The sequence below is a fragment of the Urocitellus parryii genome, chromosome 9 (genome assembly GCF_045843805.1).
Source record: "Urocitellus parryii isolate mUroPar1 chromosome 9, mUroPar1.hap1, whole genome shotgun sequence".
Taxonomy (NCBI): Eukaryota; Metazoa; Chordata; class Mammalia; order Rodentia; family Sciuridae; genus Urocitellus; species Urocitellus parryii.
The window spans coordinates 39,222,860-39,294,948 of record NC_135539.1 but is presented as its reverse complement, the minus strand read 5'-3'; the positions used below and the strand labels follow the sequence as shown (position 1 = coordinate 39,294,948).

The following is a 72,089-nucleotide window of genomic DNA, read 5'->3' as shown; positions in this document are numbered from 1 at the left end:
AGTAACATGAGCAGCTTGAAAAAGCAAGGAAGAAAAGGAGTACAAACAATGCAGGACAGCCTAAATATTCAGGAGGACCTAGAGTCATCAGAAAAATGGTCATATAAAGAACTCAAGGAACACCTTAGACAGATGGAATGGAATCTTAAAGAGGATACGAGACAGCTAATTCAAGCAGCAAAAGAACACATTGAGAATGAATTACATAAACAGATAAAAGAAGAAGTTAAGCATCTTTATCAGGAGATAGAGATTATAAAAAATAATCAAACAATAATTCTAGAAATGAAGGAAATGATAAACCAAATTAAAAACTCAATTGAGAGTATCACTAACAGAGTGGAGCAAGTAGAAGCCAGAACGTCAGATAATGAAGACAAAATATATCATCTTGAAAAGAGTCTAGCCAACTCAGAAAGGCTGGTAAAAAATCACGAGAAAAACATCCAAGAGTTATGGGATAACATAAAAAAACCAAACTTACGAGTCATCGGGATAGAAGAAGGTACAGAGATTCAAACCAACGGAATGAGTAACCAGCTGCATGAAATAATTACAGAAAACTTTCCAGAAATAAAAAAGGAAACAGATATACAAATTGAAGATGCATATAGGACACCGAGCACACAAAATCACAGTAGACCAACGCCAAGACACATTGTTATGAAGATATCCAATATACAGAACAAAGAGAAAATATTAAAAGCTACAAGAGAAAGGAGGCAGATTACATTCAGGGGTAAACCAATAAGGTTAACAACGGATTTTTCATCACAGATGCTGAAAGCAAGAAGGTCATGGAACAATGTATTTCAAACACTGAAAGACAATGTATGCCAACCAAGAATTCTGTATCCATCAAAATTAAGCTTCAGGAATGACAACAAAATAAAAATCTTTCATGATAAACAAAAGTTAAAAGAATTTGCAGCCAGAAAACCAGCATTGCAAAGCATTTTGAGCAAAACACTACACAAGGAAGGAATAAAAAACAATAACCAAAACCATCAGTGGGAATTGCCTCGGAAGAGACAGAGGGTGAAGGGAAAGCTCATCATGGAGAAACAAACTAAATTTTTTTTTAAAAAAAAAGGATAAATAATCAAACATGGCTGGAAGTACAAACCATATATCAATAGTAACTCTAAATGTTAATGGCTTAAACTCTCCAATAAAGCGACATAGGCTGGTATCATGGATTAAAAAACAGATCCAACAATATGCTGCCTCCAGGAGAAACATCTGATTGGAAAAGACATACACAGGCTGAAGGTGAAAGGATGGGTAAAAATATACCACGCACACGGTCCTCCTAAGCAAGCAGGGGTGGCCATCCTCATATCGAATAAAATTGACTTCAAGACGAAGTTAATCAAAAGGGATAAAGAAGGACATTATATACTGTTAAAAGGAACCATTCACCAACAAGACATAACAATTATCAGTATTTAGGCACCAAATAATGGTGCTGCAACATTCATAAAACAAACTCTCCTCAAGTTCAAGAATCAAATACACCACAACACAATACTTATGGGTGACTTCAACACACCTCTCTCACCATTGGACAGATCCTCTGTTAAACAAAAGTTGGATAAAGAAACTATAGAACTCATTACCATAATCAATAACCTAGACTTAACTGACATATATAGAATATATCAACTATCATCAAATGGATATACTTTTTTCTCAGCAGCACATGGATCCTTCTCAAAAATAGACCATATATTAGGCCATAGGGCAACACTCAGTAAATATAAAGAGGAGGAGATAATACCATGCATTTTATCTGATCATAATGGAATGAAACTGGAAATCAATGATAAAAGAGGGAAGGAAAAATCCTACATCACATGGAAAATGAACAATATGTTACTGAATGATCAATGGGTTATAGAAGATATAAAGGAGGAAATAAAAAATTCTTAGAGATAAATGAAAATACAGACAGAACATATCAGAAACTATGGGACACAATGAAAGCAGTTTTAAGAGGGAAATTTATCGCCTGGAGGTCATTCCTCAAAAAAAGAAAAAACCAAAAAATAAATGAGCTCACACTTCATCTCAAAGCCCTAGAAAAGGAAGAGCAAAACAACAGCAAATGTAGCAGAAGGCAAGAAATAATTAAAATCAGAGCGGAAATCAATGAAATTGAAACAAAAGAATCTTTTGAAAACATTAACAAAACTAAAAGTTGGTTCTTCGAAAAAATAAACAAGATCGACAGACCTTTCGCCATGCTAATGAAGAGAAGAAGAGAGAGAATTCAAATTACTAACATAGGGGATGAAAAAGGCAATATCACAACAGATGCTACAGAAATACAGAAGACAATTAGAAATTATTTTGAAAACCTATATTCCAATAAAATAGAAGATAGGGAAGACATCGATAAATTTCTTAAGTCATATGATTTGCCCAGACTGAGTCAGGAGGATACACACAATTTGAACAGACCAATATCAATGGATGAAATAGAAGAAGCAATCAAAAGACTACCAACCAAGAAAAGCCCAGGACTGGATGGGTATACAGTGGAGTTTTACAAAACCTTTAAAGAAAAATTAATACCAATACTTTTCAAGTTATTTCAGGAAATAGAAAAAGAGGGAGCTCTTCCAAATTCATTCTATGAGGCCAACATCACCCTAATTCCAAAACCAGACAAAGACACCTCAAAGAAAGAAAACTACAGACAAATATCTCTAATGAACCTAGATGCAAAAATCCTCAATAAAATTCTGGCGAATCGAATACAAAAACACATCAAAAAAATCGTGCACCATGATCAAGTAGGATTCATCCCTGGGATGCAAGGATGGTTCAATATACAGAAATCCATAAATGTTATTCACCACATCAATAGACTTAAAGATAAGAACCATATGATCATCTCGATAGACGCAGAGAAAGCATTCGACAAAGTACAGCATCCCTTTATGTTCAAAACATTAGAAAAACTAGGGATAACAGGAACTTACCTTGACATTGTAAAAGCTATCTATGCTAAGCCTCAAGCTAGCATCATTCTAAATGGAGAAAAGTTGAAGGCATTCCCTCTAAAATCTGGAACAAGACAAGGATGCCCTCTCTCACCACTTCTATTTAATTTAGTCCTTGAAATACTAGCCAGAGCAATTAGACAGACAAAAGAAATTAAAGGCATAAAAATAGGAAAAGAAGAACTTAAATTATCACTATCTGTGGACGACATGATTCTATACCTAGAAGACCCAAAAGGGTCTACAAAGAAACTACTAGAATTAATAATGAATTCAGCAAAGTGGCAGGATATAAAATCAACACACATAAATCAAAGGCATTTCTGTATATCAGCGACAAAACTTCTGAAATGGAAATGAGGAAAAACACTCCATTCACAATATCCTCAAAAAAAAATAAAATACTTGGGAATCAACCTAACAAAAGAGGTGAAAGATTTATAAATGAAAACTAGAGAACCCTAAAGAGAAAAGTAGAAGATCTTAGAAGATGGAAAAATATACCCTGTTCATGGATAAGCAGAACTAACATTATCAAAATGGCAATATTACCAAAAGTTCTCTATAGGTTTAATGCAATGCCAATCAAAATCCCAACGGCATTTCTTGTAGAGATAGATAAAGCAATCATGAAATTCATATGGAAAAATAAAAGACCCAGAATAGCAAAAGCAATTCTAAGCAGGAAGTGTGAATCAGGCGGTATAGAGATACCAGATTTCAAACTATATTACAGAGCAATAGTGACAAAAACAGCATGGTACTGGTACCAAAACAGGCGAGTGGACCAATGGTATAGAATAGAGGACACAGAGACCAATCCACAAAGTTACAACTATCTTATATTTGGTAAAGGGGCTAAAAGCATGCAATGGAGGAAGGATAGCATCTTCAACAAATGGTGTTGGGAAAACTGGAAATCCATATACAACAAAATGAAACTGAATCCCTTTCTCTCCCCATGCACAAAAGTTAACTCAAAATGGATCAAGGAGCTTGATATCAAATCAGAGACTCTGCGTCTGATAGAAAAAAAAGTTGGCTCTGATCTACATATTGTGGGGTCGGGCTCCAAATTCCTTAATAGGACACCCATAGCACAAGAGATAATAACAAGAATCAACAAATGGGACTTACTTAAACTAAAAAGTTTTTTCTCAGCAAGAGAAACAATAAGGGAGGTAAATAGGGAGCCTACATTCTGGGAACAAATTTTCACTCCTCACACTTCAGATAGAGCCCTAATATCCAGAGTATACAAAGAACTCAAAAAATTAGACAATAAGATAACAAATAACCCAATCAACAAATGGGCCAAGGACCTGAACAGACACTTCTCAGAGGAGAATATACAATCAATCAACAAGTACATGAAAAAATGCTCACCATCTCTAGCAGTCAGAGAAATGCAAATCAAAACCACCCTAAGATACCATCTCACTCCAGTAAGATTGGCAGCCACTATGAAGTCAAACAACAACAAGTGCTGGTGAGGATGTGGAGAAAAGGGTGCACTTGTACATTGCTGGTGGGACTGCAAATTGGTGCGGCCAATTTGGAAAGCAGTATGGAGATTCCTGGGAAAGCTGGGGATGGAACCACCATTTGACCCAGCTAGTGCCCTTCTCGGACTATTCCCTGAAGACCTTAAAAGAGCATGCTACAGGGATACTGCCACATCGATGTTCATAGCAGCACAATTCACAATAGCTAGACTGTGGAACCAACCCAGATGCCCTTCAATAGATGAATGGATAAAAAAAATGTGGGATTTATACACCATGGAATATTATGCAGCACTAAAAAATGACAAAATCATGGAACTTGCAGGGAAATGGATGGCACTAGAGCAGATTATGTTTAGTGAAGCTAGCCAATCCCTAAAAAACAGATACCAAATGTCTTATTTGATATAATGAGAGCAACTATGAACAGAGCAGGGAGGAAGAGCAGGAAGAAAATATTAACATTAAACAGAGACATGAGATGGGAGGGAAAGGGAGAGAAAACGGAAATTGCATGGAAATGAAGGGAGACCCTCATTGTTATACAAAATTACATATAAGAGGTTGTGAGGGGAATGGGAAAATAAACAAAGAGAGAAATGAATTACAGTAGATGGGGTAGAGAGAGAAGATGTGAGGGAAGGGGAGGGGGGATAGTAGGGGATAGGAAAGGTAGCAGAATACAACAATTACTAATACGGCATTATGTAAAATTGTGGATGTGTAACCGACGTGATTCTGCAATCTGCATTTGGGGTAAAATTGGGAGTTCATAACTCACTTCAATCTAATGTATGAAATATGATATGTCAAGAGCTTTGTAATATTGTGAACAACCAATAAAAAAAGCAAAATAAAAATAGAAAATGTAAAAGAGAATAAAGATCTTTATTTTCTATGCCATCTCCTCTGAAGATATATGCAGTTTTGCAGGCAAAATCCTAGCCTACCCATGAGCAAATTAACACAATCCTCAAATGATGATGAGAATAAACAATTGCTTGTAATTATTTTTTATTCATATTTTAACAAAACACAAAACTGTGGCAATGTTGTCAAGTCTTCTAAATAATGTTTTCCACCTCAAGTCATTTTAATAAGCAATTGGATTTATTACATATTCAACTGCCTGTATTTTTGTCTCACTTTACAGAGTATGCCTCACAGTTGCAAGATTTGTTGTTATGTTATTTATCTTTCTGCTTCTTTCTAGAGAGCAGAATTATCCATTTCTAAACTTTCTACTTCCCTACAATTATTTATTAAAACCCTACTTTGTATTCCAAAAGCTTAGTATAATGTCTGACATAAAATAAGTAAGAAACGAGGGGGTTTTCTACATTATATAATTGTAAATAATGGTGTGTTTAGATGTCACTTATTCATACATGCACACAATGTAACAATTTAACTTGGCCAATATCATCCTTTACCATTTCCAGTTTCCTTTCTCTCTCCCTTCCCCTGGTCCCTTTCCTCTATATTACTGATTTCTCTCTGATTGTCATGAGATACTCTACCTTCCTCTTCCTTTTTCCTGTCTAGATTTCAAATATGACAGAAAACACATGAGGCCAGACTAAAAATGAGGGTTCATTTGCTGTGACATGATCCTATATTTAGAACACCCAAATGAGTCCACCAGAAGACTTCTAGAGATCATAAATGAATTCAGCAATGCAGGAGGATACAAGTTCAACACTCATAAATCAATTGCATTCCCATACTCCCATAATGTATCTACTGATTTAAAAAAAAAATAGGAAAACTCTCACACTTAAAATATCCTCAAAAAAATGCTCGGGAATCATCTCACAAAAGAGGTAAAGGATCTCTTCAGTGAAACCTAGAGAACACTTAAAAAATTGAAGAAGACCTTAGAAGATGGGAAGACCTCTCATGTTCTTGGATAGACAGAGTTCATATTGTCAAAATGGGCATACCACCAAAAGTGCTATACATATTCATTGAAATTCCATCATTGGTATTGTAAACTACCTAGGAATTGTAAAATACCAATGATGTTCTTAATAGAATAGGAAAAAAGAAGTCATGGAATTCATCTGGGAAAATAAGAGGCCCAGAATATCCAAAGCAATCCTTAGTGATATGAGTTATGCAGGAAGCATTACAATACCAGACCCAAAATAATATTGCACAGCTATAGTAACAAAACAGAATTGTACTCGCACAAAACAAGCATTAAAAACAATGAAATGAAATAGAAGACAAAAAGATATGCTGGGAATGTAGCTCCGTTGGTAGAGTGCTTGCCTTGCATAACAAGATCCTGGGTTCAATTTCCAACACCACATACACAAAAAAGAAAAAGGAAGAAGGAAGGAGGAGGAGGAGGAGGACAAGGATGAGGACAAGGAAGAAGGAGAAGGAGGAGGAGGAGAAGAAGAGGAGGAGGAGGAGGGGGAGGAGAAGAAGAAGAAAGAAAGAAAGAAAGAAAGAAAGAAAGAAAGAAAGAAAGAAAGAAAGAAAGAAAGAAAGAAAGAAAGACAAAGCCACATAAATATAGTTATCTGATACTAGACAAAGGTGCCAAAAACATACATTGATAAAAGATACCCTTTTTAACAAATGGTGCTAGGAAAACTGGAAACCCATATTAGGTGGAGTGAAGTTTATCCCCTATCTCTCACCCTACACAAAACTCAACTTAAAACAGATCCACTACCTAGGAATTAGATCAGAAATTCTGCAACAGCTAGTAGAAACTGTAGGCCCAATAATCCTTCATGTCAGTTCAGGAACCGCTTATTTAGTTTTATTCTAGAGAAACTTTTCAATGACACAGTAGTATTAAAACACATTTTTATTAGTAATATTATGCAGTTTTTTGAAGACACCAGAAATCAAAGCCACGTAGCAAAATATGACATCCTCTTCCATGTTTGTGTGAATCATTCAGAGGCAGCAAACATCAAATTCTATATTTTGGTGTTCATTGCCCAAAACATTATATTCTTTAGGCTCTAAAAAATGATTTTTAAAAAAGGCAAAATTATGACAAATAAACACATGAAAGATATTAAAGTACCAAAACATACAAAAGTTAGATGAGTAATGGTTAAATAAATTTACAGATAAATATAAATCTGGGTTTTTTTCTGCTAGTGATGGGATGTAGATTGCTCAGTTTTCTCTCCATCAGACAGAATTTAGTTCTATAGACCAGTATTAGGTATACTCTTTTTAGTTATCTTCAACTTACACAGCTGTAAAATTGCTCAAAGTTTAGCCCCTTAGAATCAGATAAGTATGAAGCATATGCTAGATGGGTTGCTTTTCCTCTCAGTACACCCGATAATATTTTGGCCCTTTTTACTGCTGGTTAAAAGGAAGCAATGCCTATTACTGGTTGATAAAACAATCCTCTTCTTAAATTCCACCTTTTCTTTTTAAAACACTAGCAAATTCAAACAGAAAAGAAAATCCCCATCTCAATGGATGTTTGAATCTTTTTGCAAAACTTGTATTCAGGAATGAAAACATATGCTGAAAGAAAGCTTTCTTAGGGCAGAGATGAAAATTCACCACTGAGTTGCTGGGATGCAACCAGGAGTTTCAGTTTCAGAGTGAAATGGCACTGCATATTTTGGTGGCATCTCTTCCTTGAGGAGAAGTTAGAATGGTGGCAGAGAACTTTGATCCCTGTGTCAGGGAGTGTCTCAAAGATGGCTCATTTTTATTTCATAGGGATACTCATGCCCTACAAATTGAAAAATCTAAATGTAGACTTCAGACTGACCAATGTTGTGACCATGTTTGCAACTGTGCTACAGTTTACTCCTCAGACTTTCACCGTAAAGAATTCTTTTAATGACTGAATTACCAATATGGATGCTCTTTACAGTTGGAGACCACTGCTTAATGCCATAACCCTTCCAACATAATTGTATAGGGAGCAGGGGAAAGTGAAGAGGAAAAAGAAATATAAAGAATTTATTATTCGGAATGATTCATTTTTCAGTTTCAGTAAAGTAGATGGTAGTTTGCATCTAAGACCATTTAAAGTATTCTAATTTTACCTGACACTAACTAGATCTCAAAATCTATGTTCTTCCTGGACTTAAATCCACGATTTAAAGTGTTTGCCCTACCTATCACAAAAGTATTACAAGAATCAAATTAGTAAATCTTACTGGCTGATATTATACAAATATCAGGGACAAAGAACTATATATGTTAAGAATCAGTTACTATTATCTAGTATGCCTATATGAAAAAGATTTTATTTCTTTTTCCTAATTATGTAATTAGAATCACTCAAGAGCACTTGAACTGGGATGTGTGGTTTATGTTTCCCCTGTCAGTGTTGCCCTCTAATGTTGGTGTGTTCACAGGCAATAATCAGAAGGAAGACCAAAGAGAATTAGAAGCACAGAAACAGATGAAAAAAGGGAATTTACAGACTAAAAACACTAAACCTGGAGTCTGACTGCAATGTGATTTTTTGCTAATACTCTTAAGTAATTACTTCCTCTTAGGATAATCCTCATATACTAGCATTCTGAAGATTTTTTTATGTACAGAGAGAAAGTTGTCTTCTATTCTTTCTAAAATATTTTTAGTTGTAGATGGACACTATACCTTTATTTTATATTTTTCATTGTAACTCGTTTACTTTTACAAAAATGGCAATCATAAATAATACAGGCAACAATAAATGTTGGTGAGGATGTGGGGGGGATGTACACTCATACATTGCTGGTAGGACTGTAAATTGGTACGACCACTATGTAAAGCAGTATGGAGATTCCTCAGAAAACGTGGAATGGAACCACCATTTGACCCAGCTATCCCATTCCTCAGTTTATACCCAAAGGACTTAAAACCAGCATATGACAGTAATTTGCAGCCACATCAATGTTTATAGAAGTTCAATTCACAATGACTAAACTAAGGGACCAATCTAGTCCTTTAATAGATAAATGTATAAATAAAATGTGATATATATATATATATATATATATATATATATATATATATATATATTCATATTCAATGGAATATTACTCAGCTCTAAAGAAGAATGAAATTATGGCATTTGCTAGTAAATGGATGGAGTTGGAGAATATCATGCTAAGTAAAATAAGCCAATCCCCAAAAATCAAAAGCCAAATATTTTCTCTAATATGCAGATGCTAATTCACAATAAAAGGACAGGGCAGAGTGGGGAGCCCTGCAGGAGGTGGAGGGGGAGGAGGAGAAGAAGGACCTGAGAAGAGCCAGAGGTGATGAACTTTCAAGTTTTTTTTAACACTCTAGGTAACCACCAGCAGAAATTCCTCAAATGGGGCCTCTAAAAAGATCATGAACCTCTTGAAACTGGGTGCAAATTGTGTTTGTCCCCCCTGTTCCCACAGATGGGCAGAATCACTGCCTTTGGTGCAAGAGTCCTCTGTGTTTCTCCTTTGCCTGCAAAGCAATAAACCTTCTTTTTTTTCAAGACCTGTCTTCCTTATTGGATTGGTGTTGAGAACAAGGACAGCTTTCGGTTACAAAGGACAGCCTTAGCAACTTAGTAAGACCCTGTCTCAAAAAAATAAATGTAGAAAAGTGATAGAGTGCCAGGGATCCCAGCAGCCTGCAGCAGGGCCCGGAGAGCCAGGCCAACTGATTCGCGTGGCCTGCCCGGCGGCTACAGAAGGCGTGGCGCCTCAGTGAAGCCATTAATTGGCAAGCAGGGAGGTTAGGGAAGGCCATTAGGTGGAATCCCACCAGCCAAGCCCACACGGACCCTTGGGCCGAGCACGGGTTCTCAGAAGGGGAAGGAAGCGGTACAGTCCCATCCCCCACAGCGGACACTCCGCCGAGCCAGTCAGCGGCCACCATCCGGGAAAGCTGAAGGATACACCGCCACTCTCCTTCAGAGTGCAACATCAAAACAGCGGACACTCCATCCAGGCAGTCAGTGGCCACCATCCGGGAAAGCTGAAGAATACACCACCACTCTCCAACAGCTTGTAGCATCAAAACAGCCAGCAGCAGGACCCCGGAGATCCAGGCCAACTGATTCCCGCGGCCTGCCCCGCAGCTACAGAAGGCGTGGCGCCTCAGAGAAGCCATTAATTAGCAAGCAGGGAGGTTAGGGACTGCCATTAGGTGGAATCCCACCAGCCAAGCCCACCGCCCACGCCCGGAAGAGGCCCAGTGATCTGCCAGCATTGTAGTCACGACACCCCAATTGGAATAGGGACAGAGCAGAGCCGCCTTCCACTCCCGGAACAGGCCCAGAGAGCCGCCAGCGTGATAGACACGTCACCCCAATTGGAGTAGGGGCACAGCCGCCGCCCGCACCTGCAAGGGAGACTTTTCAAGTATACAAGAGCAACATAAATAAATAGGGGGTAAATTTCAAAACACAACAGTTGCACCAAGCAGAAAGAAACGCGGGCAGTATGAAAAGACAAGGAAAGAAAGGACCACAAGCAATGCAGGTCAACTCAACTTTAGAAGAGGTAATAGCTGCAACAGATGGAATATCAGATAAAGAGTTCAGGATATATATGCTTCAGATGATCTGGAGTCTCAAGGAAGACATGAGACAGCAAAATCAGACAATGAAAGATCACATTGACAAACAAATCCAGGAAGTCAAAGATCAATTTCACAGGGAGATAGAGGTAACAAAAAACAAACAAATTGAAATTCTAGAAATGCAGGAAACAATAAACCAACTTAAAAACTCAATTGAGAATACTACCAGCAGAGTAGATCACTTAGAAGAGAGAACATCAGACAATGAAGACAAAGTATTTCAACTGGAAAAGAACATAGACAGCTCAGCAAGTCTGCTAAGAAACCATGAGCAGAACATCCAAGAATTATGGGACAATATCAAAAGACCAAATTTAAGAGTCATTGGGATACAGGAAGGCACAGAGCTCCATTCCAAAGGAATAAACAGTCTATTCAGTGAAATAATATGAGAAAACTTCCCAGAATTGAAGATTGAGACAGAATCCCAAATCCTAGAAGCCTACAGGACGCCGAATGTGCAAAATCATAAGAGATCCACACCTAGACACATTATAATGAAGATGTCCAACATACAGAATAAGGAGAGAATTTTAAAAGCTGCAAGAGAAAGAAAGCAGATTACATTTAGGGGTAAACCAATCAGGATAACAGCTGATCTCTCAACACAGACTCTGAAAGCTAGAAGATCCTGGAATAACATATTTCAAACACTGAAAGACAATGGGCTCCAACCAAGAATTGTGTATCCGGCGAAATTAAGCTTCAGGTTAGAAGATGAAATTAAAACCTTCCACAATAAACAAAAGTTAAAAGAATTCGCAGCTAGAAAACCATCTCTTCAAAAAATCCTTGGCAAAACATTACAGGAAGAGGAAATGGAAAACAACATTGAAAACCAACAATGGGAGGTAGGACAGTAAAGGGGGGAAAGTAGTCATAGAGGATAACAAATCAGGTTTAGTAACATCAATAAACAAATATGGATAGAAGAACAAACCATATCTCAATAATAACCCTAAATGTTAATGGCTTAAACTCACCAATTAAGAGACACAGGCTAGTAGAATGGATCAAAAAACAAGACCCAACAATATGCTGTCTACAGGAGACGCATTTGATAGGAAAAGATATACATAGACTGAAGGTGAAAGGTTGGGAAAAATCATATCACTCATATGGACCGCGGAAACAAGCAGGAGTGTCCATACTCATATCTAATAAAATAGATTTCAAGCCAAAGCTAATCAAAAGGGATATAGAAGGACACTTCATACTGCTCAAGGGAGCCATACACCAACAAGACATAACAATCATAAATATATATGCCCCAAATAATGGTGCAGCTGTATTCATCAAGCAAACTCTTCTCAAGTTCAAGAGTCTAATAGACCAACATACAATAATCATGGGAGACTTCAACACACCTCTCTCACCACTGGACAGATCTTCCAAACAAAAGTTAAATAAGGAAACTATAGAACTCAATAACACAATTAACAACCTAGACTTAATTGACATATATAGACTATACCACCCAACATCAAGTAGCTACACTTTTTTCTCAGCAGCACATGGAACCTTCTCAAAAATAGACCATATACTATGTCACAGGGCAACTCTTAGACAATACAAAGGGGTAGAGATAATACCATGCATCTTATCTGATCATAATGGAATGAAACTGAAAATCAATGATAAAAGAAGAAAGGAAAAAGCAAGCATCACCTGGAGAATGAACAATAGGTTGCTGAGTGATCAATGGGTTTTAGAAGACATCAAGGAGGAAATTAAAAAATTCCTAGAGTTAAATGAAAACACAGACACAACATATCGGAATCTATGGGACACATTGAAAGCAGTTCTAAGAGGAAAATTCATTGCTTGGAGTTCATTCCTCAAAAAAAGAAAAAACCAACAAATAAATGATCTCATACTTCATCTCAAAATCCTAGAAAAAGAAGAGCAAAACAACAGCAAAAGAAGTAGAAGGCAAGAAATAATTAAAATCAGAGCTGAAATTAATGAAATTGAAACAAAAGAAACAATTGAAAAAATTGACAAAACTAAAAGCTGGTTCTTTGAAAAAATAAATAAAATTGACAGACCCTTAGCCATGCTAACGAAGAGAAGAAGAGAGAGAACCCAAATTACTAGCATACGGGATGAAAAAGGCAATATCACAACAGACACTTCAGAAATACAGAAGATAATCAGAAATTACTTTGAATCCTTATACTCCAATAAAATAGAAGATAGTGAAGGCATAGATAAATTCCTTGAGTCCTATGATCTGCCCAGATTGAGCCAGGAGGATATAGACAACCTAAACAGACCAATAACAATAGAGGAAATAGAAGAAACCATCAAAAGACTACCAACTAAGAAAAGCCCAGGACCGGATGGGTATACAGCAGAGTTTTACAAAACCTTTAAAGAGGAACTAACACCAATACTTTTCAAGCTATTTCAGGAAATAGAAAAAGAGGGAGAACTTCCAAATTCATTCTACGAGGCCAACATCACCCTGATTCCGAAACCAGACAAAGACACATCAAAGAAGGAAAACTACACACCAATATCTCTAATGAACCTTGACGCAAAAATCCTCAATAAAATTCTGGCGAATCGGATTCAAATACATATCAAAAAAATTATACATCATGATCAAGTAGGATTCATCCCTGGGATGCAAGGCTGGTTTAATATACGGAAATCAATAAATGTTATTCACCACATCAATAGACTTAAAAATAAGAACCATATGATCATCTCAATAGATGCAGAAAAAGCATTCGACAAAGTACAGCATCCCTTTATGTTCAAAACGCTAGAAAAATTAGGGATAACAGGATCATACCTCAACATTGTAAAAGCAATCTATGATAAGCCACAGGCCAGCATCATTCTGAATGGAGAAAAATTGAAGGCATTCCCTCTAAGATCTGGTACAAGACAGGGATGCCCTCTCTCACCACTTCTGTTCAACATAGTCCTCGAAACACTGGCCAGAGCAATTAGACAGTCAAAAGAAATTAAAGGCATAAAAATAGGAAAAGAAGAACTTAAATTATCACTATTTGCAGATGATATGATTCTATACCTAGCAGACCCAAAAGAGTCTACAAAGAAGCTATTAGAGCTAATAAATGAATTCAGCAAAGTGGCAGGATATAAGATCAACACGCATAAATCAAAGGCGTTCCTGTATATGAGCGACAAATCCTCTGAAACGGAAATGAGGACAACTACTCCATTCACAATATCCCCCCAAAAAATAAAATACTTGGGAATCAACCTAACAAAAGAGGTGAAAGATTTATACAATGAAAATTACAGAACCCTAAAGAAAGACATAGAAGAAGACCTTAGAAGATGGAAAAACATACCCTGCTCATGGATAGGCAGAACTAACATCATCAAAATGGCGATATTACCAAAAGTTCTCTATAAGTTCAATGCAATGCCAATCAAAATCCCAACAGCATATCTTGTAGAAATAGATAAAAGAATCATGAAATTCATATGGAATAATAAAAGACCCAGAATAGCAAAAACAATACTAAGCAGGAAGTGTGAATCAGGCGGTATAGCGATACCAGACTTCAAGCTATACTACAGAGCAATAGTAACAAAAACAGCATGGTACTGGTACCAAAACAGGCGGGTGGACCAATGGTACAGAATAGAGGACACAGTAACTAATCCACAAAACTACAACTATCTTATTTTTGATAAAGGGGCTAAAAGCATGCAATGGAGGAAGGATAGCATCTTCAACAAATGGTGCTGGGAAAACTGGAAATCCATTTGCACCAAAATGAATCTGAATCCCTATCTCTCGCCGTGCACAAAAGTTAACTCAAAATGGATCAAGGAGCTTGATATTAAATCAGAGACACGGCATCTGATAGAAGAAAAAGTTGGTTATGATCTACACGCTGTGGGATCGGGCTCCAAATTCCTCAATAGGACACCCATAGCGCTAGAGTTAACAAATAGAATCAACAAATGGGACTTACTCAAACTAAAAAGTTTTTTCTCAGCAAAAGAAACAATAAGAGAGATAAATAGGGAGCCTACATCCTGGGAACAAATCTTTACTCCACACACTTCAGATAGAGCCCTAATAACCAGAATATACAAAGAACTCAAAAAATTAGACAATAAGATAACAAATAACCCAATCAATAAATGGGCCAAGGACCTGAACAGACACTTCTCAGAGGAGGACATACAATCAATCAACAAGTACATGAAAAAATGCTCACCATCGCTAGCAGTCAGAGAAATGCAAATCAAAACTACCCTAAGATACCATCTCACTCCAGTAAGACTGGCAGCCATTCGGAAGTCAAACAACAATAAGTGCTGGAGAGGAGGCGGGGAAAAGGGCACTCTTGTTCATTGCTGGTGGGACTGCAAATTGGTGCAGCCAATTTGGAAAGCAGTATGGAGATTTCTCGGAAAGCTGGGAATGGAACCACCATTTGACCCAGCTATTCCCCTTCTCGGTCTATTCCCTAAAGCCCTAACAAGAGCATGCTACAGGGACACTGCTACATCGATGTTCATAGCAGCTCAATTCACGATAGCAAGACTGTGGAACCAGCCTAGATGCCCTTCAATAGATGAATGGATAAAAAAAATGTGGCATTTATACACTATGGAGTATTACTCTGCATTAAAAAATGACAAAATTATAGAATTTGGAGGGAAATGGATGGCATTAGAGCAGATTATGCTAAGTGAAGCTAGTCAATCTTTAAAAAACAAATACCAAATGACTCCTTTGATATAAGGGGTGTAAACAAGGACAGGGTAGGGACGAAGAGCTTGAGAAGAATATGTACAGTAAACAGGGATGAGAGATGGGAGGGAAAGGGAGTGAGAAGGGAAATTGCATGGAAATGGAAGGCGATCCTCAGGGTTATACAAAATGTCATATAAGAGGTAAGGAGGGGTAAGTCAAGAGAATACAAATGGAAGACATGATTTACAGTAGAAGGGGTAGAGAGAGAAAAGGGGAGGGGAGGGGAGGGGAGGGGAGGGGGGATAGTAGACAATAGGACAGACAGCAGAATACATCAGACACTAGAAAGGCAATATGTCAATCAATGGAAGGGTAACTGATGTGATACAGCAATTTGTATACGGGGTAAAAGCGGGAGTTCATAATCCACTTGAATCAAACCGTGTAATATGATGTATTAAGAACTATGTAATGTTATGAACGACCAATAAAAAAAAAAAAAAAAAAAAAAAAAAAAAAGGACAGGGCAATAGAGAAGAATAGAGTTACCTTAGATTAGGTAGAGGGAAGTGAAGGGAGGGGAGGGGTTGTGAGTATATAAATGAATGACTGAGTGACCAATGTGATTCTACAACATGTACATTCAGAAAAATGAGAAATTATATACCATTTATGTATGATAAATCAAAGTGCATAAATGCATTCTACTGTCATGGATAACTAAATAAAACAAATAAAAAATGAAAGAAGCCATTTACAGAAATAAATGTCCTTCCACCATATGAAATGCAGAGCAAGTAAAAAAAAAGAAAAAGTAAGAAATCTGAAATGCAGGCAATTTTGCCCTTCACTCTATACATGAAAACTTTCCATATTCTGTCTTAGCTGTAGAATACATAGAAATTTCATAGAAAAGTTTGATTTTTTATTATTCAGATCAATGGAAGCATTCTGAGTTATATAGTAGTGACATTACTGACAACCGAAGGATTAATGGAATAATGCATATGATATGCTTTACACAATGTCCATCAGGTAGTAAGCATTTTAAAATTGCTAACAGTTCATCATCATCATCATCATCATCATCATCATCATCATTGTTGTTGTCTCTCAAGAGCTAAGATATTTTAATTGGTCTATTTCTGTTAAGTATGCTGAATGAAATTACTTTTCAAGAATTATTTTTAATTTATATTCAAGGATTTATTTTATATATTCATACATAAATGTAGCATACTTCATTAGATTTCATTCCCCATACTTCCTCATTACATCCCATTCTCACTCCCTCTCAATCTTCTTCTTTTACTCTATAGATCTCCCCAATATTTTCATGAGATCCTTCACTTTTTCTCTCCCTTTCTAATGTCTGCATATAAGAGAAAACATTCAATTGCTGGCTTTCTGAATCAGGCTTATTTCACTTATTTCACAGCCTGATGTTCACCAGCTCCAGCAATTTACAAGCAAATAACATATTTCCATGCTTCTTTATGTCTGAGTAAAGCTACATCATGCACATGCATACTACATTTTCTTTATCCAGTTGTATGTTGACAGGCAATTAACAATTTTATAACTTGGCTATTCTGAATTGTGCTGCTATCAACATTTGTATGCATGAAGATATTGATGTTTGGTGGCATAGAATAACTGGCCAAAGATTTTATAACTAGTGACTGGTATAATAGAAATTCATATTTTGGTCGTTATATATTTTTTGTTAATAATCACCCCAATTAACACAAGTTGTATTCAAACACTTTTATAGTACTCTAGAATTCTGTTGTGTTTCATGCTCCACTAAGAGGAAGAAATGGAAGAAAAAATATGAGGTTTTCCTCTGGGTCTTCTGCTCTAGCTTTGACCACTACAGTTCTATCTTACATATTAGGTTTTCTCTTTATTTAAAATAAATGTTCAAACCATATTAGCATATCCCACGAATAAATTCTTGAAGATCTGGACCTCATTATACATTCTTTTTAACCCCACTATGCTGTTAAAATACCCTGATCTTTTAGCAGGCCTTCAAAGGAAGTAATGAAAGCCCTGGACCACACTGGCCCACTTGAGAGGCTCTCTTCATCTGGGGGGTCCAGGTCAACCACTGTCCAATTATCTTCACAGATATGTGATTATTTCTTTAAACACTCAATCCATGGGCTGAGATTGTGGCTCAGTGGTAAAGTGCTTGCCTAGAATGTGTGAAGCATTAGGTTCAATTCTCAGCACCAAATAATATAGATTAATAAATAAATAAAGGTCCATCAATAACTAAAAAATATTTTTAAAAACTCAATTCACTGTTTCTTCATAATATCTGGGATATTCCTTCTAATGTCTTGTCTCACTAAACTTCTCCCCAGAGAGAATTGATTTCTTGCCTAAATAGCCTTAGTGGATTTTCTATCACAAATTGTGTAAGCAGGGGAAACCTATAAAAAGGGACAAAATTAAAGCACTATTTTTCATATAAACAGGTTTGTAAATCATATTTAATATATGAATCCTAATTTTAACAAACATGTAAAAACTCCTGAGGAAAATTTCTATTGTAAAAGCATACAAACATATCACATACTTTTTGTATGTTTAAAAGATGATTTAAAGTTTTCTCTAAAAACTATACAACTTTCAAGAGTAGTTTGGGTTTAGAAGTTAATTTTAATCAGTGGACTAAAATTATAATTGATAGCAGTGTCATAAGGCCAATACTTTATACCAGTGGCATTTTCTTTAAAATTAGGTTAATTTCAAGTATTCTCTATAGCATGTTTGGGGCGATGTAATGTACTTTGCTATTAAATATTAAAAGGTATTAATAGATAAGGACTTATTTAAGTACTTCTCAGATAAAGGACAGGTTATTATAAGCTTGAGAAGAGGACTCCTCAGTGGGTATATTATGAAGGAGAGAGTAGTCCATATCCATGCATTGCCTTCTATTATGCTCCCTAACTGGAAGTACATTCAGGAAGTGGAGATTCCTAGGAAGCTTTGTGCCTGCACTGAAATGTACTAAAAACTTTCTTTGTTTCTTGACATACCAGTTTTAGGCCAAAAGGCATGAGAAATACTGAGCACACAGGGAATTAAATCCCAAGCCCCTTACGTCAGACAAGCATTGATTGTATGGGTGTGATTTCAAGTAACTACTGTATCATCCCACATTTATATTTTAGATGAGCATATGATATACAGGAAAGAAGTGGGACCAAGAATTAAACTTTGACCCATCTAACTACAAATGCCTTTGATTTTGTTTTAACAACTGCTTTATATAACTCTGCAGTTTATGTCCTACTCAAAGAAAATAATGTTTTTGAAAAAACTGGTATCACTTTTCTGTTGAACATTACTTTATATAGTCCTCTAGGATAGGATAGAATACACCATATTTAGTATCTATCTCTAAATGGTTGGTACAATTATGGAAGTGGATATAGCATTTTGCTACATGACTCTGTTTTCTATTTTCTAATATCTTTAAAAAGAAAGAATGTGCTCTTTAATGAAGACATTTTATTACAAAACTTGCAAGCACAGGCAACTGTTACAATGCACAGAACCATGCAAATTGAAAGGGTAAATTAATAATACAATTCAGATATGCAAGAGTTTTAATTAATGTGATAGCATGCAGAGCAAAGACACTGAAACAGATAAAATAAGAATGAGAAAGTATGATTTTTCTGTACATTGTCTCCACAATTCAAGGAAAATCTAAAACAATAGAGAAAATGTCTCATAAAAATTCTGCCTGAAATTAGTAAAACATATTTTAACTTAGACAAATTCTGCAACATTTCAGAATATTCTCAACCAAAACCCATAAAAAAGCTTTATGATAAAATTAAGTGCTTCTTTATTTCCAAGTAGCAAAACAGGAATACTACCATTTGTTGCAAATGAAAACCTTAGCCATTAAGACTTCCAGGTCCATTCTGAGAATACGTGGTATGCTCCACCAGATCTTAGGTTTATTCCATTCCAAATATCCATCACATTGGTGCTACTTTCACAATAAGACAAGAGGATTATAGTATATTTTTCACCATTTCCACTTTATAATTGAAAAGGGATTTTTAAATGATTATTCACTGAAACAATTTTACTATGATCCAGAAACCATTATATACAGATATATGCAAAATATTTAGTATATACAGATATTCAAACTTGCATCAGGTTTTTAGTGGTCCAGGCCTGTAATCCCACTGGGTCAGGAACCTGAGGCAGGAGGATCACAAGTTCAAAACCAACCTCAGCAAAAGTGAAGCACTAAGCAACTCTGCAAGACCTTGTCTCTAAATAAAATACAATATATGGCTAGGGATGTGGCTCAGTGGCCAAATGCTTCTGAATCCAATCTCTGGTAGCCCAGAGAGAGAGAGAGAGAGAGAGAGAGAGAGAGAGAGAGAGTCAAACATAGGCAGCTCCTGTTATACAAGCAGCAAAGGCCTTTCTTCAGTACCATGAACTCAGAGAGAGTATAGCTGATAAGTTATGAAAGATTTTGAAACAGATGAAAAAGATCATTGGGTGTAAGATAAAAAGCAACCCTCTAGCATATGCTTCATTCTTATCTGATTCTAAGGAGGCACTAAGCTTTGAGATAATTTATAACTTTGTAAGCTGGAAATAACTAATAACAGAGTACCTAATATTTGTCTATAGAACTAAATTCTGTCTGGTGGAGAGAAAAACTGATCAATCTACATCCTTCCCCTGGCACAAAAGCCAGATTATATCTATCTGTAAATTCATTTAACCATTACTAATCTAACTAGTGTAAGTTTTGGTACTTTGAAATATCTTTCTTTCTTCACATTTTTCCCCTTTAACTTTTAACTTTGAGTAAACTCAAAGACATGAGCAATGTTGCAGATGCTCCAGTATCTTCTCTGTACTCTAATGCACTCTACTATGTGTTCTCAATTGTCACACTAGAAAAAGGAGATTGTCAGTGATAGATGTCAGAAGAGAGTGATGCCCAACCTGGATCCTGACATTGACAAGTATGTGAGGGCACACGTGATTTCTACAGAAGTCTCTCTTTAGCCAACTAATCTGATATAAATTTGGTGTAAAATAACTCTCTATCCACCCCATAAGTTTTAGTATATTAACATTGATGTTTAATGTAAGACTAATTGTGCTTGAGCTGAAAGCTTACAGATCACATAAGAAACAAACAAATAAAAAGCATGAGTGGGATAGAAATTGAAGGTAAATTTATACACCTGCTGCTCTCAATTTGAACCAACTGGAGAATCCAGGGAAGAGCATCATTGCCTTTTGCAGAAGACCATGCACTAATAAATAAAAAGGAAGGTGTGGACCTTGAGAGATATGTGAAGCTACCTCCTTCTCTGACATGTCACCTTATTGTCATCATCTGAATACTGAATAAAATTCTGAAATTCTTCCTCTGTGTATTAGTCAGTTCATGTAGCATTCATAAAAATAACTCATACTACATTTAACTTTATTGCATAATTACCCTACTTTATCAAAAATTTATATATAACTATCATCCCATTATTAATTCTTTATTTTAATTCTTGTGCTATAGGAGTATTATTAAGAAATAGGGGCCTAATCCAATATGATGTAGATTGGGGCCTACTTTTTCTTCTATTAGACACAGGGTCTCTAGTTTAATTCCTAGGTCCTTGATCCACTTTGAGTTGAGTTTGTGCATGGTGAGAGATAGGGACTTAATTTCATTTTGTTGCATATAGATGGTTCTCCCAGCACCATTTTTGAAGAGGCTATCTTTTCTACAATCTATGTTTTTGGAAACTTTGTCTAATATAAGATAACTGTAATTATATGGGATAGTCTCTGTATTCTCTATTTTGTACCATTGGTCAAAAAGTCTATTTTGGTACCAATACCATGCTGGTTTTGTTACTATTGCTCTGCTGTGTAGTTTAAGAGCTGGTATAGTGATGCCACCTGTTTCACTCTTCTTGCTAAGGATTGCTTTGGCTATTCTGGGTCTCATTTTTCCAGATGAATTTCATTACTGCTTTTCTATTTCTATGAGGAATGTCATTGGGATTTTGATTGGAATTACATTAAATATGTATAGTGCTTTTGATAATATGGTCATTTTGACAATATTAATTCTGCCTATCCAAGAAAAAGGGAGATCTTTTCATCATCTAAGGTCTTGTTTAATTTCTTTCTTTAGTAGTCTGTAGTTTTCTTTGTAAAAGTCTTTTGCCTCTTTTATTAGGTTGATTCCCAAGTTTTTTTTTTTTGAGGATATTGTTATAGGGGTAGTTTTCCTCAATTTTCCTTCAGAGGATTTGTCACTGATGTACAGAAATGCCGTTGATTTTATATCCTGCTACTTTGCTGAATGATGAATGTAGATGCTCCATTGTTTGGGGCATATATATTTACAACTTTTATGTCTATTTGATATATGGTTCCCTTAAGCAGTATTAAATGTCCTTCTTTATCCCTTTTGATTAACTTTGGCTTGAAGTCTACTTTATTTGATATGTGAATGGAAACCCTTGCTTGCTTTCACAGTCCATGTGAGTGGTATGATTTTTTTTCCAACCTTTCACTTTCAGTCTGTGGATGTCTTTGCCTATGAGATGAGTCTCTTGGAGGCAAAATATTGTTGGGTCTTTTTTAAAAATCCAATCTGCCAGTATATATGTCTATATCTTTTGATTGGTGAGTTTAGGCCATTAACATTCAGGGTTTTTATTGAGAAATGATTTTCATTTCCAGTCATTTTTGTTTAATTTTGGTATTGAACTTGTCTTGGTTTCTCCTTTGATTAGTTTTTCCTGTAGTTTAATACCTCCCTTTGTTAATTTTCATTGTTGTTTTTCAATTCCTCTTCATGGAATATTTTTCCAAGGATGTTCTGTAGTGCAGGCTTTCAAGTTTTAACTTCTGTTTATCATGGAAGGTTTTTAATTTGTCATGAAGTCTAAAGCTTAATTTTGCTGAATATAAGATTCTTGGTTGGAATCCATTTTCTTTCAGAGCTTGATATATGTTGTTCCAGGACCTTCTAGATTTCAGGGTCTGGGTTGAAAAATCTGCACTTATTCTAATTGGTTTCCCTGTATATATAATCTCATTCCTTTCTCTCATGGCTTTTAATATTCTCTCCTCATTCTGTATGTTAGGCCCTTTCATTATAATGTGCCTTGGTGTGGATCTGTTGTGATTTTGTACACTTGGCATCCTGTAAGCCTATAGAATTTGGTTTTCCAATACATTTTTCAGATTTACAAAATTTTCTGATATTATTTCATTGAATAGATTGCTTATTCCTTTGATTTGGAACTCTATTTCTTCCTCTATCCCCATAACTCTTAAATTTGATCTTTTTATGCCATCCCATATTTCTTGAATGTTCTGTTCATGGTTTCTTACCATTTTCACTGTGTGGCCTACATTATTTTCAAGATTATATCTTTTGTCTTCATTTGTCTGAGGTCCTGTCTCCCAAGTGGTCTAATCTGTTGGTGATGCTTTCAAATGAACTTTTAATTTGGCTTATTGTTTCTTTCATTTCAAGATTTCTGTTTGTTTGAGGTTTTTTTTTTTTAGAAACTTTATCTCCCTATTGAAGTAATCTTTTGGGTCCTGTATTTGTTTATGTAGCTCTTTGTCAAAATGATCTTTTGCTTCCTATATTTGCTCTCTTATATCATCCTTTAATTCACAGAACATTTTAATTATGTATGTCCTTTACTCCTTCTATGTCATTTCTTGTGCTGGCCATGGATTCTAATAATGTGATATCTTGATTTGTTTGGGGAACTTTCTTCCCTTGTCTTTTCATATTGCTTGTGTGTCTTCCCTTCTAGCTCTGTGGATTCTAGGCATTACCGTTTTTACCCTATAGGCTTATAGTTCCCCTGTAGGGATTGAATACCTCTCCTTTGAGGTGAAGGACAATGTTATTACACCCCAATATAAACAATATACACCCTAAAAACAAATGTTTGATAATAAGATGTTTACAGTTTGGCCCTAATGTACAGAAATGGTAAATTCAATTATTATCTACAATATACTCAGTAGGTTTGTAAAAAGGTTTACAGTTTCTGATGGTAGACAAAGAATCAGGGGTGAGGAGGAGGATGGTATGCTGAGGAGGTAAGACATGAGGATATATAGTTGTTATGTCTTAGGAAGTGTGAAAGAGAAATCTGAAGAGGGAGATTAGTAGCAGGAGAAGAGAGAGGAAGTAAATTTGGGTAGACAAGTAAGTGGGAAGACAGTAGAGTACATAAAACAAACACAAATATATATCAAGAAAAATTAAAAATGTTAAAATAGCAGAAATTGGAGGGGAAAATTAAAATTAAAAAGAATAAAAAGAATGTACAACCAAACTGTAATATACTATTCAGACATCCCAGTTCTCAAATCCTAATTCATGCAAAGTACTTGGCTTCATGTATGTTGGGGATGTGAGGGCAGGAAAAAGGAAAGGGAGGGGGGACAAAAGAAAAATCTTTAAGGAAAACACAGGGTTTGTTTTGATTGGAGATCAGTATCTTTCCTTATTCTCTCCTCACCCAATAGGTGGGATTGTCTCCTTAGCTGGTATCTCCGTCCTAGGGATGGTGAAGGTAACCAGGGTTTCATTGTGCCCAGTTAGGGGCTGATTATAGCAGGGAGTATTAGAAACTGGGTACCTGGAAGATGGTGATGAACATGACCCAAGATGGAGGGTCCAGCTTTCACTGGTGGGGTGTTGGGTTGGGTGAGGGGAGCCAGGCAATGGTGTTGGACAATGAGTTCAGCAACAAGCTCTGTAGCTTGCAGTGTTTGCTGACTTCAGAGTCTGTGTGAAGTTCCCGGGTGCAGGCAGTCTATTGAGTGTAAGGGACTATGTCTTCTGCTGCAGAGTCCCAAGATAGTAGTGACTGGGGGAGAACCACTTTGGTAGATGGGGGTCCACCCAGGGGTGGCAGTCAGAGTTCCTACTCATAGGAAGCTTCTGGGTGTCCTCTGTGGGAGCAGCATGTGATTTCTGTTTGGGCGACCAAAAGTTCTTGGTGGGTGCTGCTGCTGCTGTTGATGGTCTCACTTGAGTACCCAATACTGCGTGGGTGAGTGGTTGGGAGACCTACTCTGATGCTGAGGCATGGAGCTCTGGACAGGTGGTGCTTCCTGCACAGGGGACAGGAATATGGCTCACAGAGAAACTGTATTGTAACTACTTGAATCCCAGGTCATGGATTGTTGCATAATTCTGCCTCATTATGGCCCAGCATCTTGGGTCCTCTTTCTTTTAAAAATAGTGCTCTTATTTTAACTTACTGCTTATTACATGGATCAAGTGTTCAAGTTCATTCATCTGCTTATGGGTATCTGATTATTCCTGCACTATTTACTGAAAAGATTGTCCTCTTCCCCACAATGAATTGGGTCCTTTGCTGAGCATTACTTAACCCTAAAAGTGAAGTTTTCTTTGTAGACTCTCAGTTTTATTGCTCTGTGTGTCTGTGATTATGCCAATTTTAATTATTTTTCATACATGCATATATTATTCTGTATTTATTGCTGATTCTTTATTCTTTTTCTTGGAGGTGTTTTTATGAGCCATTGTTGAAAAATATAGAAACTCTGAAGGGTGGGGGCAGTCAATGCTTTAAAAAGCACTTCAACTTTGGGTTATTCTTATCCCCTGAACAGAAAAGAGGAGTAGAAGTGAATTTTGCTACTGTGAGGTGTGCTTTCTTAAGGCAGAGAGTCACCCTCCAGCAGTTGATACATTGACTGTTGTAGCACTGCAAACAAAAATAAAGCACAAAATAATCCATTCATTCCTTGTAGATTTCTTTTTTTTTTTCAGATTTTTACCGAGTATTTATTATGGTCTTTAAAATGACAATTTGAGCACACCTATAAGAACCCTAGGAAGGAATAATGTTAATCTCATATGGCAGAAAGAAAACTGTCAGCAGGTACTTATGAAGGTCACAGGGCTAGAAAACAGTGAGCAGGGATGCTAGAATACATGATTAAACTCTTCTTAAGTGTTTCCACCAATAAATAATGTTTCTCTTAGGATAAAAGGAAAATTAAGTGACAAGCACTTCATGGCTTAGAATGATCTTTTCTCTGCCAACATCATCACATTCTTTCTTCTCACACTGCATCTTCTACAAATTTCCACATTCTAATGGGTCTTCCATCTTCATAAATCCCTGTGTTCCCTTTTTCCTTAAAGAGGAAGTCATGTTCTTCCTTTAGCCCCTTGTATTCTTCTCAAACATGTTTTAAATTATGATCTTTACCCACTTTTTTTGAATCTAGTATGAATAAAATTATTTCCAAAGAATTGTTTTTAAGACCTACCCCATCTGTAACCTAAATAAGATTTATTTTTGTACATTACATAGGTTTCTCAACTCAATTAATAGTGAAAATATAATTTTTCAGTTAAATATCTATTAACATCAATTCTATATAATTAGATCTAAAAACCTCCCAGAATACAAACTTTATAAAGATAATTGCAAATTTGTATCAACATAAAATGTTTAATATAATATATTAAACAATTTTTTTATTTTTATTTTCTTTTTTTTTATTGGTCGTTCATAACATTACATAGTTCTTAATACATCATATTACACAGTTTGATTCAAGTGGGTTATGAACTCCCGCTTTTACCCCATATACAGATTGCTGTATCACCTCAGTTACCCTTCCATTGATTGACATCAGTTTGGTTTTTTTCTCTTTTATTCTTTGCACTTAAGTACAGCTGGAGTTTGAAAATAATTAATTTGTGTGTGAAGTAAAGTGTGCTCTCTTTAGGCAGAGTTTATGTCAACAGAAGAGGATTACCCTGTGAATTTGGAGCATCCCCATAGCTTTTCAGTACCTCACAGAAAAGGGGAAAACAAAAAACAGCAACAATTCATGCAAACAATATATAGCATTAAAATAAATACCTGGTGCCTACTATGACTCTACAACACTAATTTTCACAAAATCAGGAATGATGGGGTCAACAATTTTCTTTTTTTTTTCTTTTTTTTATTGTTGGTCGTTCAAAACATTACATAGATCTTAATACATCATATTTCACAGTTTGATTCAAGTGGGTTATGAACTCCCAATTTTACCCCGTATACAGATTGCTGTATCACCTCAGTTACCCTTCCATTGATTGACAAATTGCCTTTCTAGTGTCTGATGTATTCTGCTGTCTGTCCTATTCTCTACTATCCCCCCTCCCCACCTCTCCCCTCCCCTTTTCTCTCTCTACCCCTTCTACTGTAAATCATTTCTTCCATTTGTATTATCTTGTCTTACCCCTCCTTTCCTCTTATATGTCATTTTGTATAACCCTGAGGATCGCCTTCCATTTCCATGCGGTTTCCCTTCTCACTCCCTTTCCCTCCCACCTCTCATCCCTGTTTAATGTAAATCTTCTTCTCAAACTTTCGTCCCTACCCTGTCCTTGTTTACTCCCCTTATATCAAAGGGGTCATTTGGTATTTATTTTTTAAAGATTGACTAGCTTCACTTAGCATAATCTTCTCTAATGCCATCCATTTCCCTCCAAATTCTATGATTTTGTCATTTTTTAATGCAGAGTAATACTCCATTGTGTATAAATGCCACATTTTTTATCCATTCATCTATTGAAGGGCATCTAGGTTGATTCCACAATCTTGCTATCGTGAATTGTGCTGCTATGAACATCGATGTAGCAGTGTCCCTGTAGCATGCTCTTATTAGGTCTTTAGGGAATAGACCGAGAAGGGGAATAGCTGGGTCAAATGGTGGTTCCATTCCCAGCTTTCCAAGAAATCTCCATACTGCTTTCCAAATTGGCTGCACCAATTTGCAGTCCCACCAGCAATGAACAAGAGTGCCCTTTTCCCCGCATCCTCTCCAGCACTTATTGTTGTTTGACTTCCTAATGGCTGCCAATCTTACTGGAGTGAGATGTTATCTTAGGGTAGTTTTGATTTGCATTTCTCTGACTGCTAGAGATGGTGAGCATTTTTTCATGTACTTATTGATTGATTGTATGTCCTCCTCTGAGAAGTGTCTGTTCAGGTCCTTGGCCCTATTATTGATTGGGTTATTTGTTATCTTATTGTCTAATTTTTTGAGTTCTTTGTATATTCTGGTTATTAGGGCTCTATCTGAAGTGTGTGGAGTAAAGATTTGTTCCCAGGATGTAGGCTCCCTGTTTATCTCTCTTATTGTTTCTTTTGCTGAGAAAATCTTTTTAGTTTGAGTAAGTCCCATTTGTTGATTCTAGTTGTTAACTTTTGCGCTATGGGTGTCCTATTGAGGAATTTGGAGCCCGATCCCACAGCATGTATATCATAACCAACTTTTTCTTCTATCAGATGCCGTGTCTCTGATTTAATATCAAGCTCCTTGATCCATTTTGAGTTAACTTTTGTGCATGGCGAGAGATAGAGATTCAGATTCATTTTGATGCAAATGGATTTCCAGTTTTCCCAGCACCATTTGTTGAAGATGCTATCCTTCCTCCATTGCATGCTTTTAGCCCCTTTATCAAATATAAGATAGTTTTGTGGGTTGGTTACTGTGTCCTCTATTCTGTACCATTGGTCCACCAGCCTGTTTTGGTACCAGTACCATGCTGTTTTTGTTACTATTGCTCTGTAGTATAGTTTGAAGTCTGGTATCGCTAAACCGCCTGATTCACACTTCCTGCTTAGCATTGTTTTTCTATTCTGGGTCTTTTATTATTCCATATGAATTTCATGATTCTTTTATCTATTTCTACAAGATATGCTGTTGGGATTTTGATTGGCATTGCATTCAACCTATAGAGAACTTTTGGTAATATCGCCATTTTGATGATGTTAGTTCTGCCTATCCATGAGCAGGGTATATTTTTCCATCTTCTAAGGTCTTCTTCTATGTCTTTCTTTAGGGTTCTGTAATTTTCATTGTATAAATCTTTCACCTCTTATGTTAGGTTGATTCCCAAGTATTTTATTTTTGGGGGGGATATTGTGAATGGAGTAGTTGTCCTCATTTTCATTTCAGAGGATTTGTCCCTGATATACAGGAATGCCTTTGATTTATGCGTGTTGATCTTATATCCTGCCACTTTGCTGAATTCATTTATTAGCTCAAATAGCTTCTTTGTAGACCCTTTTGGGTCTGCTAGGTATAGAATCATATCATCTGCAAATAGTGATAATTTAAGTTCTTCTTTTCCTATTTTTATGCCTTTAATTTCTTTCATCTGCCTAATTGCTCTGGCCAGTGTTTCGAGGACTATGTTGAACAGAAGTGGTGAGAGAGGGCATCCCTGTCTTGTACCAGATCTTAGAGGGAATGCCTTCAATTTTTCTCCATTCAGAATGATGCTGGCCTGTGGCTTATCATAGATTGCTTTTACAATGTTGAGGTATGATCCAGTTATCCCTAATTTTTCTAGAGTTTTGAACATAAAGGGATGCTGTACTTTGTCAAATGCTTTTTCTGCATCTATCCAGATGATCATATGGTTCTTATTTTTAAGTCTATTGATGTGGTGAATAACATTTATTGATTTCCATATATTGAACCAGCCTTGCATCCCAGGGATGAATCCTACTTGATCATGGTGTATAATTTTTTTGATATGTATTTGAATCCGATTCACCAGAATTTTGTTGAGGATTTTTGTGTCAAGGTTCATTAGAGATATTGGTCTGTAGTTTTCTTTCTTTGAAGTGTCTTTGTCTGGTTTCGGAATCAGGGTGATGTTGGCCTCGTAGAATGAATTTGGAAGTTCCCCCTCTTTTTCTATTTCCTGAAATAGATTGAAAACTATTGGTGTTAATTCCTCTTTAAAGGTTTTGTAAAACTCTGCTGTATACCCATCCGGTCCTGGGCTTTTCTTAGTTGGTAATCTTTTGATGGTTTCTTCTATTTCCTCTATTGTTATTGGTCTGTTTAGGTTGTCTATATCCTCCTGACTCAATCTGGGCAGATCATAAGACTTAAGGTATTTATCTATGCCTTCACTATCTTCTATTTTATTGGAGTATAAGGATTCAAAATAATATCTGATTATCATCTGTATTTCTGAAGTGTCTGTTGTGATACTGCCTTTTTCATCCCGTATGCTAGTAATTTGGGTTCTCTCTCTTCTTCTCTTCGTTAGCATGGCTACGGGTCTGTCAATTTTATTTATTTATTCAAAAAACCAACTTTTAGTTTTGTCGATTTTTTCAATTGTTTCTTTTGTTTCAATTTCATTAATTTCAGCTCTGATTTTAATTATTTCTGGCCTTCTACTTCTTTTGCTGTTGTTTTGCTCTTCTTTTTCTAGGATTTTGAGATGAAGTATGAGATCATTTATTTGTTGGTTTTTTCTTTTTTTGAGGAATGAACTCCAAGCAATGAATTTTCCTCTTAGAACTGCTTTCAATGTGTCCCATAGATTCCGATATGTTGTGTCTGTGTTTTCATTTAACTCTAGGAAGTATTTAATTTCCTCCTTGATGTCTTCTAAAACCCATTGATCATTCAGCAACCTATTGTTCATTCTCCAAGTGATGCTTGATTTTTCCTTCCTACTTTTATCATTGATTTTCAGTTTCATTCCATTGTGATAAGATAAGATGCATGGTATTAACTCTACCCCTTTATATTGTCTAAGAGTTGCCCTGTGACATAATATATGGTCTATTTTTTAGAAGGTTCCATGTGCTGCTGAGAAAAAAGTGTAGCTACTTGATGTTGGGTGGTATAGTCTATATATGTCAATTAAGTCTAGGTTATTAATTGTGTTATTGAGTTCTATAGTTTCCTTATTTAACTTTTGTTTGGAAGATCTGTCCAGTAGTGAGAGAGGTGTGTTGAAGTCTCCCATGATTATTGTATGGTGGTCTATTAGACTCTTGAACTTGAGAAGAGTTTGCTTGATGAACACAGCTGCACCATTATTTGGGGCATATATATTTATGATTGTTATGTCTTGTTGGTGTATGGTTCCCTTCAGCAGTATGACGTGTCCTTCTTTATCCCTTTTGATTAATTTTGGCTTGAAATCTATTTTATTAGATATGAGTATGGCCACTCCTGCTTGTTTCCACAGTCCATATGAGTGGTATGATTTTTCCCAACCTTTCACCTTCAGTCTATGAATATCTTTTCCTATCAGATGCGTCTCCTGTAGGCAGCATATTGTTGGGTCTTGTTTTGTGATCCATTCTACTAGCCTGTGTCTCTTAATTGGTGAGTTTAAGCCATTAACATTTAGAGTTATTATTGAGATATGGTTTGTTCTTCGAGCCATATTTATTTATTGATGTTACTAAACCTGATATGTTATCCTCTTTGACTACTTTCCCCCCTTTACTGTCCTACCTCCCATTGTTGGTTTTCAATGTTATTTTCCAATTCCTCTTCCTGTAATGTTTTGCCAAGGATTTTTTGAAGAGATGGTTTTCTAGCTGCAAATTGTTTTAACTTTTGTTTATCTTGGAAGGTTTTAATTTCATCTTCTAACCTGAAGCTTAATTTCGCTGGATTCACGATTCTTGGTTGGAACCCATTTTCTTTCAGTGTTTGAAACATGTTATTCCAGGATCTTCTAGCTTTCAGAGTCTGTGTTGAGAGATCAGCTGTTATCCTGATTGGTTTACCCCTAAATGTAATCTGCTTTCTTTCTCTTGCAGCTTTTAAAATTCTCTCCTTATTCTGTATGTTGGACATCTTCATTATAATGTGTCTAGGTGTGGATCTCTTATGATTTTGCACATTCGGCGTCCTGTAGGCTTCTAGGATTTGGGATTCTGTCTCATTCTTCAAGTCTGGGAAGTTTTCTCGTATTATTTCACTGAATAGACTGTTTATTCCTTTGGTATGGAGCTCTGTGCCTTCCTGTATCCCAATGACTCTTAAATTTGGTCTTTTGATATTGTCCCATAATTCTTGGATCTTCTGCTCATGGTTTCTTAGCAGACTTCCTGAGCTGTCTATGTTCTTTTCCAGTTGAAATACTTTGTCTTCATTGTCTGATGTTCTCTCTTCTAAGTGATCTACTCTGCTGGTATTATTCTCAATTGAGTTTTTAAGTTGGTTTATTGTTTCCTGCATTTCTAGGATTTCTATTTGTTTGTTTTTTATTACCTCTATCTCCCTGTGAAATTGATCTTTTACTTCCTGGATTTGTTTGTCAATGTGATCTTTCATTGTCTGATTTTGCTGTCTCATGTCTTCCTTGAGACTCCAGATCATCTGAAGCATGTATATCCTGAACTCTTTATCTGACATTCCATCTGTTGCAGCTATTACCTCTTCTAAAGTTGAGTTGACCTGCATTGCTTTTGGTCCTTTCTTTCCTTGTCGTTTCATACTGCTCGTGTTTCTTTCTGCTTGATGCAACTGTTGTGTTTTTGAAATTTACCCCTATTTATTTATATTGCTCTTGTATATTTGGGGAGTCTCCCTTGCAGGGCGGGTAGTGGCTTTGCTCCTCCTCTAATTAGGGTGATCTGTCTACCATGCTGATCGGTCGCAGGTCTGCCCCCCCCTGCGGGCATGGGTGGCGGCTCTGCTCTGCCCCCACTCCAATTGTGGTAACGTAACTACCACGCCCTGGGGTCATTGGTCCTGATCTAGATGTGGGTGGCAGCTCTGCTGGGTCCCCTCTCCAACTGGTGTGACGTGTCTACCACGCTGGCAGGCCTCTAGGCTGGTGGGTCGCAGTTCTGCACAACCCCCACTCCCAATGGGGGTACCTGACTACCTCTCCCATGGGTCTCTGAGCCCCCTCCGGACCCAGGCGGCGACCCTGTTCCACCCCCTCTCCAACCAGTGTGACGCGACTGCCTCGGTGTTACGTGTCCACCACGCTGGCAAGCTACCTGGCCTGTCTTTCCAGTGGGCCGCAGGTCTGCCTGCCCTGCTTGCTCAGATGGCAGCTCTGCACAGCCCCTACTCCAAATGAGGTTACTTGGCTACCGCGCCGCGGGGTCGCTGGTCCTATTCTAGGCGTGGGCGGCTACTCTCTTCAGCCCCAGCTGTGTTTGGTGTGTCATGATACCACACCTGCGGGTCACTTGGCCTGCTCTGGGCGCAGGTGGAAGCTCCACTCTGCCCCACAGCACCCAGCAGGAGCCTGACTGAGAAGCAGTCACCACTGGTTCCCTAGCCTTGGGCCGAAGCAGCTTCGGTAGCCAGAACCCCGCCTCTCGGATCCCAATACACTCTCCGCTGGGAGCTGGCTCCAGCGAGCGACCCCCACGGGTTCCCCAGCCCCAGGCCAAAACTGTTCCAGGGGTCAGAACCCAGTCGCCCCAAGCTCAGCGCACGCTCCACTTGGATCTGGCCTCCCCCGGCAGTCTCCACAGTTTCCTCAGACCTGCACCAGGTTAGCCCCGGGAACCAGAATCCAGCTGCTCAGTGCCCGGCGCACGCCTTGCCCGGCACGAGCCTCTAGGAGTATTCTCCACAAGATCCCCAGTCCCGAGCCTGAGCAAGAACTCTGTCTGCTAGACGCAGGCAAATACCAGCCTGAGATCACCTGTTCCGTAGCTGAGTGGGCTGAGATCAGTAGAACATGGGGATGATTACATCATCTCTCTAAAATGGCGGCTGCTGTCCTCCTCTGTGGTCCGACCGGTGTCTGGAACCAAATTGGCCCGCTTCTCTCCTCTGTCTCAAAGCCGGAACTCAGCAATCAGCGCTGCCAATGTACCACTGGCGGGAGCCTCCCGAATCCGTATCGCCACTCCCCAGTGCGTGCCACAGACTCTAGCCGCGGGGCGATTGCCTATTAGGCTATGCGACCCTCCGTGTGGAGGAATGGAGCTCCCGCAGTCGAACTTCGCACGATGGAAATCTGTCCACTAGATTCTGGAGCACCTCAATTTCACTGGAAATTCCCAACAAGATAGCCTTCAGGCGATTCACATCATCTTTCTCCCGCTCAGTGAGGCGGCGCACTGGGGTGATGCACTCCCTTCGACGCCATCTTCCCTCCTCAGGACTTGACTTCTGCACCCGCCGCGGGGCCACCTGTGGAGCCAGGTAGCTGTGGCCGCGTGGTTAGGAACCAGGCGGGTGAGGCGCCTGCTCCCAGAGCAAGCGCTAGGCCTCCCAGGGGAGCCCTGATGGCGGAGGCCGACTGCCGGTTCGGGCGGGGCGGCCCAAGCCGCTCCGGGTGACCGCCGCTTGCAAAAGCGGCTGCTGGCTCCGGGACTTGACTTCTGCACCCGCCGCGGGGCCACCTGTGGAGGCGGGTAGCTGTGGCCGCGTGGTTATGAACTGGGCGGGAGAGGCGGCTGTTCCCAGAGTGAGTGCTATGCCTCCCGGGGGAGCCCGGATGGCGGAGGCCGACTGCCGGTTCGGGTGGGACGGCCCAAGCCGCTTGCAAAAGCGGCTGCTGGCTCCGGGACTTGACTTTTGCACCCGCCGTGGGGCCACCTGTGGAGCCGGGTAGCTGCGGCCGCGTGGTTAGGAACCCCTTGTAGATTTCTTGCTCTGAAATTTTGGTTTTCTTACTAGGAAACAAAAGGAAGGATAAAAAAGAAAACTTCAGTTGATTAACAAATCAGTTTAGGGCTGGGGTTGTGGCTCAGCGGTAGAGTGCTTGCCTAGCACGTGCAAAGCCCTGGGTTCGATTCTCAGCACCACATAAAAATAAACGAACAAATAAAGGTATTGTGTATAACTAAAAAATAAATATTTTAAAAAAATCATTTTAACTGAGTTAATTTTATCTCATGTTTTCTGAGTTTCTGAAACTTTTCTTATTGAAAATCCATGCAAGTATTTTGTAGATTTTTAGAACTTACTTATGAAAGAAAAAGCAATTACTATAAAAATGTTCAAGTTATATTATCAATGTCTTATCTAAAATAAAAACAAATGCAAAAGCAAAAAAAAATGAAAAAACTACATTATATATATATATATATAATTTTCTTTATTCACTCATCTATTGACAGAAACCTAGGCTTGTACCATAATTTGTCTATTGTGAATTGCACTGCTATAAACATAGTGATGCATGTATTGCTACAGTATGATGACCTTAATTCTTTCGAATAAGTATTGAGGACTGGTATAGCTGGGTCATATGGTGGTTTTATTCCTAGTCTTTTAAGGAAACTCCATATTGATTTCCATAGTGGTGGTAGTAATTTACAATCCCACCAACAGTGTAGAAGTGTTCCCTTTTCTCCACATATTCTACAGCATTAATTATTGTCTTATTCTTGATGACTGCCATTATGACTGGGTGAAGTTAATCTGTATAGTTTTTATTTGCACTCCCCTAATTACAAATGATGTTGAAATTTTTTTATATATTTGTTGACAATTTGTGGGGTTTTTTTCTTTTTTATAGATTTTTTAAATAAATACAGTGGAATGCATTATAATTCTTATTACACATATACAGCACAATTTTTCATATCTCTGGTTGTATATAAGGTATGTTGACACTAATTCATGTCCTCATACATGTACTTTGGATAATGATGTATATCACATAATTTTGAGAAGTGTCTGCTCAGTTTATGTTCCCATTATTTGGGGGTTTAAGTTTTTTGAGTTCTTCTATATTTTGGATTTTAATTCTCTGTCAGAAGAGTTGCTAACAAAGGTTTTTCACTCCCTTTGTAGTTTGTCTCTTCAAATTCTTAATTGTTTCCTTTGCTGTGAAAAACTTTTTAACTTGATGTCATCCCATTTACTAATTCTTGGCATGATTTCCTGAGCTTTAGAAGTCCTATTGAGAAAGTCATTGCCTGTGCCTATATGTGGGAGTACAAACCTCACATTTTCTTCCAGGAGATTAATTGTTTTGGTCTATTTCCTAGGTTTTTGGTAAATTATGAGTTGATTTTTGTGCAGGATGGGCAATAAGGGTTTCATCTTATTCTTCTACATATAGATAACCAGTTTTCCCAGAACTATTTGTTTAAAAGGCTATTTTTTCCTTCAATGTTTGTTTTTGGTACCTTTGTCAAGAGTCAGATGTGTGGGTTTGTCTCTGTGTCTTTTATTCTGTACCACTGGTGTATATATCTGTTTTTATGCAAGTATCATTCAGGTTTTGTTGCTAAAGCTCTGTATTGTAATTTGAAGTCAGGTACTGTGATTCCTCCAGCAGTGGCTTTTTTTAGCTTAAAATTGCTTTGACAATTGTGAGGCTCTGATTCTTCCAGATGAAATTTAGGACTGTTTTTTCCCATTTTGTGAAGAATGTTATTCGTCTTTTATTTGAAATGCATTGATTTTGTATATTCCTATTGGTAGAGTAGTCACTTTAACAATATTAATTTTATCTATCCATGAACCTGGAATGTCTTTCCAGTTTCTTGTGCCTTCTTCAACTTTTTCATCAGTGTTCTATAGTTTTCACTGTAGAGGTCTTTCACATTCTTGTTTAGATTTTTTCCTAGATATTTTACTCTTTTGAAGCTTTTGTGAATGGAATTGTTTTTTCTGATTACTTTCACAATGGATTCACTATTGGCATATGGGAAGGCTATTGATTTTTGTATGTTGATTTTCTAGTCCACTATTTTGCTGAATTTATTATCTAAAGCAGTTTTTTGGTGAAGGTTTTTTCTTAATCTTCTAAGTACAGGATCATATAGTCTGCAAATAATGATAATTTGACTTCTTTCCTATTTGCATCCCTTTTATTTCTTTCTCTTGCCTAATTGCTTCGGTTAGAATTTCTAGTACTATATTGAATAGGAGTGGCAAGAGTGGACATTTTTGTCATGTTTCAGGTTTTAAAGGAAATAATTTCAGTTTTTCACCAATCTATACTATGATATTGGCTTTGGGTTTGTCAAATATAGCCTTTATGATGTTGAGATAGATTCCTTCTACTCCTTGTTTCTTCAGTGTTTGTATCATAAATAGGTGCTGAATTTTGCCAAAGGTTTTCTCTGCATCTATTAGGTAACTAATTCATTTTGGTCCTTAATTCTACTTACATAATGAATTACAGTTATTGATTTGTGTAGGTTAAAACATCCTTGCCATCTCTGAGATTAAACCAACTGAGTCATGATGTACAATCTTCTCAATATGCTGTTGGATATGATTTGTTAATATTTTATTAAGGAGTTTTGCATGTAAGTTCATCCATGATATTGGTCGACAGTTATCATTTCTTTATTTGTTCTTCTCTGCTTTGGGTATGAATAAATTTGTAAATGTTTCCTCCCTTTCTATTTTATGAAATTGAGAAGGATTGAAATTAGCTTTTCTTTAAAGGTCTGATATAACTCAACTAAGAATATATCTGGCACTGGGTTTTTCTTTGTTGGAAGACTTTTTATTATGGCTTCTATCTCATTGCCAGTTGTTGATCTGTTTAGGTTTACTGTGTCTTCATCATTCAACTCTGGCCAGTCATACATATCCAGAAAGGTTTTCCAACTTATTACAGCAGAAGTTTTCAAAATAGCCCCTAATAAACCTTTGGATTTCTGGTATGTCTGTGTGCTTCCTCCCTTTTTTGTCTCAAATTTTACAGTTAGGGTATTTTTTCTTTTGGTTAGTGCTGAGAGCCATTGCCAAGTAGGAATGATGCATGGCAATTTCTTTGTCAGCCTACCCCATGTTGCTTAGAGGAAGGACTCTCCATTGTGGACCCAGGTCATTTGCAGTGACTTTGCATGAAAGGTGACCTTGCTTAAGGACCAGGGCAGATCCAGGTTTAGGGTGTATCCTGCTGGGAATAGGGCATATCCTGCTGCCTCAGGAGCACCCGATCCTTGAGTTCCAGTGGGATTCAGAGAGTTTTTTGGGATACAGAGCCCAGTGGAGGTGTGGATTTCCCCAGAACGTGTGTGTAGAGTGCCAGTGACAGTTCGAGAATAAAGAGTTGCTGTTTGAATCTATAAGGTGTGAGTGGCTCGTGATTTTGTGCCCAGCCAGACTGCGGCAGGTTAGTTTGATAGGGCCTACCATTTTGTTTATCTTTTAAAAGAACCAACTCTTTATTTTGTTGATCCTTTGTATTTTTTATTCTCAATTTCATTGATTTTGTCTCTGATCTTAACTATTTCCTTTCTTTTCTTCTACTGGTTTTGGAGTTGGTTTGCTTTTATTCCAAGAGCCTTGAGGTGCATTGTTTATTTGAGATATTTTTAATTTCTTATGTAAGCATTTATAGCTATAAATTTTCCCCTTATAACCACCTTCACAGTGTCCCAGACATTGTATCCCTATTCTCCCTTGATGCTAAGAATCTTAATTTCTCCTCTGATTTCTTCTATCATTCATTTGTCATTCAAAAGTGTATTGTTCAATCCCCATGTGTTTGCATGTTTTCTTCAGGGCTTTTTGTGTTCAATTCTAAATAAATTATGATCTGATAAGATGCAGGGAATTATATTATGTATGTTCCAAACATTGCTTTGTGGCCTAAAATATGTTCCATTTTAGAGAAGGTTCCATAAGCCCCTGAGAAGAAAGTGTATTCAACTGTTGTTGGATGAAATATTCTCTAGATGTCTGATAATTCCATTTGATTTATAATTTTTCAGATACAAATTGTATCATTAAGTTTAGGTCTGAATGGCCTATCTATTGGTGAGACAGGTGTGTTGAAGCTACCCAATATTGTTGTGCTGGTGTTTATCTGAGCTTTAATTTGGTATTCCCTCTTTCATGTAATTAGGTACACCCATAGTTTGAGGCATAAATATTTACTATCATATCTTCTTATTGGATTGTTCACTTTACCAGTATGAAGTGACCTGTTTTAACTTTTCTGATTAATTGTGGCCTGAGGTTTCCTTTGCAAGATATAAAAATATCTGTTGCTGCTTGTTTGGGGCTCCATTCACATGGTATATCAATTTCCATTCTTTCACTTTCAGCTTGTGGCTCTCTTTGCTTGTAATGTGAGTCTCTTGCAAACAACATATAGTTGGGTATTGTTTTAAAATTCATTGTGCCAACCTTCTTTTTATTTAGAAAATAGAGACTGTTCACATTTAATATTACTATAGAGAAATGAGCATTAATTCTTGTCATCTTGTTTAATTTTAATATTTAATTTGGTCCTGTTTCTCATTTGCTTAGCTACTCTACAGATGATATCTGTTCATTTGTGAGCTCTGAGATTTGTTTTCATTTCTTTTGTGTGCAATATTTCTTTAATGCAGTGCTGGTTTGGTTGGTTGTCATGATTCTTTCAGTTTCTGCTTCTCTTGAAAGGTTTTTATTTTCTCTTATATTTTGAATGATAGCCATGTTAGATATAGCAATCTTGTTGACAGTTATTTTGTTTTGTGACTTGGATCACACCATTTCAATCTCTCCTGGATTTAGACTTTGTGTTGAGAAATCAGAAGTGATTCTGATTGTCTTGCATCTAAATGTCACCTGATGCTTTCCTTTTGAAGATTTTAAAACTCTATCCTTGCTCTCTATGTTAGACATCTTAATTATAATTTGTCATATATAGGTTCTTTTTAACCTTGTTTATTTGGGGTTCTGAATGCATCCTGTGTCTGAATGTCTATCTCATTTTCAAGAGAATTTCTGATATTATTTGTCTGAAGATGTTATCCATTCCATTAGCCTGCATCCTCTCATAACCCTCCTCAATTCCAGTGATTCTTAAATTTGGTCCTTTAATGTTGTCCCAGAGTTATTATGTGTTCTAATCAACTTTACTTCTTCTCATTTCTTTAATACTCTCTAAATATTCAAACCTGGTCACATTGCCCTCCAACTCAGATTCTGTCCTTGCATGGTCTATTCTATTTTTTTCTATTATCGAGAAAATAATAGAATAATAATTTTTTATTATTTAGAAAATGTTCAATTTCCAATTAAACATTTTTTTATTTGTTGTGTCTTTCAATTCCAAGATTTCTGTTTGGTTCTTTTTTCAATATTTCTATCTCCTTATTGAATTTCTTATTAATATCTGTGCTGCTTTCCTTTATTCATTTGGTTGTTTTTTATCTGTTCTCTTGGAATTTATTGATCATTTTTTGTGATATTCTTTTGAATTCTTATCTTATATTTCATCCATTTCAATGTCTTTGGAGTCAGTTGTTAAATTATGATTTATGAATATTGTGTTACTTTGATTTTTCATAGTTCTTATATTCTTGTATTGTTTTTATGCATCTGTTGAGATGAATTTCTTTTCTATTTTTATATGTAGCACCTTCTTTTATATGTAGTCTTCTCTTACCAAAATACCCTACAGTGATCTATATTGACAAACTCTCATAGATGTGCTATCTATAGTCTTTTTGGTAATTTTGTCTGTATTTGCTGAAAGAATGGATGTCCAGGAGTGGGCCCTGGGATACCAGTCTTAGCTAAGCCATTCTTAGTTGGGTCCTGATCATCAGTTTGGTTTTTTTCTCTTTTATTCTTTGCACTTAAGTACAGCTGGAGTTTGAAAATAATTAATTTGTGTGTGAAGTAAAGTGTGCTCTCTTTAGGCAGAGTTTATGTCAACAGAAGAGGATTACCCTGTGAATTTGGAGCATCCCCATAGCTTTTCAGTACCTCACAGAAAAGGGGAAAACAAAAAACAGCAGCAATTCATGCAAACAATATATAGCATTAAAATAAATACCTGGTGCCTACTATGACTCTACAACACTAATTTTCACAAAATCAGGAATGATGGGGTCAACAATTTTCTTTTTTTTTTTCTTTTTTTTTTTATTGTTGGTCGTTCAAAACATTACATAGTTCTTAATACATCATATTTCACAGTTTGATTCAAGTGAGTTATGAACTCCCAATTTTACCCCGTATACAGATTGCTGTATCACCTCAGTTACCCTTCCATTGATTGACAAATTGCCTTTCTAGTGTCTGATGTATTCTGCTGTCTGTCCTATTCTCTACTATCCCCCCTCCCCACCTCTCCCCTCCCCTTTTCTCTCTCTACCCCTTCTACTGTAAATCATTTCTTCCATTTGTATTATCTTGTCTTACCCCTCCTTTCCTCTTATATGTCATTTTGTATAACCCTGAGGATCGCCTTCCATTTCCATGCGGTTTCCCTTCTCACTCCCTTTCCCTCCCACCTCTCATCCCTGTTTAATGTAAATCTTCTTCTCAAACTTTCGTCCCTACCCTGTCCTTGTTTACTCCCCTTATATCAAAGGGGTCATTTGGTATTTATTTTTTAAAGATTGACTAGCTTCACTTAGCATAATCTTCTCTAATGCCATCCATTTCCCTCCAAATTCTATGATTTTGTCATTTTTTAATGCAGAGTAATACTCCATTGTGTATAAATGCCACATTTTTTATCCATTCATCTATTGAAGGGCATCTAGGTTGATTCCACAATCTTGCTATCGTGAATTGTGCTGCTATGAACATCGATGTAGCAGTGTCCCTGTAGCATGCTCTTATTAGGTCTTTAGGGAATAGACCGAGAAGGGGAATAGCTGGGTCAAATGGTGGTTCCATTCCCAGCTTTCCAAGAAATCTCCATACTGCTTTCCAAATTGGCTGCACCAATTTGCAGTCCCACCAGCAATGAACAAGAGTGCCCTTTTCCCCGCATCCTCTCCAGCACTTATTGTTGTTTGACTTCCTAATGGCTGCCAATCTTACTGGAGTGAGATGTTATCTTAGGGTAGTTTTGATTTGCATTTCTCTGACTGCTAGAGATGGTGAGCATTTTTTCATGTACTTATTGATTGATTGTATGTCCTCCTCTGAGAAGTGTCTGTTCAGGTCCTTGGCCCTATTATTGATTGGGTTATTTGTTATCTTATTGTCTAATTTTTTGAGTTCTTTGTATATTCTGGTTATTAGGGCTCTATCTGAAGTGTGTGGAGTAAAGATTTGTTCCCAGGATGTAGGCTCCCTGTTTATCTCTCTTATTGTTTCTTTTGCTGAGAAAATCTTTTTAGTTTGAGTAAGTCCCATTTGTTGATTCTAGTTGTTAACTTTTGCGCTATGGGTGTCCTATTGAGGAATTTGGAGCCCGATCCCACAGCATGTATATCATAACCAACTTTTTCTTCTATCAGATGCCGTGTCTCTGATTTAATATCAAGCTCCTTGATCCATTTTGAGTTAACTTTTGTGCATGGCGAGAGATAGAGATTCAGATTCATTTTGATGCAAATGGATTTCCAGTTTTCCCAGCACCATTTGTTGAAGATGCTATCCTTCCTCCATTGCATGCTTTTAGCCCCTTTATCAAATATAAGATAGTTTTGTGGGTTGGTTACTGTGTCCTCTATTCTGTACCATTGGTCCACCCGCCTGTTTTGGTACCAGTACCATGCTGTTTTTGTTACTATTGCTCTGTAGTATAGTTTGAAGTCTGGTATCGCTATACCGCCTGATTCACACTTCCTGCTTAGCATTGTTTTTGCTATTCTGGGTCTTTTATTATTCCATATGAATTTCATGATTCTTTTATCTATTTCTACAAGAAATGCTGCTGGGATTTTGATTGGCATTGCTTTAAACTTATAGAGAACTTTTGGTAATATCGCCATCTTGATGATGTTGGTTCTGCCTATCCATGAGCAGGGTATATTTTTCCATCTTCTAAGGTCTTCTTCTATATCTTTCTTTAGGGTTCTGTAATTTTCATTGTATAAATCTTTCACCTCTTATGTTAGGTTGATTCCCAAGTATTTTATTTTTGGGGGGGATATTGTGAATGGAGTAGTTGTCCTCATTTCGATTTCAGAGGATTTGTCACTGATATACAGGAATGCCTTTGATTTATGCGTGTTGATCTTATATCCTGTCACTTTGCTGAATTCATTTATTAGCTCTAATAGCTTCTTTGTAGACCCTTTTGGGTCTGCTATGTATAGAATCATATCATCTGCAAATAGTGATAATTTAAGTTCTTCTTTTCCTATTTTTATGCCTTTAATTTCTTTCGTCTGTCTAATTGCTCTGGCCAGTGTTTTGAGGACTATGTTGAACAGAAGTGTTGAGAGAGGGCATCACTGTCTTGTACCAGATCTTAGAGGGAATGCCTTCAATTTTTCTCCATTCAGAATGATGCTGGCCTGTGGCTTATCATAGATTGCTTTTACAATGTTGAGGTATGATCCTGTTATCACTAATTTTTCTAGTGTTTTGAACATAAAGGGATGCTGCACTTTGTCGAATGCTTTTTCTGCATCTATCCAGATGATCATATGGTTCTTATTTTTAAGTCTATTGATGTGGTGAATAACATTTATTGATTTCCGTATATTAAACCAGCCTTGCATCCCAAGGATGAATCCTACTTGATCATGGTGTATAATTTTTTTGATATGTATTTGAATCCGATTCGCCAGAATTTTATTGAGGATTTTTGCATCAAGGTTCATTAGAGATATTGGTCTGTAGTTTTCTTTCTTTGAAGTGTCTTTGTCTGGTTTCGGAATCAGGGTGATGTTGGCCTCATAGAATGAATTTGGAAGTTCTCCCTCTTTTTCTATTTCCTGAAATAGCTTGAAAAGTATTGGTGTTAGTTCCTCTTTAAAGGTTTTGTAAAACTCTGCTGTATACCCATCCGGTCCTGGGCTTTTCTTAGTTGGTAGTCTTTTGATGGTTTCTTCTATTTCCTCTATTGTTATTGGTCTGTTTAGGTTGTCTATATCCTCCTGGCTCAATCTGGGCAGATCATAAGACTCAAGGAATTTATCTATGCCTTCACTATCTTCTATTTTATTGGAGTATAAGGATTCAAAGTAATTTCTGATTATCTTCTGTATTTCTGAAGTGTCTGTTGTGATATTGCCTTTTTCATCCCGTATGCTAGTAATTTGGGTTCTCTCTCTTCTTCTCTTCGTTAGCATGGCTAAGGGTTTGTCAATTTTATTTATTTTTTCAAAGAACCAACTTTTAGTTTTGTCAGTTTTTTCAATTGTTTCTTTTGTTTCAATTTCATTAATTTCAGCTCTGATTTTAATTATTTCTTGCCTTCTACTTCTTTTGCTGTTGTTTTGCTCTTCTTTTTCTAGGATTTTGAGATGAAGTATGAGATCATTTATTTGTTGGTTTTTTCTTTTTTTGAAGAATGAACTCCAAGCAATGAATTTTCCTCTTAGAACTGCTTTCAATGTGTCCCATAGATTCCGATATGTTGTGTCTGTGTTTTCATTTAACTCTAGGAATTTTTTAATTTCCTCCTTGATGTCTTCTAAAACCCATTGATCACTCAGCAACCTATTGTTCATTCTCCAAGTGATGCTTGATTTTTCCTTTCTTCTTTTATCATTGATTTTCAGTTTCATTCCATTATGATCAGATAAGATGCATGGTATTATCTCTACCCCTTTGTATTGTCTAAGAGTTGCCCTGTGACATAGTATATGGTCTATTTTTGAGAAGGTTCCATGTGCTGCTGAGAAAAAAGTGTAGCTACTTGATGTTGGGTGGTATATTCTATATATGTCAATTAAGTCTAGGTTGTTAATTGTGTTATTGAGTTCTATAGTTTCCTTATTTAACTTTTGTTTGGAAGATCTGTCCAGTGGTGAGAGAGGTGTGTTGAAGTCTCCCATGATTATTGTATGGTGGTCTATTAGACTCTTGAACTTGAGAAGAGTTTGCTTGATGAACACGGCTGCACCATTATTTGGGGCATATATATTTATGATTGTTATGTCTTGTTGGTGTATGGTTCCCTTGAGCAGTATGAAGTGTCCTTCTTTATCCCTTTTTATTAGCTTTGGCTTGAAATCTATTTTATTAGATATGAGTATGGACACTCCTGCTTGTTTCTGCGGTCCATATGAGTGATATGATTTTTCCCAACCTTTCACCTTCAGCCTATGTATATCTTTTCCTATCAAATGCGTCTCCTGTAGACAGCATATTGTTGGGTCTTGTTTTGTGATCCATTCTACTAGCCTGTGTCTCTTAATTGGTGAGTTTAAGCCATTAACATTTAGAGTTATTATTGAGATATGGTTTGTTCTTCTATCCATATTTGTTTATTGATGTTACTAAACCTGATTTGTTATCCTCTTTGACTACTTTCCCCCCTTTACTGTCCTACCTCCCATTGTTGGTTTTCAATGTTATTTTCCATTTCCTCTTCCTGTAATGTTTTGCCAAGGATTTTTTGAAGAGATGGTTTTCTAGTTGCGAATTCTTTTAACTTTTGTTTATCGTGGAAGGTTTTAATTTCATCTTCTAACCTGAAGCTTAATTTCGCTGGATTCACGATTCTTGGTTGGAGCCCATTGTCTTTCAGTGTTTGAAATGGGGTCAACAATTTTCAACAACAAAAACAATAAATGTGAATTAAATCTGGCATACAGAACTAATACTTCAAGTATCAACTATGCCATCCACAGCAGTAATAATTGTAACAACATGAATGGTGGGGGCAGGACTATATAAACCAAATAGTTTTAAAAGATGGTAAGAGCACAGTTATTATGAAGATAAGAAGGTAGAAAGCAGTTAAGAATGTTCAAAATGTGGACAGAGCATGAAAAAGAGATGTAGCATGTGATGGTGTTAAGGGGGGGATAGGAAAAATAAAGGGAGACAGGAAGAGAGAACAAAAGAAGTTATTAGCTAGCAGGAGAAGAAAGGAGAGAAAGAGAAAATAGCTAAAATAAAATTAAAATACATAAACACAAAACCCTAACACTCAAAAGACAAGGTGAGGAAAAATAACTATGCTTTTAAAATCATTTAAAATGTTAAAACTAAGGGAGGGAAAGAAACAAACGTGTATGTGTTTTGTGTTCCCAAACCAATCATGTATAGCAAGAACACCTAAAAGGTTGTGAGGGAAAGATTCCTAGTGAAAAATTAAAGAATCATCTCCGCTGAGGTGGTCAAAACAGTCAAAAAGAATGGATGGTCACTGCCTATGCACAACTGTTTTTCTTTTCATTTATTCTTGAGGAGTATATGGAGTAAGAGAGGAAAGAGCAATGGTTGGGGCTGTTAACCCTTTCCTCCTTTTGTTAGCTTATAAAGCTCTCAGTTGAAGTGGCCCAAAATTGAAGCTGGTTGAAATAATATTCCTTTCCTACTAGTACAAGGTAGAACAGAATGGAAAGCAATTCAGATTGGAGTTTCTCCTGCAAGGACTAAATAAATGCACACCCAGCATTGGAGTTGCTGCAGATTTGGAATTGCTGCAGAGTTCTATGAGCAGTTCTTTCTGGGAGCTGGGGCTTAGGTCTACTCAGGTCTCACGGTATTTCTTGGGTATTATGTACTCTAAAGAGAATAGATCAACACATTCCTAGGGCTCAACAGATGCCAATCTCTATTGGGAAATGGATCTCAGGCTTCTAGTCCAATTTTCAATAGTCTTCCTCTTCTGAATGCACCTGAGCTAATCTTAACAGTCCACAATCCTATCTGCAGTGTAGACTTCTGAGGTTCCACCAGAACCATCCATTAAGCTCTGCTTACAATATTCTTAAGCACTTCCAGCTGGCACTTCTACCACCTTTTAAAAATTTCTTCAACATAAATTAACTCCAAAGGCTTTTCTTTTATAACATGCCATGTAGCCTACAAAAGACCAGCCATATTGTTTTTAATATTGGTTAACAATATCAACTAATAAAAACAGCATCATGATTGTTTGAACTAAATTTTAAGTTGAATACTAAAAACTTAACCTCCCAAATTGGGCTATAACATCTTGGTAAAAAATGTAATAAAAATTATTTGATAAAGGTGATGAGTTTTCACACTTGAAAATAATGTTTTTATTCTAGTCTATCTTGATCAATTGCTGGCAGCAACTCATTGCAGATATAATCTCAAGACTTTGTGGTGTGTACTTGTCACTAAATGCATAACTTATTACAGACACAGAGTCACAGAAATTTTGAACATTATTTGTATACAATTTTTTTTTAATCCCGAGCCCTTTTTATTTTTTTCTTATTTTATTTTTTTTATTGGTCGTTCATAACATTACATAGTTCTTAATACATCATATTACACGGTTTGATTCACGTGGATTATGAACTCCCCCTTTTACCCCGTATACAAATTGCTGTATCACATCAGTTTCCCTTCCATTGATTGACATATTGCCTTTCTAGTGTCTGATGTATTCTGATGTCTGTCCTATTCTCTACTATCCCCCCTCCCCTCCCCTCCCCTCCCCTCCCCTTTTCTCTCTCTACCCCTTCTACTGTAAATCATTTCTTCCATTTGTATTATCTTGTCTTACCCCTCCTTTCCTCTTGTATGACATTTTGTATATCCCTGAGGATCGCCTTCAATTTCCATGCAATTTCCCTTCTCACTCCCTTTCCCTCCCACCTCTCATCCCTGTTTAATGTAAATCTTCTTCTCAAGCTCTTCATTATTTGTATACAATTAAATAGACCACATTGGAAGAAGACAAGAAGATCATAGGTCTCTGAAGTGCCAAAAAGTAAACTTAAGCCTGTTATGGAAGCATAGAAACATCAGCAAAATACTTTCAGATGGATACAGTCACAATAGATCCTGCTTCCAAGAATTCTAGAGAAAATATGAGTTTCTGGATAAGAATCTGATAGAAAAGGGCCCAGGCCTGGGAAGATTTGTAATGAGAGAAAATCATCGTCTGCTTATGTCTTCCTCCTCTTCCTTTGTGATGCTTACTCGCTTAGGATGTCCATTTTCCCAGAATACCTTACTCCATCACTCCATTAGAACCTGCTCTGAGACTGCAGTCCTTATACCTATAATGAGATGTTGTCAAGACCTAACCCTCAGAGTATGTATTATATGAAATTTTCTGTCTATACTGTGTTTTTCTTCCCTTTTCTTGGTTCTTTCTACATGACAGTAGTATCCATTTTTTGACATAATTATAAAAGCATGTGATATATCTTTTTAAATTATTTTTACTTGTAGATGAGCAAAATATCTTTATTTTTATTGATTGATTTTTATGTGGTGCCAAGGATCAAACCCAGTGCCTCATGCATGTGAGGCAAGAGCTCTACCACTGATCTTCAACCCCAGACCAATGGAATATATATTGTTCTAATTCAATCTCCAGTAACTCTTCTTCCTCTTTCCTCCCCCCAACTCCATTCCCTCTATTGATTTCTCTGCAATTTACCCTTAGTTTTTCTTATTAATTTCTTGTGGATGTACAAAATGGTGAGATTTACTGTGGTGTATTCATATATGTACATAGAAAAGTTATGTCAGATTCATTCAACTGTCTTCCCCGTTCGAGTCCCCCTTTCTTCCCTTTATTCCCCTTTGTGTAATCCACTGAACTTTAATTCTTCCCCCCACTACTTATTGTGGGTTAGCTTCCACATATCAGAAAATATTTGATCTTTGGTTTTGGGGACCTGGCCTACTTCACTTAGCATGACAGTCTCAAGATTCATCCAATTTCTAGCAAAAGTCATAAGGTAATTCTCATTTGTGGCTAATATATACCGCATTTTCTTTAACCATTTATCTGTTGAAGGGCACCTAATTTGGCTCAATAACTTAGCTATTGTGAATTTTGCTGTCATAAATGTTGATGTGGCTGTATCACTGTAGTATGATGATTTTAAATCCTTTGGATATATATTGAGTGAGATGTCTGGATCAAATGGTGGTTCCATTCCTAGTTTTTAAAGGAATCTCCACATTGCTTTCCAGAGTGGTTGCATCAATTTGCAGTCCAATCAGCAATATATGAGTGACCCATTTTCTCCACAATCTCATCAACATATATTGATGCTTGTATTCTTTATAATTGTAATTCTGACTGGAGTGAGATGAAATCTCAGTATAGTTTTACTTTATATTTTTCTAATTGCTAGGATGTTGAATATTTTTCATATATTTGTTGGTGGTTCATATTTCTTCTTTTGAGAACTATCATCTATTTAGTCCCTTTGCCCATTTTTTGTAGGGTTGTGTGCTTTGTTTCATTTTAGGTTTTGTTTGTTTGTTTGTTGTTAACTTTTTTGAGTTATTTGTATACATTTGTTATTAATGCCCTATCTGAGGAGCAGGGGGCAAAGATTTTCTCCCAATTCTGTAGACTCTCACTTCATGCTATTATTTCCTCCACTTTTTAATTTTAGGTCATCCCATTTATTAATTTTTTATTTAACTTCTTGCACATTAAGAGTCTTGTTAGGAGAGTTGGTTCCTGAGCCAATATGGTGGGGGGGGAGCTACATTTTCTCCTAGCAGATGCAGGATTTCTGGTCTAATTCCTAGGTCTTTGATGCACTTTTTGTGTAGGATAAGACATAGGTGTTAAATTTCATTCTTCTATATGTGAATTTCCAATTTTCCCAGCACTATTTGTTTAATAGGCTATCTATTCTCCAACATACATTTTTGGCACCTTTGTCAAGTATGAGATAACTGTATTTATGTAGGTCTGTCTCTGTGTCTTCTCTTCATTGGTCTTCATGCCTGTTTTGGTGCCAATATGATGCTTTTTTGTTACTATAGTTCTGTAGTTTAGTGTAAGTTCTGATATTGATGGCTCCTGTTTTGCTCTTCTCACCAAGAATTACTTTGTCTATTCTGGACCTTTTATTTTTTCAAGTGAATTTTATGATACCTTTTCTATTTCTATAAATAATGTCATTGGAATTTTGATGGTAGCTGTATTGAACCTGTATATCACTTTGGAAGTATGACCATTTTTACAATATTAATTCTGCCTATCCAAGAACATGGGAGATCTTTCCATCTTCTAAGGTCTTCTTCAATTTCTTTAGTTTTTTTAATTCTGCCTATCCAAGAACATGGGAAATCTTTCCATCTTCTAAAGTCTTCTTCAATTTCTATAATTTTCATTGTAAAGATCTTTCACCTCTTTTGTTACATTGATTCCCAAGGGTTTTTTTTTCTTTTTTCTTTTAGGCTATTGTGAATGAAATAGCTGTTCTTAATTTTTTTCAGCATATTCATCATTGGAGTATAGAAAAGTGATTGGTTTATGGGTGTTGCTTTTATATGCTACTTTGATGAATTAATTTAAGAGTTCTAGAAGACTTCTGGTAAATTATTTTAGGTCTTCTAAATACAGAATCATTCAGTTGGCAAACACAGATATTTTGAGCTCTTTCTTTCCTTTTTGTATCCCCTTGATTTCTTTCTCTTGCCTAATTGCTCTGGCAAGAGTTTCAAGGACTGTGTTAAATAGGAGTGATGAAAGTGGGCATCCCTGTCTTGTTCCTGTTTTTAGAGAGAATACTTTAAGTTGTTTCTCCATTTAGAATAATGTTTGCCTTGTGTTTGTTGTAAATAGCCTTTACAATGTTGAGGTATATTTTTTTCTAACCCTATTTTTCTAGTGTTATAAACATGGTGTATTTTGTCAAATGATTTTTCTACATCTATTGAGATAATCATGTGATTTTTGTCTTTAAGTCTATTTATGTGGTGAATTACATTGATTGATTCCATATGTTGAACTGACCTTGCATTCCTGGGATTAAATCTACTTGTTCATGGTGCACTATCTTTTTAATGTGTTTTTATGCAATTTTCCAGTATTTTCCTAATTTTTGCATCTATGTTCATCAAGGATATCGGCCACATATTTAATTTAGTTTTAGCCCCTATGACCCCACTTCTCAGTGCCAATTTCTGTTTTAACTAACTTGTCTATCACTGTGACCAAAAGATTTGACAAAAACAATGCAAGGGGAGCTCACCCCTTTAGAAGTTCAGTTCTTAGTCAACCAACTCCACAACTCTCCATAACTCAAAATTAGTCAGAACATCGTGGCAGAAATGCATGTTGGAAGAAAACTTAGGACATGAAAACCAGGAAGCAGAAAGAGCTTGCTTGCCCCTAGTGACTCCTCCAACGGCTCCCTACCTGCCTATAGTGATTGCCCAGTTAATCTATATCAGTGAATTAATGCACAGAATCATTTAAAGCATTCATAAACCAATCATTTCACATCTAAATTTTTTTGCATTTTCTTACACATGAAATTTTGGGGGCTATAGTTCATATGTAAACCATAACACACATCAGATCTCCATTTGCCAGCTGAGAAATATGGAACACTTATCAAACACCAGTTTGCTGTTCAACCTCTGAATCAACTAAGTTCAGGCTACTCTCCTGATCTACAGAATTTTCCATTCCAGATCTTTCCATCATGTTTCTATGCATTTTCCCACTTCTCTGTGGTGAACCAGCACTGCTACCACTGCTATGGCTGCAACCAGCTTGGCCCAAATACTCTTTCTTGTCCTTTGTTTAATGCACTCAAATTTCCAAGTCTCTAAGACACTCTTTTGACTATTGAATACTGAATTTTAGTGAAATCCCTCTTTCACCCACCTTGCTGAGGAACAGTACTCTGCTTCTCATGTCCCAAGACATGGAGAAATTAGAAATGCAGTTTTTCTCTAATGCATCATCTTGAATTGATATTCTTTTATGACTACTTAATTGTGGTCTAATTTATTCTTCAGGTTTTTTAAAAGGCTAGATTCCTCTTTAAAACTGGAAAAACATATTGGTAGTAAAGTACTTTTTATTGTCATTTATTTCTAATGTTTTAATTAGTGCATTATATTCATTCATAATAGTGGGGTTCATTTTTACATAATCACTCATGCATAGAACATAATTTATTCCATTTCAATCCCCAATACTTCTTTCTTCTTTTTCCCATTTTCTCACCTTCTTCCCCTGCATGAGACAGTTTTTACTTTAAGTTGCTTTAGTTCCAATAAGACACATTTTTTTCACCTTTTAAAACTTAACACCAAAAATCACATAACAGTCTGTTGGTATCCCAAAAATGTCTGGAATAATAACCCAAACATTAATCTTCCTTATACTGTAATTTATTTTAAAAAATCAAAGGCTGCAATACTGTTAATAATGGATATTCATAGGCATTTTCATTTTTCCAGCCATTGTAACAAAAATACTATAAAGTGGAAATTATAAGAATAAGGTCAAGGGAATTATACCAGTTTTTAACAATCTCATTCCCTCTTTGGCTCAGGTTGGAAGACACATAAAAGAAGAAGGTTTATTGTAAACTGGGACTATTGATATGGTTCTTACACTAATCTGGGAAAATTGCCCATGCTGACAACATCTTCTAAGCCAGGATTGCTCTTTGGATTGTCTTTATAAGATATTTGTGATTGTGAGATTAACAACTTGCCAAACCTGTCTTGATAAGTATTTTCTTTTGTTGTCCTCATTGAAGGGTAAAAATTTGTTTTTTGAGGAACTTCATTTTGCACATTTTCAGAAAGAAAGCAAAAATGTTATCCTTCCCTCATCCTAGAAATAAAGGCATGATTGGGTTATTTGGTTTTGTTTGTTTGTTTTGTTTTATTTTGTTTTGGTGCTTAACTTTTTGAGTTCTTTATATACCCTATGCTCTATCTGATGTGTGAGGGGTAAAAATTTGCTCCCAGGATGTACGCTCTCTGTTCACCTCACAGATTGTTTCTTTTGCTGACAAGAAACTTTATAGTTTGATTCCATCCCATTTATTGATTCTTGGATTTAATTCTTGCACTATAGGAGTCTTATTAAGGAAGTTGGGGCCTAATCCTACATGATGAAGATTAAGGCCTACTTTTTCTTCATTTAGACACAGAGTCTCTGGTTTAATTCCTAGGTCCTTGATCCATTTTGAGTTAAGTTTTGTTCATGGTGAGAGATAGGGGTTTAATTTCATTTTGTTGCATGTTGATTTCCAATTTTCCCAGCACTATTTGTTGAAGATGCCATCTTTTCTCCAGTGCATGTTTTTGGCACCTTTGTCTTAAATAAGATAATTGTAATTTTGTGGGTTAGTCTCTGTGTCCTCTATTCTGTACCATTGGTCTACCAATCTGTTTGGGTGCCAGTACCATGCTGTTTTTGTTACTATTGCTCTGTAGTATAGTTTAAGTTCTAGTATAGCAATGCCACCTGCTTTACTCTTCCTGCTATCATCTCACTCCAGTCAGAATGGCATCTATTATGAATACAAACAACAATAAGTATTGGCAAGAACGTGGGAAACAAGGTACATTCATACATTGCTGGTGGGACTGAAAATTGGTGCAGCCGATATGGAAAGCAGTATGGAGATTCCTTGGAAATCTGGGAATGGAACCACCCTTTGACCCAGCTATCCCTCTTCTCAGACTATACCCAAAGGACTTAAAAACAGCATACTACAGGGACACAGCCACATCAATGTTTATAGCAGCACGATTCACAATAGCTAAACTGTGGAGCCAATCTAGGTGCCCTTCAGTGGATGAATGGATTTTTAAAAAGTGGCATATACACACAATGGAATTTTACTCAGCAATAAAAGAGAATAAAATCATGGCATTTGCAGGTAAATGGATGGCAATGGAGAAGCTAATGCTAATTGAAATTAGCCAATCCCAAAATAACAAATGCTGAAAGTTTTCTCTGATATAAGGAGGCTAACTCATAGTGGAGTAGGGAGGGGGAGTATGGAAGGAATAGATGAATTCTAGATAGGGCAGAGGGGTTAGAGGGAAAGGGAGGGGCAGGGGATTAGCAAGGATGGTGGAATGTGATGGACATCATTATCCAAAGTATATGTATGAGGACACAAATTGGTGTCAATATACTTTATATACAACCAGAGATATGAAAAATTGTGATATATGTGTTTAATAAGATTTGTAGTGCAAAAAAATAAAGTACATGTATAAAGACATGAATTGGCATGAACATACTTTGTATACAAAGATACGAAAAATTGTACTCTATATGTGTAATAAAAATTGTAATGCATTCTGCTGTTGTGTATTTAAAAAATAAAATCAATTAAAAATAAAGGTATAAAATTTCCTTTTTATTTTTTAATATGTATTATTATTTTTAATTGTAGTTGAACACAATAGCTTTATTTTACTTGCTTATTTTTTTATGTGGTGCTGAGGATCAAACCCAGGGCCTGCCCGAGTGCTAGGTGAGAGTTCTACCACTTAGCCACAACCCCAGCCAGAAATTTCCTTTTAAATCATGATACTTAGAAGTTTACCAGCAGCACCTAAAATGAACAAAAAAGCGGGGAACAAATGCTTTTACTATATATTTTAGATTTCTTTGGTTAGGGTTCTCCCTATGTGGTGTTCATATTTCTTCTTTCAATTTATATTACCAAAGGAGGGAGAGAGAGAGAGAGAGAGAGAGAGAGAGAGAGAGAGAGAGAGAGAGAGAGAACAGACAGACACAGGAAAAACATATATATAAACTTAGTGGTTGCTGAAACTGAGGAGGTTGCTCTCTAGTATTCTGTGCAAGCATTTCCAGAATTTCAGCTTGCTGGAAATGCTGAGAAAATATTCTGACATTTTCATTTTGCAATTGTTTCTTGAAGAATTACAGTATATATTCTGATGTCCAAATCTTGATTACTCTTTTATTGTTTAGATGTTTCTTTGGTGTTGGTAAAGTTGTGGGTGTGCCTTTTGTTTTACTTTTGAATGGTCATTAATTCTGTAGGTCACCCTGCTGGTAGTAAAGGTGCCTGGGGAGCCGGATGTCAGTCACCGCTACTCTGCTCAGTGGCCAGAACAAGGCTCTCATTTGGTGTCTCACTTGCCTTGGTCTCTTTCCCATCTTGTGAAGGAGCATTTGGAGGGCAATGCCTATAGTTATAGGGACACCGGTATCCACAGCGAGCAGGTAGTTGGTTTGGAGCATTGGATGCTTGTTGGTTTTCATCTTCACCCTCTCCAACAGCTGGCGCGAGTGGTGGGCAAGAAGGCCCCCTAAGGTACCTTGGGCGAAAACTTGGATTTCTATGAGCTGGTCCCTGAAGCTGTGTTCCCTAGAAGACTCCATTCTTCATCCCTCCAGTCTCACCAGTCTGCATTCTTTGGGGATGAGGAAAGATCCACAAGTGACAGTCAAAATTCTGTCCCATGTGGTAAGTCAGGAACTACTGGGGTCTCCCGTACTGATGGCAGTACTCTGGGCGCCGCAGCTGACTCCTGGCTTCAGAGAACTACGCATCCTGGAAAGAAGGTCAAATCCTTCACTGATGCCTCTTACTTCCTCTTCCTCCTCCTCCCCAGCATAATTATGGGGAGGTCCAAGGTATTGGCCATAGTAGCCTCATCTGTAAAGGTGCAGATAAGTAGCACAACAATTCCCTTCCATGGGCCAGTCACATGGATGCCTCGGAGCCCATTTCTCCTTCAACCACATCAAACGCTACAGTTCCTCCATCTCCTACACTATGCAAGTATTTCCGTGGGTTATTCTTCTTGATTGCAGTCTGATGGACAAATACATCTTCTTTGGTGTCATTTCGATTTATAAATCCATATCCATTTGTGACATTGAACCATTTGACAGTACCAAGGACTTTTCAGGAAAGAATTTTTTTTTCAGCATCTACACGGCCAGTAGTGGCTGAAGACGTGGTGGTGGAAGAGGTGGGGGCCACGGTGCTGGTGACAGCAGGGACTGCGTCCTCATAGGGATTTCCTGCAAAGATGGCTGAAGGCCCGGGTGTCGTGGCGTGAAGCACACTACTATCCACCAGGCTCTTTTTATTATTATTATTATTATTATTATTATTATTATTATTATTTTAGTTGTTGTTGGACACGATACATTTATTTATTTATTTATTTTTAAGTCCCTATTCTTATTTTTTTTATTTTTTTTATTTTTATTATTAGTTGTTCAAAACATTACATAGCTCTGACATATCATATTTCATACATTTGATTCAAGTGGGTTATGAACTCCTATTTTTACCCTATATACACATTGCAGAATCACATCAGTTACACATCCACGTTTTTACATACTGCCATACTAGTGTCTGTTGTATTCTGCTGTCTTTCCTATCCTCTACTATCCCCCCTCCCCTCCCCTTCCCTCCCCTCCCATCTTCTCTCTACCCCAAGGGTATATAAGGACCTAGCTTACCTCCCAGGGCATGCAGCATAGAAAACTAATTACTGAAAACATGCATATCCCTTTTCTAGCTGCTTCTAGAACCAATTTTATTACTTTATGAAAACAACAGATGTTTATTGGTAAATGGGTCATATCTGTTCTTCAACAAATCCTGCTGTAGATTTATACAGTAAAATTATTCAAGAAGTTTGGAGGGAGCCTAATCTAGTTTTTACTGTGTTTCAATCTTAGAATACAATACTCTATGGTATTCTTAGCCAGATATATATTTGTCAACGGAACATATGAAACATAAAATTTTTCCTTTCCTTCATATAATTGGATTTTTCTCCCATCTCTTAATTTAGGAAGTTAAAACCTATGTTTTATTACATTTTGTTTACCATGCTGTTCTTTAGAGGTTCACACTTGTTGAATATTCTTTGGATTGAGGCTATTACAAAGAGTACTTTTTTCTAGAAGGGCTAACTTGTGTTTCATATTGCAGGAATCTTATGTGTCTATAATAATAAAAATAATAAATGACCCAAATGATTGAAAAGCTTATTAAAATTGGGTTCCATGCAACCAAAGTTTTATTATCCCTTTTTACTCCTAACTAATCTAAAGTGTCTTCAGGAAAGGAGATAATTTTGCCCAAATTTTAAGCTTTTCTAAATTTTCATTGATAATTATCTAGTTTTAAAGACTATTTTCAGTGGTACTTATGTTTTTCCTTTCATTTTTCACTTATACCATGTTGGCTTTAATTTAAGTTTGCCTCTTCAAATAAGAATTGTACAAAATCTCTTGGAGACCCATAACTTTAATGCCTCAGATCTCCGAAGAAAAGTTTCTATTTAATCCATGGTTTCTCATCTCAAATGAATTAGAGAGTTCTGAAGGCCCAGAATCTGGTTCTGAATGGAAGGAGACTTTTAGTTAAACTATGCAAGCATGACTTGTAATTCAGAGCAGCTCTCACACCTTTCTCAGCTGTAATGGTGGTTGTATTTCATAATTTCTTATTCCAGCTCTGGGAAAGTTCATTGTTAAGTTATGAGTTGTTACATTTGAAGTATAGGCTTATGATTTAATGACATTTATCTTCAAGACAATCATAAATGTGTTTTGCACTGAGATTTATAATGGAATCCAATGTCACTCCACCATTTTTAAATAACATTTTATTTTTTCTAAATTTGACTTTTAAAGTGGGTGCTTCAACTAAAACTTCTTTGGGTGCTGCAACCAAAACTTCTTTGAAATTATGAAAACTCAATATCAGTATCCTCCAAAATTTAACTTTTGTGAGGATATATCTGAAACAAAGTACCAAGCTCCCTTCATCCTAGAAGACATCAGAAAATAAGGGAACACAAATATGAACCACTACCTCTTCCTTCTTATTAGCCACTCTTTTTTAAAAAGAATGGAAATAGAGTGACATGACTACAAAGAAGTTCCTAAAATTATCAGAGTATCTAATAATCGTTGGTTGGCCTTCCCTAGTCCCTCGTTTATCTTTGATCATATGACCCACAGTTCAATAATGGCCTCTTCTGTGGCTGAACTCTTGCTTAATATTGATGTGCACAAAGAAGGTGAGGTCTGCCCCTGCCCTGCCAAAGGTCATAAGTGGGTGGGGTAGCGGGGAGATGACCACACAATCAGCTAACTATAGCAATAAGTCAACATTACTTCCATATTAGTAATATAAACATGATATATAAGTAACACATTGTATGTTGCCTTCCACAAGGCACATACATAATGTTATTGATTTGGTTTTCTAGCAAAGTAAAATTGACTGATTGCAGGTTTTCCCTTGTCTTCACTCCTTGCAAAACAGGAGTTTGCAAGAGGATAGCCAACAATGGGTACAGTACTCAGATACTAAATGGAGTTCTCTCTGCTTGAAGCTTACTAAGGTGGGCATAAGATCATAAGCTTTACCATTTTAATACCATTCCAACAGCAACAGAGAGAGGGGGAAGGGAGTCAAACCCAACTCACTAGGACCAGTAATAAATTCAGTTTACTTTAAGCTTTTTGTAAATAAAGGCCAAACAGCAAACACCCCTGGTTATATATTGTTTGTGTCGTAATCTGGCTTTACCACACCCTCATTGCCGGTGTTCTGAATAGAATGGGGTCTCCAGGAAAGAAAAACCCACTGTGGACATGTTATTTAACATTGGGAAGGAGATGTTGCCCCATTTCCCCAGGACCTAGACATCACCTAGAATGCTTCCCCACCCCTGAAAGCCCTTCTTTGGAAAATACAGGGAAAGCTTTGATGGAGCTGTGCCCCAGTGACATTGGAACATAATGTTCTTGGATAACATAGATTTTATTTTACCTCTTTTTTCTTTTCCAGACATGTTAAACATTGCCTCCCATGCTCAAATAAATACCTACAGAAATGTTTGAAAGTTACTATATTATGAATCTCACAGATGTCTTGGTGCCTTTCCTTGAACTACCTATTAAAGGAAAAAGAGGATTTGGGATAGTTTACTGCCAGATCATTTTGCAGTAGTTTGCTAAAATGTATACAAATAGAATGTTCTTGATTTTTTCCATCCAAGTGCAGACAAATTATTCCATGATATTTTTTAGGAAAAAAAATGAAAACACATGTTCTATGTACACAAATCAGTGGAGAGTAAGCATACAGCTCCATATACTTCAAAGAACAGAAGACTTAACTTTTCAAAAAATCTCTTCTAAATTCTCCAACACATATTTTTGATGAGAATAATGATTTCAAATATTTGTGAGGTTCTTTAAAATCTGTTTAAGGATTTTCAATAAAATACTCCAGGAAGTTTTTCATCAGATCTCTGATAACTGGGTCTGTGTAATGTGTCAAGGAAATGATGAAGAGAAAATAAATAAAATTCAAAGGTAATTATTATAATAGGCTATTCTAAAAAATGCTTCTAAAATATATGTACTTGTAGGATTTCTATTAAAATTATGACAACTAGAAAAGTCATATCCATGTGGACTAGTTTTAAAATAGGTTTAGCCGCTTCTGTCATTGTTGTTATTTTTCTCCCTCTTGTCATTTAAATGGAATACTTGAATATTTTATACTTTCTGTACATCTGAATCTGATAGGATCTGAAACTCATTATTCCACTAGCTAATACTGTAGGCACAATCTAAAGTTTATATATTGCATTCAGCAACGGAACTCATAGAGAGGAATGACTTATTTTCTCCCCTATGGGAAATCACAGCTTTGTAAGTAAACTGAGAATTGCATCTACAATAAAGTATAATTAGTGCTATTAAATGCATTTGAAGGGTGTTGTGGGAGAACACCAGAGTGGCAGGTACTTCCTAGAGAATTGACACTGAATAAAGGGAGTCACAAAGTACAGTTTGATCATGAAAGGATGCAGGGAGATTGCTATGCATGAGTATAGCCCACATTCCTGAATATTTCCTACCTTACAAGAAAATACAAAAGAATTGTCCACAAACAAGAGAGTAATATTTTCTCTCTCTCTCTCTCTCTCTCTCTCTCTCTCTCTCTCTCTCTCTCTCTCTCTCCCCATTAATTTTAACATCATATATTTGAACATGCTTTAGTTAGTTTCTTTTTCTCTAGAGCATATTTTCAACCACATGTTGCTATTGATAGTCATCTTTTATCAGTATAACATTGTACAGTTGTTAAAGACACCAGAAACAAAGAGAGTGTAACAAAATACAGCATACACTTTGATTATATTTGGTGTAAAACTTTCAGAGAGCATCAAATTTTTTACTTTGTTTTCCATTGCCCAAAACATTATATCCTATAGACTGCTAAAAGATAACTTTTTTAAAAGTAAAATTATAACACTCCAGTAAATATAAACTGAACATATGAAAGATTTTATTTAAATCACTAATTAATGAAAAAACAGTAAGATGTCATAGATGTTTCAAAGGATATTTCAAAGTACCAAAACTTACAATAGTTGATCAGAAATGCTAAAATGAGTTTGCAAATAGATACAAATATGGCTTTTTTCTACCAGGGCAGGGTTGAAAATTCATCAGTTTTCTCTCTAACAGGCAGAATTTAATTTCATAGGCAAGAATTAGATATACTGGGCTGGGGATGTGGCTCAAGCGGTAGCGCACTCGCCTGGCATGCATGACTCCCGGGTTCGATCCTCAGCACCACATACAAACAAAGATGTTATGTCTGCCGAAAAAACTAATATATATATATATATATATATATATATATATATATATATATATATTTCTCTCTCTTAAAAAAAAGAATTAGATATACTACTATCAGTTATCTTCGGCTTAAGAGTTGAAAAATAGTTCAAATGCTTGGGGTCTCCATAGAATTATATAACCCTAAACATATGCTGCATGCTTGTTTTCCACTGACCACACAAAATAATCTTTTTGTACAAAATTTTTTCATAACTTGTCTCTATCAACTATATTCAGTGTCATTCCACTGAAATGAAAATCTCTATTATATGTAATATAATACAGTAATACTGTAATTATATGTAATAGGAGTTGGACTACCTTGTTTCCCAAAGGTTGCTAATTCTAATTTTTAAAAAGTCATGAATGTGTGTATATGTATAAAGAAATAATTTTATTATAAATATTATATATAAATATATAATGTTTTCTGGATGGCAATAATATTCATTTTTGGAAATCATAATTTGACATTTCTTATCAATTACAAAATGAGAAAATGGAGAATGTACTAACATAAACTTACCTTGTAGGTGAAAATGACACCAATGAGACAGAGATTTGAAAAGGACCTGATATGGGTAGCTGATGGAACAGAGCACAAGTTCCCAAAATGGACCTGAAAGTCTTAATGGCTAAAGATTTTGTTTACACCAAGAGACAGAATTCCTTTGTCCCTTCTTGGAAATAAAGAGGCACTTGAATTTATTCAGAAGGCTATTTGCAGGTTTTGGTTGAGAGTATTCTGAATTATTGCAAGATTTCCCTAAAGTAAAACACATTGTACTAGTGTCAGGGAAATGCTTTAGATAGCATATTTATAAGACATTTTTCTGCCTTATTTTATATTTTTATTACATTATGAAAACAATGTATAAAAATAATTTCTGGTGCCTACTTCATCTATTTATTTGCCTTCACCTGCATGGTAACACAATTAACTGAAATTCTTGTATCTCTGAACATATTCTGGATTTACCCTTTTAATTTGCATTATTTCCTATGCAAAGTGAGGGTTGCCTATATTTATAAGATTTGTAATAAAATGTCTTCTTTAAAGAGTGCATACTTCTTTTGTTAGTCTGTTAGACCAGCTCCAAGAGCCAATTATGAACTTCTAAAATATCTATTTGGCTAATAATAAGGGCTGGCAACAAAGGTACATTGTTGGGGGACTGCAAATTACTGCAACCAATCTGGAAAGTAATATGGAGATTTCTCAAAAAAAAAGTAGGAATGGACTGCCATATGACCCCACTATCCCACTCCTTGGTATATATCCAAAAGATCTAAAATCATCATACTATAGGGATACAGCCACTTTAATGTTTATAGCAGCACAATTCACAATAGCCAAGCTATGGAACCAACCAAGGTGTCCTTCAACAGATGAATGGATAAATAAAATGTGGTATATATACAACATGGAGTATCACTCAGCTATAAATAAAAATGAAATTATGTTATTTGCTAGTAAATAGATTCAGAAAGCCAAAGATCAGATGTTTTCTCTGATTTGCAGAAGCTAGTTCAAAATGGGTGTCGGGTGGATAAAGAGAGAAAGGGAAAGGGGAAGACTCCATCAAGATAGATCAGTGGGTCCAGATAGATGAAGGGGAGTGGGGAGGAGGGAGAAGAATGGGAGAAGGGAAGAACAGCAGAATCCATATGACTTAAATTTCCTGTGTAGATATATGAATATACCACAGTGAATCTCACCATCATGCATATCCATAAGACACTACTAAAAAGTAAAAGGAAATAACAGTAAGACCAGCAGAATAGAGAGAAGCGAACTGTTTCTTCACCCCAGATGCCCTTTGGAGATTGCTTAAAGTTACACAAATTTTCCACTGGTATAATATGTTATAATTGAACCAAGGCCACATACAGTATATTCAGCCCACTAATTAAAATTAATTTTTATGGGGGATACCAAAGATGGTGATTGAGTAGTAGCCAATTTATATTTGCTGCTGCACATTTGAATTGGAGCAATAATTGACCAGCAGAACATTGAGACAGAGCTGCATTTCAACCCAGATAAACAATGTTCAGCAAAAGCATAGGAGTAATCATTTTTAGAATAATAAGAGACTTAGGGGGTAAAAAACAGAACAATAGTCTACAAAAGCTCTAGGCATGTGGCTTCTCAATGGAGAAGAGCAAATTACTATCTAGAGTTCTTTAAAAAAATTGTATCATAAATATTTTCAACAACTACACATTCACTCATGTTAAATTTTCAGTGAGGACTCTTTCAAGTAAAGAATCTTTCAGAGAGCTTCTGTTTGCTAGTATTTACCAATGGGCAATGAAGAAATGCTTTAGGATTTTGTAACCAGTCCTAATGTATTTCCCAGCTGAGTTCTAACTTCTAGCTGTCATCTACCTCCATGGACTCCCTCACAGAGAATCATGAGTTTCTAGTAAGAATCACAAGTTTCTAGTAAGTCATGGTCAATTCAAGACGTGGGACTGCCCCCGTCCATTTTTCATTGATTTTTTCGTAATTTTTTTGTTCTCTTTAGATGTACTTGACAGTAGAATGTATTTTGACATATTATACATATATGGAGTATAATTTATTATAATTAGGATCCAATTTTGTGGTTGTACATAATGTGGAACCCATATATCATACTCCCACGTGCTCTTTATTTTGAGGGTTAGGAGTTTTGATTAGCATATTTTGATTTTTTTTATTGTAGTCTTTACCATTACTCTATCACCCGGTCAGTTTTACATAGTATAATAATCACTTGATCGAATATCTGTTCTGGGTAGATTCTACTTTGATTCTGAGGTGATTTTGAGAACCACTAATATCCTTGACTTCTTGAAAATCTATATGTCTAACTTGGGCTTATTATTAAATACCTGGGCTGTGAAAAGAACAAAGCCTCAGGTATTCTTGTTTTCTGTTTTCCAAACTTCCTTTTTGATTTAAGTCCTCACTTGGAGAGGGAGTTAAAAAAAAAGAAGGAAAAAAATACTTCTGCCTGTGTGGTAAATTTCATTGGGAATCAGCATGTGTCTCCCTCTCCCTGTCTGACTCCTTAGAGGGCCATTTTTGCCCTGTAAATATGTCTAATTCTATGATTTTATGTACCAGTTTTAAAATAAATTTAAACTTCTTTTAAAAGAGAAATATCTGGTTTAGATGACCTCACTGGTTGACAACACTTTGATGAATTTCATTTGTTGTAACACTAAGGAGTGTTTCAGAATTTGCTAACTCCATGAAAGACAGTTGAAATGGCATTGGGTCACTATCAGCCTTTTCAATTTTGATCATACCTAAAATATATGACAACCCTTCAGCCATCTTTAACAATATTTGTAAAGTCCTAAAGAGAGAACATTAATTGTCTTTGACCTGCTAACTAGGAAGAGGGTGACAAGAAATTTTCCAGTGTTTTCATGGGATACTATCCATGTGATTTGTTTTCAATAAATCTGATTTTTGTCTCTCCAATGGTAGATCTGATTCTGTAGTTGAAAACACATAATCACCATCAACAACATTTCTAAGTGATGAGACTTTTTATACTTAATATAGTTGATGACTAATGTCACATTCTATAATGCTGTTGCCTAGACCCATAACAAAAGTGTTTTTCATTCAAAATTTGCTTCACAATAGTAGAAATCTCTACATGCCTAAATTGCTGATATTCCTGAATACAGATCAACCTAGTTTCCTTGTTGGAATAAAAGAGCCTGATTACCCAGAGCTGGGGGAATATTTCTGTGTTATAATTGCAAAAAGAAGAGAAATTGCAAAGTGTTCATAAAAAGACTGCCAACTGGTGCAGCCAATCTGGAAAACAGTATGGTGATTCCTATGTATGGACACAACTATTCCACTCCTCCTCGGTTTACACCCAAAGGACTTTAAAACAGCATGCAACAGAGACACAGCCATATCAATTTTTATAGCAGCACAATAGCTAAATTGAGGAACCAACCCAGATGTCCTTCAGTAGATGAATGGATAGGGAAACTTTGGTATATATACACAATGGAACATTACTCAGCATTAAAAGAGAATAAAATCATGGCATTTGCAGGTAAATGGATGGAGTGGAGAATATAATGCTAAGTGAAGTAAGTAAATCCCAAAAAACCAAAGGCTGAATGTTTTCTTTGATATGAGGATACTGACGCATAATGGTGATGGGAAGTGAACATGGGAAGAATGGAAGAATTTTAGATAGGGCAAAAGGGAGGGAGGGGAAGAGAGGAGACAAAGGGATAGGAATGATGGTGTAATGAGTTAGATATCATTACCCTTAGAACATGTATGAAGACATAAGTGGTGTGAAAATATTTTGTGTAATATGTGTAATATGAAATGAATTACATTCTGCCATCCTGTATAACAAATTACAATAAATAAATAATTTAATAAAAAACAGAAAGTGTGCATAAATGTCCTTTCAATAGTTCACAGGCCAGGGATGTTGGACACAACTTCTAGGTTAAACTGCTAGCAAAGTTTTCTTTATAACATGCTTCACCTACAAACTGTTCTCTGTAACACCATTTGTTTTCAGGATGTGATGCAAGTAGAGTTAAAAAGATTTGGGGAAAAACTAAGTGGAAAATTCTAGCTGATCTTGAAAGGGAAAAAACAACACAGAAGCTTAAACATTATATGTAAATTTAACTAGCTACAACATACTTTTCATTATTGCCTTTAGTTATCTCATAGACATTAATATTTGTATTTAGAAAATATCTTGAACTGGGTCTGTAATTTAATAATTGGTCTTTTGTACATAGTTAGAATCCATTGGGGATGACTTGCTTACCCACTTTGCAAAACTTTTGGTAACTTTTAACTTGTCCATATAAAGATGATGTCATATATGTATGCCAAGTGATGCTTCCAAACTGGAGGATTAGCTTTAACATCTGATATATGGTCTACAAGATTGCTATAATTTGATATATATTTTTGTTGAAATTCTTTTTGTAAAAATATTACGTTATTTGAATAATTTTTGTAAATGCTGTGAATCAGTATTTGTTTTTTTGTATCTTATATTAAAATTTGTTTGCAAAAAAAAGAGAAAGAACTATAGGCTGCAAAATCAGACAAACACACAATTTGAGAAGAAAGGATATGAAAGCACAGTGCAATAAACCAGAGTGTCTCATGAGCATATCTGCACTTCTCATGAGCATATCAAACCTCCTGCTGCAGGTATTGAGAGTTGGGACCAGGCTCCATGGAAAAAGAATCATGCTCTTGGCTGACCAGAGATTTCCACTCATTTTTTTGTTTTCCAACTTTATATCCTATTTTTTTGTTTTGTTTTGTTTTGCTTTAAATTTTTATTATTTGTTCTTCAAAACATTACATAGCTCTTGACATATCATATTTCATTATTTGATTCAAGTGGGTTATGAACTCCCATTTTTTCCCCATATACAGATTGCAGAATCACATCAGTTACACATCCATGGTTTTACATACTGCCATACTAGTGTCTGTTGTATTCTGCTGCCTTTCCTATCCTCTACTATCGCCCCTCCCCTTCCTTCCCCTCCCATCTTCTCTCTCTACCCCATCAACTGTAATTCATTTCTCTCCCTTGTTTTTCCCCTTTCCCCTCACTTCCTCTTATATGTAATTTTGTATAACAATGATGATCGCCTTCCATTTTCATGCAATTCCCCTTCTCTCTCCTTCCCTCCCACCTCTCATTCCTGCTTAATGTTAATCTTCTTCTCATGCTCTTCCTCCCTGCTCTGTTCTTAGTTGCTCTCCTTATATCAAAGAAGACATTTGGCATTTGATTTTTAGGGATTGGCTAACTCACTTAGCATAATTTGCTCTAATGCCATCCATTTCCCTGCAAAGGCCATGATTTTGTCATTTTTTAGTGCTGAGTAATACTCCACTGTGTATAAATGCCACATTTTTTATCCATTCATCTATTGAGAAGCATCTAGGTTGGTTCCACAGTCTCGCTATTGTGAATTGTGCTGCTATGAACTTCAATGTAGCAGTATCCCTATAGTACGCTCTTTTAAGGTCTTTAGGGAATAGTCCAAGAAGGGGAATAGCTGAGTCAAATGGTGGTTCCATTCCCAGCTTTCCCAGGAATCTCCATACTGCTTTCCAAATTGGCTGCACCAATTTGTAGTCCCACCAGCAATGTACAAGTGTACACTTTCCCCCACAACCTCGCCAGCACTTGTTGTTGTTTGACTTAATAATGGCTGCCAATCTTACTGGAGTGAGATGGTATCTTAGGGTGGTTTTGATTTGCATTTCTCTGACTGCTAGAGATGGTGAGCATTTTTTCATGTACTTGTTGATTGTTTCTATGTCCTCCTCTGAGAGGGCTCTATCTGAAGTGTGAGGAGTAAAAATTTGTTCCCAGGATGTAGGATCCCTATTTACCTCTCTTATTGTTTCTCTTGCTGAGAAAAAAACTTTTTAGTTTGAGTGAGTCCCATTAGTTGATTCTTGTTTTTAACTCTTGTGCTATGGGGGTCCTATTAAGGAATTTGGAGCCCGACCCCACAATATGTAGATCGGAGCCAACTTTTTCTTCTATCAGATGCCAAGTCTCTGTTTTGATATCAACCTCCTTGATCCATTGTGAGTTAACTTTTGTGCATGGCGAGAGAAAGGGATTCAGATTCATTTTGTTGCATATGGATTTCCAGTTTTCCCAGCACCATTTGTTGAAGATGCTATTCTTCCTCCATTGCATGCTTTTAGCCCCTTTGTCAAAAATAAGATAGTTGTAATTTTGTGGATTGGTCTCTATGTCCTCAATTCTGTACCATTGGTCCACCTGCCTGTGGTACCAGTACCATGCTGTTTTTGTCACTATTGCTCTGTAATATAGTTTGAAATCTGGTATTGCTATACTGCCTGATTCACACTTCCTGCTTAGAATTGCTTTTGCTATTCTGGGTCTTTAATTTTCCATATGAATTTCATGATTGCTTTATCTATTTCTACAAGAAATGCCCTTGGGATTTTGATTGACATTGCATTAAACCTATAGAGAACTTTTGGGAAAAATCACCATTTTGATGATTTTAGTTCTGCCTATCCATGAACAGGGTATATTTTTCCATCTTCTAAGGTCTTCTTCTATTTCTCTCTTTAGGGTTCTGTAGTTTTCATTGTATAAATCTTTCACCTCTTTTGTTAGGTTGATTCTCAAGTATTTTTTTTTTTTTGAGGATATTGTGAATGGGGTGGTTGTCCTCATTTCCATTTCAGAATATTTGTCGATTATATACAGGAATGCCTTTGATTTATGCATGTTGATTTTATAACCTGCCACTTTGCTGAATTCATTTATTAGCTCTAGTAGTTTCTTTGTAGACCCTTTTGGGTCTGCTAGGTATATAATAATGTCATCCGCAAATAGTGATAATTTAAGTTCTTCTTTTCCTATTTTTATGCCTTTAATTTCTTTTGTCTGTCTAATTGTTCTGGCTAACTAAATTGAATAGAAGTGGTGATAGAGGGCACCCCTGTCTTGTTCCAGATTTTAGAGGGAATGCCTTCAATTTTTCTCCATTTAGGATGATGCTAGCCTGAGGTTTAGCATATATAGCTTTTACAATGTTGAGGTAAGTACCTGTTATCCCTAGTTTTTCTAGTGTTTTGAACATAAAGGGATGCTGTACTTTGTCAAATGCTTTTTCTGCATCTATCGAGATGATCATATGGTTCTTGTCTTTAAGTCTATTGATGTGGTGAATAGCATTTATTGATTTCCGTATATTGAACCATCCTTGCATCCCAGGGATGAATCCTACTTGGTCATGGTGCACAAGTTTTCTGATATGTTTTTGTATTCGATTCACCAGAATTTTATTGAGAATTTTTGCATCCAAGTTCATTAGAGATATTGGTCTGTAGTTTTCTTTCTTTGAAGTATCTTTGTCTGGTTTTGGGATCAGAGTGATGTTGGCCTCACAGAATGAATTTGGAAGACCTCCTTCTTTTTCTATTTCTTGAAATAGCTTGAAAAATATTGGTATTAATTCTTCTTTGAAGGTTTTGTAGAACTCCGCTGTATACCCATCTGGTACAGGGCTTTTCTTGGTTGGTAGTCTTTTGATGGCTTCTAAAATTTCCTCCTTTGTTATTGGTATGTTTAAATTGTGTATCTTCCTGCCTCAATCTGGGTAAATCATATGACTTAAGAAATTTATTGATATCTTCACTATCTTCTATTTTATTGGAATACAGGGTTTCAAAATAATTTCTAATTATCTTCTGTATTTCTGTAGTGTCTGTTGTGATATTGCCTTTTTCATCCCGTATGTTAGTAATTTGAGTTCTCTCTCTTCTTCTCTTCGTTAGCATGGCTAAGGGTCTGTCAATCTTATTTATTTTTTCGAAGAACCAACTTTTAGTTTTATCAATTTTTTCAATGGTTTCCTTTGTTTCAGTTTCATTGATTTACACTCTGATTTTAATTATTTCTTGCCTTCTGCTACATTTGCTGTTGTTTTGCTCTTCCTTTTCTAGGGTTTTGAGATGAAGTGTGAGCTCATTTATTTGTTGGTTTTTTTTCTTTTTTTGAGGAATGAACTCCAGGCAATGAATTTCCCTCTTAAAACTGCTTTCATTGTGTCCCATAGATTCCGATATGTTGTGTCTGTATTTTCATTTATCTCTAATAATTTTTTGATTTCCTACTTTATGTCTTCTGTAACCCTTTGTTCATTCAGTAACATATTGTTCATTTTCCAGGTGATGCAGGTTTTTTCTTCCTTCTTTTATTATTGATTTCCAGTTTCATTCCATTATGATCAGATAAGATGCATGGTATTATCCTCACACCTTTATATTTACTAAGGGTTGCCCTATGACATAATATATGGTCTATTTTTGAGAAGGATCCATGTGCTGCTGAGAAGAACGTATATCCACTTGATGATGGTTGATATATTCTATATATGTCGGTTAAGTCTAGGTTATTGATTATGTAATTGAGTTCTATAGTTTCTTTATTCAACTTTTGTTTGGAGGATCTGTCCAATGGTAAGAGCGGTGTGTTGAAGTCACCCATAACTATTGTGTTGTGGTCTATTTGATTCTTGAACTTGAGGAGAGTTTGTTTTAGGAACGTTGCAACACCATTATTTGGTGCATACATATTGATAATTGTTATGTCTTGTTGGTGAATGGTTCTTTTTAACAGTATATAGTGTCCTTCTTTATCCCTTTTGATTATCTTAGGTTTGAAGTTGATTTTATTCAATATGAGTATGGCCACTCCTGCTTGCTTCCGAGGACCATGTGAGTGGTATGATTTTTCCCAACCTTTCACCTTCAGCCTGTGTATGTCTTTTCCTATCATATGAGTCTCCTGAAGGCAGTATATTGTTGGGTCTGTTTTTTTAATCCAAGTTACTAGCCTATGTCGCTTGATTGGTGAGTTTAAGCCATTAACGTTTAGGGTTACTATTGATATATTGCTTGTACTTCCAGTCATGTTTATTTATTTATTTTTTTATTTGGCTTGTTTTTCCTCTTTGGTTATTTCCCCCCCCCCTTAACTGAGTTACCTCCCACTGTTGGTTTTGGGTGCTGTTTTTCATTTCCTCTTCTTGTAGTGTTTTGCTCAAAATGCTTTGCAGTGCTGGTTTTCTGGCTGCAAATTCTTTTAACTTTTGTTTATCATGAAATATTTTAATTTCATTGTCAAACCTGAAGCTTAGTTTTGCTGGATACAATATTCTTGGTTGGAATCCATTTTTCAGCATTTGAACTATGTTGTTCCAGGATCTTCTCACTTTCAACGTCTGTGATGAAAAATCAGCTGTTAACCTAATTGGTTTACCCCTGAATATAATCTGCCTCCTTTCTCTTATAGCTTTTAATATTCTCTCCTTGTTCTGTATATTGGATATCCTCATAATAATGTTTCTTGGAGTTGGTCTATTACATTTTTGTATGTTTGGGGTCCTGTAGGCTTCCAGGATTTGGCAATGAATGGCAATCCATTCCATCTTTCATGTCTGGAAGGTTTTCTAAAATTATTTCATTCGACAGATTGCTCATTCCTTTGGTTTGGATTTCTATACCTTCCTCTTTCCCAATGACTCTTAAATTTGTTTTTTTATGACATCCCATATCTCTTGGATGTTTTGCTTGTGGTTTCTTACCAGCCTTTCTGCATTGACTATACTCTTTTTGAGTTGATAAACTTTGTCTTCATTATCTGATGTTCTGACTTCTATTTGATCTAGTCTATTTGTAATATTCTCATTTGAGTTTTTGATTTAGTTTATGGTTTCCTGCATTTCTAGGATTACCGTTTGATTTTTTTAAAAATCTATCTCCTGGTAGAGTTCATTTTTTGCTTCTTGAATCTGCTTTTGAAATTCATTTTCAAAGTTCTTTCATTGTTTGGACTTGCTGTCTAATTACTTCTTTAAGATTCCATTCCATCTGAGTCAGGTATGCCTTGAGTTCTTTCTCTGTCCATTTTTCTGATGCCTCTAGGTTCTCCTGTAAATTAAGTTGTACTGCATTGTTTGTAATCCTTTTTTCCCCTGTTTTTTCATGGTGTTCACATTACTCTCCAACTCTGTTTAACTACTGTGTTTCTGTTTTCTCCTATAAATTTGTTTTGGTTTTGTATATCTCTGTGGTCTCTCCTTTGTGGTGGGAGACTATGCCTATAGATGTTAGGCTTTCTTGTAATTTAAAGCTGATTCATTTGATTCATAAAAGGCTTGTGGATTCTGTAGGCATATAGTGATCTGTTATATGGTCTTAGGACTTTATGTTTAAGTTGGGTGCTATGATGGTATGAAGGTTAGTATATCCTGGCTACTTTGGAAGATTGCTCTACTGAAGGGGGATATTAACAGGCGAATGGATCAGAGTATTTGGTAATAGTTAGGTACTTAGGAGCCCTATAGACAGCCTTGGAACATTCACCTATTTGCATTTAGAAAATTGCACATAATGAATGTCATAATGCTTGGGATGAAAGTTAGGGGGAAGGGGAAGGAATGAGTCTTTAAAGAGAAAGAGGGAGAGAAAAATAGATAGAATAAAGCTGAATGGAGAGAACAATAAAAATTGAAAAGGGAAAAGAAAAAAAAATGATAAATGAAGTCTTAGAGTTCTATTTTCTTCTCTTCCAGTAGGTGGAGCTGTGCCCTTCGAGCCAAACTTCTGCCCTCTATGTGCCAGCAGCAATCCCTGTAAGCCGGCTCCTCTTCCCCTACTGGGCGTCTCTCCAATCCTGTTAGTCCAGAGCCTTTTATCTTCTCCAGCCCCTCCCCACCTTCCTCCTGCCAGCCAGTCAGGCCCCACTCACCGGAGGTGATCTCCACAGATCTAGTTACACTTGGAGCCCCCCTGAGTGCCCTATTTCCCAAATGACTGAGCACTCTCTCTGTTTGTCATTCATCCAGACCCCAAGATTGTGGAGCTGGTGATCTGGGAACTGTCAGTTTAATTTGTCTGGACCCCTTCGGTGGACACGCCCCCAGGAACTGGCAGCTAAGGCATTGGGTGTTGCGGCTGGTGGTAGGGGGAGTTGAGGGTCGGGAGTCCCCTCTGCTTCCCTCAGCCCCTACAGTCATGCCCACGGAGCTCTGGGGCAAGATTTTTGAGGTTTCCCAGCTGTATGAATCTGGTGGGGATGGGAGTCACACACCTGTTAAAGAGATTTGACTGGGAAGGGATCCCATCCGCTGAACTCTGGTGATGTCAGCTCCCTGCTATGGCGGGCCCCATACTCCTTGCCGGAGTGTCCAATGGGAGGGGTGGGTCTGGCCTCTCTCTGGTCTGTCCCAGACTCGGTTTCAGTTCTGGTCCGCTGTTTCATGAAGGCTTGGTTAGCAACCACTTCAAAGGGTCTCTACACTGCACACGGTATCCGGCAGTGCTGAAACGCCTCTTTCTGCGCTGGTCGCCAGGTGGCGGTGGCCCGGACCTCCATGCAGGGTGGCCGAGATTCACCCATCCGGGTCAAGTTGTCACCTCCAATAATCCCAAATTCCCCACCTAGGTCTCACTTCAGCGGAATTTTGCTGAGAGTTTCTCAGCAGGTAGAATCCAAACGTTCTGATGTGTCTCTGTTTGCGTGGCTGAGGAGATACTGAAAGCACTGCCTCCCCGCCTGCTACCATGTTGAGTCTCCCTCCTCTTTTTCTTTTTTCTTTGACTCATTTTTCTTTCTTTCTCAGTCACATGAAAAGCAGGTTCCCATTCTAACAATCAATCTGGAATAAGTTTGTGGAATAATCCTTCTGGGAGCTCTGGACTGAAACTC

The 72,089-nt window shown here is 36.6% G+C and overlaps 1 pseudogene; it reads right to left on the bottom strand.

The window, feature by feature from the left end:
• Positions 1-54,199: 54,199 nt before the first annotated feature.
• On the bottom strand, positions 54,200-71,780 carry LOC144256973 (Y-box-binding protein 3 pseudogene; annotated as a pseudogene).
• Between the last annotated feature and the right edge of the window lie 309 nt (positions 71,781-72,089).